Below are 52,787 nucleotides of genomic sequence, written 5' to 3'. Positions count from 1 at the left end.
ATGCAATACAAGACCAGGATAGTGAGAGGTGTCGTCACTTGGTCCCAGGCATCCATCCTCCCCATTGAGATATGGGTTTAAAAGGCCAAGGAAATTTGTGGGTGTGCAACTAAGGTGTAGGCAAGCCCAGTTTATTAAATTGCACATTACCGATCATGGACCACTGCTAAGGACTTGGCTTCCAGTTTCCTAGCACTGTGGAGCATGAGCCAACGTGTGAGAACCTTGACTCCAGTCTTAAACTGACATATTTATTATATGCATTTATGTATGTAGTAGCATTCTGTTACATGAGAACCATTTCCTGTTAAGTGTTCCAGCCGAAACACAGATTTCCACCTCAGTGAGAACTACGCCTTTGGTGAGATTACAGTACCGTATTTTTCACTCTATAATACTCACCCGACCATAACACGCACATAGTTTTTAGAGGAGGAAAATCCGTAGGCATGCCACCCGTAGGCATTTCCTCCATAACACGCACAGACATTTCCCCTTACTTTCTAGGAGGAAAAAAGTGAGTGTTATGGTGCAAAAAATACGGTACTTGCAGAGAGGTATGTACGCAAATGTGTCAATGTGGCTGTTTTCCCATCTCCAGCAATCTTTCCCCCGACTTGGCTGCTTGCCTACAATTAAAATCAGCAAAATGTTTCATTTCATGGCTGTAATCTGAAGATACCTGATTCCAGGATTTTTTATTATTATGTGGTATTGATCTAATACATTTGTGAATGATTAATATTCAGGCAAATATTCCATTTCAGGGTGTTTAAAGCTCTGTTGGAATTATAGCTTCCTGTCCACCTTTCCTTCTTTGCTCTGTGGTTGTGACAAAAAGTAACCTTTCAATAAATACCAAGGAAGACCTTCTCCTTTCCTAGGTACAGCCTTCTGCAAGAAATTATATATGCAGCCTGCTCTCTATTGGTGACTCCTATTGTGCTTGATAGGCAGTGCTATTTCTCTAGAAAAAGAGGTGCCAGAACTCATAATGAATGCCTCCCTTGTTCTCTTATAATGGCAATGGCGCCCACCTCAGATGTGCTGGAACTGAGTTCTGGTGAGTTCCAGCCGAAAAAAGCTTTGTTGATAGGCTGCGCTACTTTGACCTCCCTTTCTTCATCACTCCTTTTGCCTCTCATGCTATCTCTGTGTGGGCAGCCTACTGATGGGTACATCCCATAATATTAGTATTATTTAATAAATAATACCAATCACTTTATCTTGCCCAAGGCAGCTCAAAGCAACCAACCAAGCAACCAACAAACAACATAAAAACCAATTGATGGGGGGGTACATTTAAAACACGGGTGGCGCTGTGGGTTAAACCACAGAGCCTAGAACTTGCCGATCAGAAGGTCAGCAGTTTGAATCCCTGCGACGGGGTGAGCTCCCGTTGCTTAGTCCCAGCTCCTGCCAACCTAGCAGTTCGAAAGCACGTCAAAGTGCAAGCAGCTAAATAGGTACCGCTCCGGCGGGAAGGTAAACGGTGTTTCCGTGCGCTGCTCTGGTTTGCCAGAAGCAGCTTAGTCATACTGGCCACATGACCCGGAAGCTGTACGCTGGCTCCCTTGGCGAGATGAGCGCTGCAACCCCAGAGTCGGCCACAACTGGACATAATGGTCAGGGGTCCCTTTACCTTTACCCACATCCAGAAGACCACAGAAAGTTTAAGGCTAAAATGTTAGAGGTAAAACTGTGATGTATCCAGACCCTCCAAGTGTTCCCATTTTTCAGGGATGTCCCTGATTTGGAGAAGCCACCCTGGTTTCTGATTTGATCCCAGAATGTCCCACTTTTCCTTAGGATGTGCCTATTTTCATTGGAGAAATGTTGGAGGGAGGTATCCTACCTCTGAGCCATCTGAAGGCAATCCTGTATGGGGAAGTTTTTTTATATGTTTTATTTTTTTTAAAAAAATGTTAATGTTTTATTATTATTCTTATATGTTGGAAGCTGCCAAGAATGGCTGGGGCAACCCAGTAAGGTGTGTGGGGTATAAATAGTTAAATTATCATTATGAAATGGGGCGTCCCTATATTCATCGGAGAAATGTTGGAGGGTATGAATATATCCACAACCTCCATAATAAAGTATAAGGATGGGGCATTGAGGTGAGATTGTTAAGAGAGTTGAGTTTATTTCCCAATTCCATAACTTATCTGCTAATGGTTTCCCTTATTTTATCCATTTTTCTGCTTTGCTGCCTCAGCACTCCTTTGCTTTGGATTATTTTTTCCTTGTATCCATCTTTGGTTTTAGTAGTGTTTCAGTTAAAGGCAGGTGGTTTTATTCATGTATATTTTTAACTTTTGCCTGGATAGAATATGAGATCATAAATCCCCAGTGGAACTTGTTTACCAAAATAAGGTCTTCCTAGCTCCTTGACCCCCAGCAATCAATCTTAGAAGCATGTCCAAACTTATCTGGAATATGCAACCTTCAGTTGACTGGCGGCAAGGCCTTGCCACATGTGGCTGGTTCTTGGTGGCCTGAAATAGAGCTGCAGCAAAGTGCTGTTTCTCACATTTCCCTCTCCTGAACCAATGTGAAAGAATACAGAAGGTGAAAACTTCACATTGTTTATGCAAAATGGGATAGCAAAAACGAGGCTGGCAAAGTTCCTTCAATTGGCTGTATAGATGCAGCAAATCAGGACAATTAAGATGGATGCCAGAAAATGGTTGTGCGTCTCTGGTAGAGAGGCACTGTGAAACTGCGGTTGTTTTTAATGTTCTGTTTTATGTATGTTTTAATGTGCTGTTGCACTATCTTGAACCAACAGGATATAAATGAATAAAGTGGATCCAAGGACAGTCTGAGGCACTGGCCAGTTTCAAGGAGGCGTGATAGAAGAGCTCTTGACAGAAGTACATTTGTGCTTATTCTGAAGCAAGTAACTGAAAGGCCAATCCTTAAATCTGGCAGAGAAATCTCTGGAGGCTAGGAATCTCACCATCAGCAGGTGATGGAGGGCAACGTTTCTGCACAGTTTTTGTCTTCGAGATTGGGCAAATGAGAGGCTGCTGACCCCTCTTATTCTAAGGGTTTCTCAATTGATCAACTACCCTGTAGTTACTACAGAGATACAACTAGTCAAAATGAATAATACCAGCCATCAAGCATGAGCTGGGGCAGGCAGTGAAGAGAAATAACATTTTATGTGTGTGCGTGCTTCAGATCAGAAATTCAGCTGAAAGTTGTCATTTTTTATTTTATTTGATCCTAAAACGAAGACTATATCAGCCTCCAACAACACATAACTTCCCTTGGCTGGCTGTACGGGTGCCCTTTCAATGGGAGTTTTATGTTTTGAACGCTGAACGCTGAAGTTCTTACTGCACACTCATTAGAGACCAAGGACACTTTCTAATGGTTGTGCCGTAAGAACTTTGACCTTCCTTCTCACACCCCTTTTGCTAAATGGAGAAGACATTCGAATGAGAGCCACGAGTAACATTTTGATTTGCCCTTAGTGTACTCCATAAAATAGGCAGACTGACCTTCCCCCGGTGTGGCTGAACAAGTAAACCTTGCTGAAGATGCTTCATTTGCTGCTGCTGCTACATATATAATATGTCCAGCCACAAATTCATTTTGAGGTAAAAAATTATGAAACAATCTTTCAATTAAACAACAACAACGCACCCCTATTATGCTGTTTATGAACACCTGCTACCCCTGCCTCAGAAATTTATAACAGCAAATGAAGAAGAATACACAGCACTGAGTTAATAGCTGGAAGTGTAGAGGCTCAGAAAACAGAGCTGTGTCAACAAGGGCCCAAGAGGGTCTCTCCTTTCATTTGTGAAAGTGTGGGTGCCTCGTCCAGCTGTTCAGCCCTGAAGAGGGGCAAGGGACCTTAGTATGGCATCCCGCTAGCCTCCCTCAGTGGTATGTTGGTCTCAGAGTATGGTCTGCTTTGCTCTATTTTGGCAGACGGGGGGCGGGGGGGTTGAAGTCTCATTGTCTCTTGCTCTCCTATTTCCTCTGATTAAGACACTTTGCTTGTCCTTTCCTCATGACAGGAAACAGAAAAAAATAAGAAGGAGATAATAGCTAGGAGCCATCTTCCTTTCTTCCCACATCTCCACAGGATGCCTGGGTCTCCCTTCCTCAGTGGTCTTTCCAGATAAGATAGCAGGTGTGTCACTTTAGGGCACTTGGACAAGAAAACAATCAGAGGATGGGCTTGGAAACAAAATGAATGCATCTGCGTGTGGGGGAAATAACCCTCTTTGACTCTAAAAGGCAGAGCTGCTATGGGGCAGGTCAAGGCTGCAGTTGGGCTCTGCATTCCTTACAGCCTCTTCCTCTGATAAAACCTCCAGGACCCTTAACAGACTCTCTCTTCATGTGAGCTTGCTTCAGGACTCCAGAACCCATTTGGTGTGTCAAGGAGAGAGAGAGAGAGAGAGAGAGAGAGAGAGAGAGAGAGAGAAAATACAGGTGAACCCACATTGCGTGCTTAAAAGGGATTATTTTGACAGAGCACGTGGCCTTGGTCCGAGGGGGATGTTCCTGTTTCTCATTTTGTCCTTGTACCTCCATGCTAAAGCACAGCCCTTGCAGGAGAACACAGTGGGTAAGTAGATGCAAAGCCATTTATTAGACACTTTGGCAGTCAGTGTTCTTGCAGTGACTTTGCCCTCCTTTTAGGTCTTTTTCCAGCCAAACTGAGCTGTAGTGAACATAGTCCAGAGTTAGTCCAAGGATCTTGCATTTCCTCTAACACTCGTTGCCCTGAATTTCTTACCGGTGGGAAAATGTGAGCCTTCCCCCAAATATTATGTTTGACTTGTAAATCTCACAGGCACCTAAACCTAAATCCTAAATTTCTTTTTTTTTTTTAGAGGCTATACTGGTTGACTTTACATGCTTTTGATCAGAATGATTATATTATAGTTTTGTTTTTATATTTGATGTACCCTGTCCGAAGGGTGGGTTAAAAATGATACAGTTACTGCCTTGGATTCTAAGTTGCTTCTCTGTTTCATGCAAGGGAGAACCAACACCCCCTAAACCATATCCTACACCTTTCCCAAAGGACTACAAAAGTCCTAAGATGAAATGTATTCTGCTTGTGAGAAAGAAAATGAAATACGATTCTTTTCAAGAAATCGAAATATCCCCCCCCCCAATCTAAACCGTCATGGCGTTATCATAAAAACTTTGAGGGCTTCTCCTTCCTCTCCTCCACCTGCATCCCTGTGCCACCCCCTCACAAATCTGATCTTGGGAATTTGGGGCTTAAGGATAGAGAAGAAGAACAGTTTCACTGAGCCAGCAAATTATTCAAGTTGGCCAACATCCTTGGATGTCACCCACTTTCTCAGCATCTGTAGAAGAGACTATCATGCTCCCATTCACCACTAAGACAGAATCTGCTCCGTGGTGGACTTTGAATCACAGGTATGCATGGGACACCAAATTCTTAATTTGGGTTCTGAGGCATAACTTCAAATGTGGTAGTGATGTTGAGAAATTCCTGTGGCAGGAGGTATAAATTCAAACAGATACTAACACCCCGTTCTTGGATCCACCAAGAGCCTAACATTCAAACCATCACACAATGTTGGCTATATGATTGCTTTGTGTATTTTCCCACCATGGAGCAAGAACATCTGTGGATGGTGTGTTTGTGTGTATGTTGACTTTGATTAAGAAAATGTCATAAGCATAGACACAGAGAAATACATACACAGAGCTGCATTCCAAGGTGGATTTTTTTTTTTTTTAAGCCAGGAGATCAATTGTGGATTCTCCTGTATAACGTGTCCATTAATTCTTATGCGTGTGAATTGCAGCCACTGCAATATCTATAATCACAGGCAAGTGAAGGAAGAATAAACAGTCAGCAATCACAGTTCGTCTGTGTCCAAGTTGTTTTCTCATTAGGTTAAAATGCATATTCTTATTTTCAAATGGTGCTACAGACATTGCAGAATTCCTAAAATTTGGGTTAAATAATGCGACAGTAGCAGGAGAAGCCCAGTGGGAAATAAAGCATCAAAAGGTAGAAAAACTCGATTTGTTCAGTTTTGCTGTGTGCCTAGCCAGAACAATTGCCTTCTTTAAGAGTGAGGATAGTGAAAAGTAATGGATTTGCCTAAGTCAGAAAAATATTAGCATAAATCCTGCTTTAATGGTGGACCTGACCAGTCATGGTTAACTGGTGCTTAATCAGGTGTTAAATATATGCAAAGATTTAAGCTGCAAACTTTCACTGCAGAAGCTGCTGGGGGGAGATTAAATACAGGCCTGATGAAAAGTGAAATGAATATTTTTATTACATTCTTCTCTCTGGCGGCTTCCACTTTAAATCTCTATGAAATCCTGCTTCTTAGCAACAGGTTGACTCAGATGCCCTTTGTACATACACAAAGCTCCCACTGCAGGCAACAGCACTTGTGTATGATCAATAAATAGATGGTGCTTAAATGAGATATCTCACCATCATCCAGTTAGGAGAACTTTATTGCAACAGGAGATGCAAGCAGAGATGGAGGGCATGGAAAGAACCCGCCCTTGAAGGTAGTTCATCAGCTTTACCTGGTGCAGAACTGTGGTGCATTTATGAAGAAGGAAGGGTCACAAGGAAAGTAGCACCACTTTCGTCATATCTATTCTGTGCTGACTGTTTGTGGTTAGCTCTCAGGTTTGTACTGTGTATCACCTTTAAAACATCTGGGCTCTGCATCCTTAAGAAACTAGCCTCCCGTGAGGTCCTTTCCAGACCTGCAGATCAGAGGGAGAAGGAGGTTGCTTGGAACACGCAGGAGGTCCTTTTCTGTGATGGCATCCACACCCTCTAGATTTCGATGCCTACTGAGATCCACCAAGTCACCACGTTATATTCTTTCCACCGCTAGCTGAAAGCATTCCTATATGCAAGACCTTTCCTTGGCTATAAAAGGATTGGTGCTGTTGTATTCTGTTTTAGTTATTGCAGTTTTCATTTTTGGTTTTATATATATTTTATCATGTTTTGAATATCATTTTTTTGCTGTGTGTGTGTGTGTCAAACTCTAAGCAAATTATTAACATAATAAGGACCAGGGCTGGTCTTTAAGATCTATGAAGACCTTTAAATACTAGGGAACAGAAAGTATGTAGAAAATTGGTTTGCAAGGTGAGGGAGAACTGCAAGTCATTGGGCCCGATGGCAGCATGAGTCAAGTGTTCTGCTCTGAACTGGGGAGATCAAAGCCACTCTCATGAACCATTGTCAAGGAGAGCACCATTCTGCCTAGCAGAAAGCACAGACACAAAGAAACAGCAGCTTAGAGACCTATTTTAATCTCTTCTTACTGGCAGGAGGCAAGCCAGAGAATGAAGAGGAAGGGCCCAATGTATATGCCAGGGCAAGGAAAGGTGACAGAAAAGACAGCCTCCCAGGATGAGGCAGAAACATTGCAAAACAATTTCTAAGTGCAAGTTAACAGCACTGTGGGCCAGCACTATAAAGCCCCCTTTGTAAAATGTGATAAGTTTTAAAATTAAAATATAGTGGTGGGTGGGGTAAGGGATAATATTGCTTTGCTGGAAAATAGTCCCAGGTCACAAGGGTAGCCTTTGGTACCCAAAGGTATTATTTGATTAAAACGTTTAGTATGAAATAATGTGGTCCCTGGAAAGCCATCTCAGGTGCCATTGGAAAAGCATGCCCACTGCTGGGATTCCTCCTTAGGAACTTTCCACCGTCATGGGTGCTTCACAGGGGGTGGGATTTCAGCAGGTGTGTGTGTGCTGGCAATAGCCGCAAATCTGCAGGGTCCTAGGTTCCTTCATTGTTTCTCAACGTCCACTCCCCTAGCAGAGCCAGAAACTACATCAACCCAAGAGCAGACCATTGTAGGGAATTAAAAAAGGTGTTTGGTGGGGTGTCTCTCTCCTTAAATGGGAAATAAGTCTAATGGCTAGATCCAGTACGTGAGATCATTTTATGCAGCCCTCAGAGCCCCTACTAAATTTTAACCAAGTTCAATAAAATAATAATGGTTTGCTAAGGAAGGGGGGGAATGTGTGGCATTAAAGTATCTTGAAATGATTTAACAACAACAAAACCCTACAAAAACAATTACAGCAAATATATATATATATATATGTCAATTGCAACATAAACACAGACTGGAACAAAAGGCTTGTTTAAAAAGAGAGACCTTCAGCAGGCACCAAAAGGACAAGAGATGTTTAACAGGAGGCATGTTTGAAGGGGAGGTGCTCTCATGATAAAGGCCTACATTGTACAGGATGGACCTCCTGATGAGATGTTATCTGCAGGGGGTTCTCTCTCCTGCAGAGCACAGCGATTGGCTGGGTATATAAAGGGAGAGAGGATTGCATCTCTTTTAATGGAATTGTTTGTAATGTGTAACTTAATGGGTGTTAACTTGTAAATGGGAGGCTGCGCTGGAGTGCACATGCTCTGCAAGGGAGAAGAGCTTCCTGCTTTGTGGGTATCAGCTTTACAATGAGGTTGAGGGCAGTTTGTGACTCTGAATCAAAGGTCAGACCTGGGTCTGAGTTGTTGTGTGGAGGATATAATGCGCTCCAAAATACAGAATTTGGCCCTCTCTGCCTTAGGTGACTGATTACCGTATTTTTCGCTCTATAAGACGCACCAGACCACAAGACGCACCTAGTTTTTGGAGGAGGAAAACAAGAAGAAAAAAATTCTGAATCTTAGAAGCCAGAACAGCAAGAGGGATCACTGTGCAGTGAAAGCAGCAATCCCTCTTGCTGTTCTGGCTTCTGGGATAGCTGCGCAGCCTGCATTCGCTCCATAAGACGCACACACATTTCCCCTTACTTGTTAGGAGGGGAAAAGTGAGTCTTATAGAGCAAGGCTTTCACAAGGCTTTCCCCACATATTCTTGGCCTGTATACTATTGTTCTTTTGCTCTTTCCATGTTGCAGCTCTTGATCCTTGCTCTGCCTACATCAGTCTGAATGAACCTTGGAGGAACACCGAACACCACTTCAACGGCTCTCACGACCAGCCCGAGTGTGACAGCCATGTGGACGGGGAATGGTACCGCTTCACTGGGATGGCTGGCGATGCCATGCCCACCTTCTGCATCCCGGAAAACCACTGTGGTACCCATGCTCCAATATGGCTAAATGGTAGCCACCCTCAGGAGTCAGACGGCATTGTCCAGAGGCAGGCCTGTGCAACCTTCAATGGAAACTGCTGCATGTGGAACACAACGGTGGAGGTCAAGGCCTGCCCAGGAGGCTATTACGTCTACCAGTTAACCAAGCCCAGTGTCTGCTTCCATGCCTACTGTGGGCGTAAGTGACCCCCAAAGCTTCTTTAGTTGTAAAGAGGGGTTCCCCTTGGGCATATAATATAATGCCTACAACTTACCGTAAATAAAGTTCTACGGTACCTGTGTTGTCATGTATGAAAAATCCCTTCGTTCAATTGTTGATTTCACCGTGGGGACTTCTCATATAAAGCTGTGTTCATTCATATATATAAAAAATATAGAACAAAGCTCCCCCTCCTTCCTCAAGCAATTTAAAGCTGGATTTCCAGTTCATCTCTGCATCCCCAGGCAATCTAGTTAATAGCTTCCTGTTGCGTTATTCATTGGTATTTATAGTTTATCACTGAGAAATCTATTTTAGTAATTTATTTCTTCTGGAAAACAATTCCCCCTTGTGCATTGCAATCAGCTGAGGAGGCCTCCTTTTTATGGTGGGGCTAGAAAGGCCTTTCTGAAATGGCATCCTCTTGCTTGAACTCTTTCCTAGAGAAGGGCAGCTGGCTTCATCCCCTTGTGAACTTCTGGAGGTGTGGCCAAGACCTTCATTTTAAGGAAAGCTTTTGCATTGCTGGATTACTTCATGAGATAGTTTGCTTGTTTTTAGCTGTCTTGTGTGTTTTATACAGCTCTGTTGTTTTGGCTCTTTTTGTAAGTGTATAAGTTGCTGCACATTTGAGACACAAATCTGCTTTGTGTCTTGGGAAGATGTCTGTTCCTATGAAATCTGATCATGGATCTCCAACATGCTATCAGTTTGCCCTTAAACTGGAGAAGACTTGGGTTCAAATTGATGCCCAACCATGAATCTCACTAAGTTATTTTCCTAGCTCTCAGTGAAATCTACCTCACCGGGTTTGTGTGTTTACAATTTGGATGGTAAGGGATCACATATCTGTCCTGAATTCCTTAGGATGTTGCTGGACTACAATTCCCATCATCCCTGGTCATTGACTATGCTGACTGGAACTGGTTAGAGTTCTGAATGAGTCTCATAACACTCAGAGGGCAATAGATTTCTCATCCCTGTTTCGAGAGCCCCTAAAGTAACTTTTTAAATACTGGTCTATTTTCTAATCTGTATCACTGCTCTCAATTGACAGATGTTAATACTGAACACATTTCTTGTACAACTGACTGAATTAAACTGACACTTTAAAAGAAAGGAGTTAATTTTCTTAAAAGCTGAATAAAACACTCCTTTCCTCCCAGATAATAAAAAATCATTTTTATTGCATTGACGACAAATCCAGCCTTCTGTTCTGGCTCTTACCTTGAAAGTGAAATACACACGGACTGGCTTTGATACAGTGATCATGTCAGTTTGATTTATTCAATGCACAAGGCCATACAACGTGCCCTCAGCCATCGCCTCCAGTCATAAAATCTGTGAGTTGTTAAATAATCCCGAGGCACTGACAACTGGATTTCTATTGCAAATAAATGTTGGAGCTATTTGGGATTCCTGCAAATCAGGAATGCGAAAGATGCAAACTGTATGTCACCTTTAAAAAATGCCTCACCTTGGAAAATGTTTTCCTGAAGACAAATGTATTGATTTTCTCCTTTCATGCTCAAAACCTTTTCAAACTGAGGTTGCACAGATTAAGGGTTTTGCCAGTACTAGAATCAAATCAATACAGACTCCATGGCTCAGGGAGGGTCAGTATTTGGGCACCAGTGTTTTAATAGCCATACCAGTCAGAGAATTTCAGCTGGATGAGCTTTTCAAATCCAGCTGCTTCAACTGATATTGAGGAATCATCCCTGCTGAAAACAAAACAACACAACCCAGAATAATCAGAATATATCATCAGAAATATTTTTTTCAACGTGTTACAAAATTGTTTCCACCACAATTTAAGTAGGATATTGACAAGCTGGAACGTGAGCAAAGGAGGGTGACCAAGTTGATAAAGGAGCTGTAAACGAAGCCTTATGAGGAAAGGTTGAGGGAGTTGGGTATGCTTAGCCTGGATAAGAATAGACACAGAGGAGGTAAGGTAGCCATCTTCAAATATCTACTGCTGTAGTGCCTGATTCAGACATACAAGCATAGCACTGTTGCATCTAGTTCAGCCCTTCACTTGCACCCTATTAATGTAACTGTGAACATGGAAGGTAATTGCGTGTTCAGACCCAGAGACCTCCCCTCTAAATAAATTCACAGATGACTCAAATTTTAGTTTTGGTTTTTGGCAGAATTTAGGCCACAACTTTGTTGATTACAGAAGGTGAGTGGTTGCATAGGCTCTGGTTCAACTAGTTCCCTGCACCCTTGCAGGCAGTGCTGACCCAGGGCACCAGCATAGGTCAGCTAAGGGTGAACACCTGGGAAGGTGAAAAGCCGGGTACAGACTCTGTTCACCACCCAGATGCCCCCCTGGACTCAGGTACGGGCACAACCCCCTCTCAGGGGTTGACCAAACCAGTTGAGTTCCTGGATTCCTTTAACAGAATACCCTTCACATAGGGATGGTGAGACTGCTCCCCCATCCCTATCACCTGAACCAGTGCCTATCCGCAACCCTACAGATTGTGACGATTTGCTATGCAGCAGGCAAAACCCAAATGGCAACAGCCAAGTGGGGAAATTCTTGCCGTGCTCCTGTCCCAACAACAGACAACACACGATGGCATAGCAAGGTCAAAGCACAATGCCCTAAAAATAGGGAGAGGTGGGCAGGTGTTCCGAATGCATGAGCCGTGCATGGGTCACGTGCATGGGTATAAATAGGTCCCTTGATCCGTTTGGACTGAGCCCCATTGGTCAGATTGAACCCAACATCGAGTGACCTACCAATCGGGTGTTGTGGCTAACCAATCAAACCCACCCACAACACAGGGGGTCAGTCTCCAGGTCTCACTGCAACACCTGCCCTCTTTTAGGGAGGGCACGATTTACTCCTGTATCTTTAACAATCCTCTTCTGTAATTCTGCAGATTTCTATGACATCTGTGACATGATAGATTGCCGGGGCTCTTGTTTGGACACTGCAGACTGCACATGCTCTTTAGGAACAATATTGGGACCTGATGGACAGACCTGCCTTGGTAAGGAAAGACGCAGAAGAGGAGACAAAAGAAGCAAAAGGGAAGTATCAAGGCGGTGGAGAGAGAGAGAGAGAGAGAGAGAGAGAGAGAGAGAGAGAGAGAGAGAAGAAATGAGCAAGTAGCTGAAGGATTCCCCCTCTGCTGTTTTATAATTCTGTTCATTGTTTTTTCACGATCAGCTTGGACTTTACACAAGTCATGCTTGCCATTTGCTAGTGGAAATACAAGCCATCGGGAATAATCAGTGTATGAGAATGGACTGGAAAACAACCACTACAGAAATAAAGAGGAAAAAGTTAGGAAACAAACAAGAACATAGGAGTAAAAAAAAGAAAACATCTTAAAAATGCACTGCGTCGTGAATCTTAGCTACCCATACTGTAAATCCTTTGTAAATAGACCTGTGCAAAATACAGAATAAGAACAGTTCAATAGTCAAAGGTTGGAATAAACCAACTTCTCTTAAGGTCTAGGTGCTTTCCCAGTAATCTGCCTTTCCTCTCTCTGGCGCAGCATGGGCACAGGCATCCAGGAGATCTGCTCTAACCACAGAGCCAGTGTACTATGTGGACAGTCCAAATATGTAAAGTCCTATGCGCATAGGGCACAAACAGATTGGCTGTCTCCATATGGGGAGTGGGGAGTGTGGCTGTGCTCCAGCGCTGGATCAGACTTTTCAAATACGGTCCATACTGGCCCAGAGCAAATACCAAAACTGAATTGCAGCAACCCCAACCCAATGAATGTGCAGTCACTAAACTGGGTGTTGAGCCAGCACAAACTGTTTGCACTTAAGTTTGTTGTTGCACCCTTGGAAAACCCGAAGAGATCTCAGCTTGCAGAGGGGAAAAGAGGACAAAGGCAATATTTTAGGAGGGCTGCGCATTGTTTCCATGCTGCCATGATTACATCCATGGCTTAATTATCCTGGCATCTTGGAAACTGTGTGGAAGCATCTAAAACCTCAGTGTCAGACAGTAAATGCTTAGAGCCAGTCAAAGGGCAGAAGCTTTGCTTGCAAAGACCAAATAGCATCTCAAGGTTAGTGTAAAGCTAGTCTCATACATATTCACAATCCCAGCACACACCTGCCTCTCATTCGAGACTTTTCCTCTGCTGTTCTGTTCAAGTCCTCTCTCACTCAGGGTCAGGTTGTCTCTTATGTGCCTGCAGCTACCAGGGCCGGCCCATTCATGAGGCAAGGTGAAGCAGTGGAAGCCAAAGAGGCAGTGCTCCCAAGAGTGCCCAGCTGTCCCTGCCTCCTTTGCAAGAAGCAGCAGTGCCTGTTTCATAATAATAATACCTAATTTGCACTTCATGAACCAGTCTGTGAACTGAAACACAGCTGCAATTTGAAATTGGCAACTTCTCCTTGTTTTGTGAGGCAGTTCTCCAGCAAATAAGCATGGATTAAAATGCATATATTAGGGAAACTCTATTAATGCAATCCTCTCATTCTTCTGCCTGAGATCTCTGAGGCTTACTCGCCTTCCTAATTAGTTTCCTGAGTTCTGCATAATAACAACTTCAGGTATATTTCAAAAACCATTGCCTTCCTCCTTCCCACATTCTCAAGTTTTCCTTCTGCATTCCCTGTTTCCAAATTGAGGATCCTGGGGAATCTAGCCGGATTGGGGTCTGGCAATGCCACCACAGCATTGAGCACCATCATCTGAGAAGTCTTTCATCAATCAAGTTAACTGGTTTAGCTTTTCATTCAACATGCGGTTCCCTGGCTATATGCTATGAATCTTAATTCTCAGCAGCTCTTTCTGAAATTCTTTTCTTCAAGTTTCTTAAGTTACTGCAGCAATCTTCAAGCCATTTATGGCTTGTAAAGTTTGGATCAATGCCACACTGCCTACTAGCGTGAGCTCTAGTAAATAGCAGCTCTTCTTTTAAAAAGCTTTTGAAGATCTGGGGTTGCTTTCAGATGAGCATTCGTCATTCTGATGTTTACTGAGCGTTCAGCCTGATCTGTATATGCAAAGTTTGTGGGGAGGTTAGATGGTGCCAGCTATTTATTGAGCATTCACTCTCATTAGTTTCCATGGTGGGGGGACGCGGGTGGTGCTGTGGGTTAAACCACAGAGCCTAGGATTTGCCGATCAAAAGGTCGGTGGTTCGAATCCCTGCAAAGGGGTGAGCTCCCGTTGCTCGGTCCCTGCTCCTGCCAACCTAGCAGTTCGAAAGCATGTCAAAGTGCAAGTAGATAAATAGGTACCACTCTGGCAGGAAGGAAAACGGCGTTGCTGCTCTGGTTCGCCAGAAGCGGCTTAGTCATGCTGGCCACATGACCCAGAAGCTGTACACCGGCTCCCTTGGCCAATAAAGCGAGATGAGCGCCACAACCCCAGAGTCGGCCATGACTGGACCTAATGGTCAGGGACCCCTTTACCTTTACCTATTCTACATTTTTCTGCATCACATTCCTTCTCTCAAAAAATCCTTTTAAGGGAAAGCCCATTTGTCATGCAAGAACACCAAATGAACTTTAATTGAGCAACCTGAATTTGTGAATATGTAATGGAATTCCACCCAAGGATAGACACAAGTATAGAGGTTCTCTGGGTTTCATCATTGATTAACAGCGCAATCGTACTCAGAATTAATTCCTACTGATTTCAATGGGATTTACTGCCTAGTAAGCACTACTAATTAATAGAATGCTAATAATAGGGTACTAATGAATCTCTTGTCCTAATAACATCTCCGCCACTCACCCTATGAAATCTGGCCTAATTCCGAGTCTTTATGCACATTGCTGACAAATGGGATGGCAAAAATCCCCATTGAATTAAAATGCCCTGGAAAGGTTTCACTGAGCTATCTAACTAGAAAAAGATCACTTTCAAGAATATGATGAGTAGCTCCCTCTTCTCAGCCCTCTGGAATTTCATGGAAGTTGAAAAACTATAGCATATTCTCATCTAGGAATCAGTGGTCTGGTTTATCTTGATTTCCCCTTCATCTTTTCTAACATTAGTTTAATTGGGTACAGGGATTTCCAGCATTTGTTAAGCAGATTTTCCTCTATATTACTCTACAGAAAATGTAATATAGGGGTTGATCTACATACAGGAAAAAACCACTCTAAATAAGTCAGAAATTAAATCGTTATAACAAAAGGGGGAAAAGCTATGGAAAATCACTTAGAATTCCCTCCCTCCACCGCCATCTGGTGTTGTGTGTTTATAATGCATTGAAAACACAGTTTTTTGACTAATGTAGCTGAGTCCAGATTCAATGAGATTCAAGCTGCACCCAAAGTACTCAGTATACTCCATGTGTGCTGTGTCATGTAGAAGATTCACCCAAAAACAATGGCACAGACATCTAGTTCATATACGTAACTCTTCCGTTTATTTTTGTGTGCCCATGCCCATGTGTGTAATGCAAGTGAGAACACGGCTGTTTCTTTAGACTCAGAATCCTGGCTGTCTTTTCATAATATGTAAGATGATCCTTACTACTACCCTGTGCCACCTAAAGGAAAAAAAAAATGTTTCCCTGATTCAGATTTCATTAATGGAGCAATTGGCTTGCATATTATACACCAGTTTGGTGTAGTGGTTAAGAGCGGTAGTCTTGTAATCTGGGGAACCGGGTTTGAGTCTCCGCTCCTCCACATGCAGCTGCTGGGTGACCTTGGGCTAGTCACACTTCTTGAAGTCTCTCAGCCCCACTCACCTCACAGAGTGTTTGTTGTGGGGGAGGAAGGGAAAGGAGAATGTTAGCCGCTTTGAGACTCCTTAAAGGGAGTGAAAGGCGGGATATCAAATCCAAACTCTTCTCTTCTTCTTCTTAATCACCAGCTTCATATTGTTAAGTTGTGGATTTGTGGCTCCTGTTTTTCTCTACAGATGAAAATGAATGTGAACAGAATAACGGAGGTTGTAGCGAGTTCTGTGTGAACCTCAAGAACTCCTACCGTTGTGAATGTGGAGTTGGGCGAATTCTAGGGAAGGATGGAAAGACCTGCCAGGGTGAGTAAGGATCCCTTGCTCCAGGTCTTGCAGGCCTTTTTACACCTGGGACTGACTCCAGCTACAAAAGCTGAGGCTGGTGAACAGACTCTTTGGCTGGGGTATTGTTTTGGGGTTTTCGCTGGGGTGGGTGTTGCTCTTACTGATGCTATTTATTTGTATATTTTTGTATCTATAATCATGGCTTATGTGGAAATTGTTCAACTTGCTTGTGTACTTTTTGACGTTTTATTAATTACTTATGACTAATTTTGTTAAGTTTGTGTAATTCTTTTCATTTTGTAAGCAGCCTCGAGCATGGTTTTGGCTATGGAAAGCTGGCATACAAATAAAATGATGTATGTATGGCTCCAACAAAACATCTGAAAGGTCACATGTTTCCCATCCCTGTCTTACAGCATGAGTTGTCTTCCTTAAAAATAATAACTAGTTGAATGGGACAACGACAGAAATGTGAACTGCACAATAGGAACTAGAGTACCGTAGCAGAGCCCTGTATTGTTAAACACTTCCTCCATAGCCTACCAGCTGGAAATCAATGTCATATGACGTTAAGTTCAACTTTACATTTGCTGTGCAGATTTTAAATAAATGCAACCAGCATCAGTTCTTTGGGACCGTAGCAGGCAGGAAAGTGGGATTTAATCTTTCCTCTCCCTAATTAAACTTCCAAGAAAAATATCTCTTCTGAAAGTGCTGTTTACCTTGGGTAAATTATTGGTGCTATGCCAGTAATTATTGGCCCTTTCCAGCAATGCTGTTTCCACTATTTTAAAAAACTGGCACTTTTTTTTTCATTGGCAGATTGATATTTGGGTCTAGCTTGGCCCTGGGTTGTTGTCTGAGAATGAATGGTGGAGGGACCACAGGTGTAACCAAGGAAAACATCCTCTTCACATCAGTAATATACTTGTATCTTCATAATCTAACATTCTGGCCTTTGGGGGAAAGCACTGGTAGCATCCATTTTAATCATTATTTTTTTGTTTTGTTTTTACTAAGAAGAGTAATTGTTTCCTTTTCGGTAAACGTTGGGAAATTTGTGCTTGCTATATAGATAGTTTTAAGACTCTGAGGTAATAGGTGACATTTTTCATGCGTTCAATGCTCTCCAAGGCATTTATTGAGCAATATACAATCAAGTTGGTCGGTTTCATATTTACTGATATGCCATGTGGTTTATGAGCCATTCCAGGAAAGATATAATTCACTTTGCAACCACCCCAACATCCATTGCACAGCCACAAAATTTTCAAAGGAGACCATCGGTTTTAATGGTCATAATCTCAGAGTGGTGGGGTTTCCTAGCCTAACACATGGGCACTGATTTAAAGCTCATTTGAACTGCCAAGAGCTTGTCAGTCTAAGAAATGCCTTGGATGTTTTAAAAACTACCTGGAAATTTTTTATTCTTTCCGTATGTACAGAGACTGCCCGAAGGCCCACTCTCCACTCCCATCCTGCTAGCCCAAACTAGCAGGAGGACACTAACTTGGAAAAGGCTGCCTTAAAATGGTAGCTGGTCTGTATTTGCTACCAACTGTAAACTTGGCAGGATCTCCTTTTTGCATGCACTTAACGGTTAACTGTACAGTGGTACCTCTGGTTAAGTACTTAATGCGTTCCAGAGGTCCGTACTTAACCTGAAACTGTGCTTAACCTGAAGCACCACTTTAGCTAATGGGGCCTCCTGCTGCTGCTGCGCCGCCGGAGCCCGATTTCTGTTCTTATCCTGAAGCAAAGTTCTTAACCTGAAGCACTATTTCTGGGATAGCAGAGTATATAACCTGAAGCGTATGTAACCTGAAGTGTATGTAACCCAAGGTACCACTGTACACTTAAAAAGACAAGTTGTGAAGCCTAAGTTTTACACATTTTAAAATATTAAAAACTTTTTTTAAGAAAACACACAAACCTGAGAAATTGTGGGTGTCTGCAGATTAGGACATTACATTGATTCACAGGGAGCAGGAGGTGTGTGTGCTGTTTGCTGCCTCTTCCTCCAAATTGCTGTAACATCCAACAGAGAAAGTCTCATGTACAAGTGCCATTTAAATTAATGAGAGCTGCACAAAAAGCACAACCTACTTCCTAATGTTCTTCCACCATTCATATTCACAGTTTCCCATTCATGTTCTATTCACAATTCCCACCCATGTTCTTCCACAGTTCCCATTCATATCAATGCAGCTTAGAAAAGATTTTGCCCAGAATGATTGCAAAAGTTAATGTATAACATATGAAGGTTTATACCACAGATAAAATTGCTATAAAATCCCCTTTTTATGGGCATATAGAGACTTTCATCTCAAGCAGATCTGGGTTGAGCAAAGATTTTTGTGTGCCTGACCGTTATCTCTATCCTAGAAATTGAAGGTTGCCACAACAACAATGGGGGCTGCAGCCATGTTTGCGTCACGGTAGAAGACACCTACCAGTGTGAGTGCCCACGCGGTCTTGTTTTGTCAGATGACAACCACACTTGTCAAGGTAGGACAATGGAGATCGCTAGCGACAAATAGTACATTGTGGCCGGTGCAGGAGAACGTTGCTGGGGAGCAAACGCACCACCTGTTTCCTTTGCCCCCACCCTATTAGAAATGAAGTATATTTTGAAGGAGATCCTCCTAAATGCTGAGGTCAGATCAACAGATCAACCCATTTCTTCTAGCCCTGTACATTGGGGAAGATCTCAGTTATGTTCCCTGACCTAGTTTTGGTTCCTCAACACTTGTCTTGGCTGTGTGTTCACCATGGATCCCTCTTCCCTTGTTCAGTGGTTCTTCTGCTACAGTTCAATCCTGCTCGACCTCCCATTTTGATGGGCAAACACAGTATTCGACACCAGCCTGTCACAGCAAAATGCTGACCCACCTGTGAAATTATGCTGCCCCGCATTTGTCAGAGGCATTTGGCGGGTTCATCCTGCAGTAGTTTCTTCTGCAAGGACAATACGTGGGACAAATGTCTCATATGCCCAATAGTGGGCTCATCAGCTTGAGTATCTAGTGCAATGGCAAGACTCACATGCCGTGCTCTGGAACAAATGTGTTTAAGGAGCAGCCACTGCACTTTATTAAGCAAAACACATTTATGACCACACATACAATAGTTTATGGGAACATAAAATGTAGACCCTGCCTCCAACTGCATAAATACAGCTTTTTATTAATTCTAATTAGGTGCATGGTGATATAGTTGGTAACAAGGCCAGCAGTTATCCAAAGCAGTTTGGAAATTAATGTTTCACTTTACACTCTTCCTGTAAATTAGTAGTCAACATTACCCTCAATACTGCTGAAGAGAGAGTTATTATATTCCTTGATCAGCTAGGAATTGTTTACGTTTGAGGAAGCACCAAAAGAAATGTACGTTTCTGGGACAGCAGATATGGAGAGGGGAGGGGACACAAAGACAGTGCTTGTGAATGTTGGCAAGAGTGTGCCTTCAGGGGTAAAGTCAAACCGTTGGGAGAGTTACAGTGCCTTCTATGGCTATGGAGAACGGTATGGGAGAGACATGTTTTATTGCAGGTGGGGCAGATGAAGGCATCCGGTTTTGCTGCTACAAGTGCAACACAGTCTTTCTTCTCTCGTACCTTGGATGGTCATCGGCCATGGATGCTTTAGTTGAGATGACTCTTAGGGTCCCTTCCAATTCTAAGATTCTGCCATTCTATGATTTGCCTCAGAAACATAAGTTGGCCTTCATCTGTAAGTCAGGATGAGGGAAAAAAGAGGTCTGGATAGTACACTTTCTTATGTCCCCCCCCCCACTTTAATAATTGCTTCCAAGAAGAAATACATATTTTCTGCCCTTGCCTTACTTGATTAATGAGAGACAGGCCCTCAAACTGGGATCCAAACAGCAGAAAAGCACCAAGCATACTCATTTATCAAAGAGTTCATTGAGTGACTTAATAAATGTCCTAGATCAGGTCTGTGAGCTGATCAATTCATCTATGCAAAGTTATCCATCTGCCAGGCATTACTGGAAATGGTTTCCAAATTGTCCCTCAGAAGCTTGAAAGTAATGTTTGCCTCTCCCTTCACCGCCCCCCCCCCCGGCAACCTCCTGCTTTCTGGTTTGTTCTCTGGTATTTGGGATACATAGATTCCTCTTCATTCTTGTGTATCTACCAGAGCAGTTGCTGACAGACAGAGAACCTTTGCCTTTTCATTTTCTGTTTCTTGGATTGTGGTGTTGTTGCTGCGGGGTGGGTTGTGGTGGGTATTCTTGCTGTTGCTGCTGTTGGTTTTTTAACTTTATTTTAGATTTATATGGAAATGGTGATTTTTGTGGAAATTGTTCAGTCCGGTTGTCCATTTTCTGATGTTTTATTTATTATTTATGGCTACTTTTGTAATGTTGCATTTACGTATTTTTTTTCACGTTGTAAGCCACCTTGAGCATGAACAAATAAAATTATGTATGCTTCAGTCACAACAGCACCCTTGATGAAGCCAGGAGGGAAATGCAGGAATATTACTTTTCTGCATACATGTGTACACACTTCAGTATATTGTTTTCTTATCAAAACTATTTCCTGGACTGGGCAGATGGTTTAAAAAGTTTTGAACAGTAACATTTGAGGAAAAAGAAAACTGTATTTTATCCAAGATACCAGGAGTCAGAAATCAATGCATCAACTTTAAATGGGGGCAGCACCTGTTTTCATGATTCTGAAAAACCTGGCAAAATCAATGCCTGCTAACTGTTACATTAGCAGGATTCATAAATCTGTACCTTTCCACACTAAAAATAATTTATAGTCTGTTCATCGCTCAAGCTTGAAAATTATGTGTCAGTGAAACAGTGAAGATTGTGTTTCAGAAAATTCCCTAAATATGGATGACACAAATATGGTGTGTTTGTTTTCCTTCAAATGTTTCCTCACAGAATGTATAGTGATGGCAACAAAGAACACAAACTAGTTAAACTCAAATGGGTAAATATGAAGTGAGTTTTCTGCCTCAGTCAGTAGTAAACTGGAACTTTTACCCATCAGGATATTTGTGAGGATGGGGCAACATTCCTTGAAAATGTTCCTTCATTGTGTATAGGCTGATGGGCAACTTTTGATTCTTAGAGGACACTTTATTCTCCAGACACCACTCTAAGGGCCAGACTAATCCAACACCCTCATAGATAGTTAGACTTGATGATAAGTGGCATTGCCTAGTAGTAAAATGTTCACATATATAACTAAGGTCAGCAATATGGGGTGAGGCAGGCTGAATAATCAATGTACTCCCAGAGCAATCCTTTCAGGAGACAAATTGGCCAGTGGCTCTTTGCCTGTCCAGAATACTCATGAGATAGAAAGATAATGTAACCTTATGCAAAATTGACACAGACACTGGCCTACATCCAAAAAGCTGCTTAGGCTCACACAAGGGGCTTGTGCTATCCAAATATAGTTTTTTTGCTTGACCTTTTAAATTTTAAAAAGGTAAAGGTAGAAGGGCCCTGTTAAGTCCAGTTGCGGACGACTCTGGGGTTGCTGCGCTCATCTCGCTTTACTGGCCGAGGGAGCTGACATTTGTCCGCAGACAGTTTTTCCAGGTCATATGGCCAGCATGACTAAGCCGCTTCTGGCAAAACCAGAGCAGTGCATGGAAATGCCTTTTACCTTCCCGCTGGAGCGGTACCTATTTATCTACTTGTACTTTGATGTGCTTTCGAACTGCTAGGTTGGCAGGAGCAAGGACTGAACAATGGGAGCTCACTCTGTCGTGAACAGCTGGCTAGGCTATGTCACAGAATTCTCCTCCTTTCCTTAAGTAGTTTGTCACATCGCATGGAAAGGTGCCGTTAGTCTTTTGTCAAACTTTCTGTTTTCCTCATTTCACAGTGCCTTAAAACAAACAAACAAACAAGCATTTTTTCAGTTTTTAAAATGAGAATGACTTTTAAAAAACAAAATACAACAATACAATGCAAATCAGTCAAGTTCATGTCAAGATTAATAAACATTTTATCTAATTATATAACAAAATAAGTGCCAAGTGTAAGATACATACATTAAAGTAAACGTGTGTGTGTGTGTGTGTGTGTGTGTGTGTGTGTGTGTGTGTGTGTAGGAATCCATCAAATACAGTTTACCCCAAAGGATCTCTCCAGAATGTTCTATGTGTTGTCAGTGAATTCCAGACATGTTCTCTCTGAGGTAAATATGGAATAAAACTGTGTCATTGGTTTCACAGTTCTTGGCCAATGATATATTTATTTTTCATTATTCATATATACAATAATATATCTTCTTGCCTTCATGCTACAATGGTAGTCTGGCAATTTCTTAATCTGTGAAGATCAGGTTATTGGTGCCAATGCAATGCTAGCCATATGCAGCATCGCCACAAATGGAGGAGAGTTTCCTATCTGGAAGCGATCTTGATTTGTAGAAGATTAGGATAAAAATAAAATACCTCCCTCTAATACTGAATCATCACAAAAGTGCACATGACACTACTAGATCTCAGAAATACAACGTAAGCACAGTTAAGCTCTCATCCTGAGGGGTGAGGATGTCACAGTAGAGAAGACAGGCAGGTCTCTGGGGGATTAAAGAAGCTGAATCTAAAGCTTAAAATAATCATCACATTTTACAAGCCAGCAGATCAAAGCCAGGCAAGATGAACCTATATCAGGGAGCATTTGCTGCAGATAAAAGAGGCATCAAAGGAGGACTCATGCAGCTTCTCTAAGTTTCATTTCCAGCTCACTCACTAGATTTGCTCTTTCTTACAGTCCCTGTCCTATGCAGATCTACCTCCATAGAGGTGAACATCCCTAAGGATCTAGTTGGAGGGATGGACCTCTCACTCATCAATGGTTCCTGCAAAGGAGTATCCAATGGAACACATGTCAACATCATCTTCTCCCTGAAATCCTGTGGCACCACTATAGATGTACGTATGAATATTAGCTTTTTCCTGTTGGCTGGAAGGATGTATCTCCATTAGAGACTATCGATCCTATAACATTGAATCTGTACAGTTCTGGTGTATGTAAGTATATTCTCAAGAGCACATTGACACTGCAAATCTACATTGGTTTTACTTCAACCTTTCCAGAACAATTCCAGGAATGAGTGTTTCTTTGATATTAGATTTCAGTATCAGCCACACACTTACACCCAACAGCATAGTAAATAAGCAAAAGAACAAGAAACACCTCTGTTAAAAATAGTTTTTAAGAAAATATAGTTTGTTATTCGCCTGGCAACAGAGGAGACTGAAGCTGCCCTTTGTTGGCTGGCAGAATAATGACACCAGCTCTCAGCTTCCTCAGTCGCTCCTGATCCATCTTATAGCTATTTAATTGGGTTTCCACTCTCTTTTCTGTGTTTAAAGTACATTTAAAGTAAGATTCTTATGTATTTTTAAAGTACATAAGAAGAGCCCTGCTGGCTCACTCAGACACCCGTCAAATCCAGCATCCTGTTCTCAGCATTGTGCCTCTCACAAGCTTTTTAATGAAAATTATCACAGCTGGAGTGATTACTCTCTTTTTTCCCCTTATAGCTATTGACACACATTCAATTCTGAAATTTGGGAGAAATTTCTATTTCCCTTATATTCCATATCTGTTTCGCTAACCATCCACCAACCACTGGAAGTCTTATTTGGCCATCCCTAACATTTCAGCATGCCCACACACTTTCCCTCTTATCTTGGTTAGCATACAGACTAGAAACATGGTTTTTTCTAGCAGGTTCATAGCTTGGGGGCACTCCTGGATCCTTTGCTGCCACTCAAGGCTCAGGTGGCCTCAGTGGCCTGGAGTGCCTTCCATCAGCTTTGGCTGGTGGCCCAGCTATGCCCCTATCTGGACAGGGCTAGCCTAATTACTGTTGTCTATGCTCTGGTTAGGATGCGGGTGGCACTGTGGGTTAAACCACAGAGCCCAGGACTTGGCAATCAGAAGGTCAGCGGTTCGAATCCCCATGACGGGGTGAGCTCCTGTTGTTCGGTCCCTGCTCCTGCCAACCTAGCAGTTCAAAAGCACATCAAAGTGCAAATAGATAAATAGGTACCGCTATGGCGTGCTCTGGTCCATGGGGTCACGAAGAGTCGGACACGACTAAACGACTAAACAACAACAACAATGGCGGGAAGGTAAACTGTGTTTCTGTGGTTCGCCAGAAGTGGCTTAGTCATGCTAGCCACATGACCCGGAAGCTGTATGCCAGCTCCCTCGGCCAATAAAGCGAGATGAGTGCTGCAACCCCAGAGTCGGCCACGACTGGACCTAATGGTCAGGGGTCCCTTTACCTTTACCTTATGCTCTGGTTAGATTACTGCAATACGTTATACATAGAACTGCCTCTGAAGACACTTTGGAAACTTCAGCTAGTGTAAAATTCAGTGGCCAGGTTGCTCACTGGAGCAAGATGGTTTGAGCATATTATACTGATCCTGGTCCAAGTGCAAAGTGATGGTTTTGACCTATAAACTTTAAATGGCTCAGGACCACAATACCTCAAGGACCACCTCTTTCCAAATGAACCTACCCAGACCCTGAGATCACCTTCTGAGGACCTCCTCAAGAGGTCTGGTGGGTGGCAACATGAGAACGGGCCTTCTCTGCAGTGGCTCCCTATCTGTGGAATGCTCTCCCCAGGGAAGTTTGCCTGGCGCCTTCATTATACGCCTTTAGGTGCCAGGCAAAAACATTCCTTTTTAACCAGGCCTTTGGTTGATCTGATTGACATCCTATGCCCTTTTAAAATGTCACTGGGCTGAAACCTCTGGGTAAAGGGGGGTATATAAATTCAATAAAATAAAATAATAATAATAATTTTTAAAAGCAAATTTTGACAGTACTGTAGAGTTTCTTGTTCCTAGGAAGCTGTCTTCTGCTCCCACAGAAGCTGACTTCTGTCCCTCTCCCCCTGCACTCTTGCAGATTCGCTCACACAGACCCAGTCATAATAGAATTGTTCCTCTTCACATATTTCCTCGTCTATGTCCATCTGGCTTCACAACGTTCTCTTTCCTTCTCTGCCCCAGGTGGTAAATGACAAAATCATCGCTACCAATATGGTGACTGGCTTGCCCAAGCAAACCCCTGGCAGCAATGGCGACATCATTGTCCGCACAGGGAAGCTGTTGATCCCTGTGACTTGTGAATTCCCTCGCCACTACACCATGTCAGAGGGCTACGTCCCCAATGTGAAGAACTCGCCGCTTGAGATCGTGAGCCGCAACCGGGGGGTCTTCCCCTTTACCCTCGAGATATTCAAAGACAATGAGTTTGAAGAGGCCTACGGAGATGCTCGCCCCACCCTTAAACTCCGAGATTCTCTGTATTTTGGAATTGAGCCCTTGGTACACGTGAGCGGTCTTGAGACATTAGTGGAGAGCTGTTTCGCCACCCCTACCTCCAAGACTGATGAGATCCTGAAGTACTATTTGATTCGAGATGGGTGAGTGTTGGCGCTGCTTCTTTCATTTCCCTGATGTTTCAAAAACCCCTGTTCTCGTTGCTGTTTTGGGTCTCTCAGAGCATGGAGGATAACAGAAAGTGCCACCCCTTTCTCAAGGCAAAATGTTTTTTTTCTCTGCTGCCCATCAGAACTGTTGCCAGCTGCCATGGCTACCTAGGCACAGCTACCCACTTCATAAAAAGGCACCAGAGGGAGCCGTTGGGTGAGCAAATGGATGTCTTACAACTGCAGTTGCAGGAGCCAACTCTCCCTGTGATTGTAATGACTGGTAATTAATTTGGTGCCAAGAGTTAAAGCCATTTGCCCTTCTTTGTAGGCCATCTGGTGACCCACCATTAGAGCATATTTAACCAATTAGCAGAATTGTGATCTTCAGTGATTGGATTACTTCAGTGGGAAGCCTGCTTAAGGCCCTCAATGAGGCATGGGACTTTTCCCCCTTGCAAAATATTCCTTTATAAAATAAGTCCCCCTGGACTGGAGATGTACATACAGTAAGTACTCTGGACTTCTTTCACATCTTACCGTCATTATTTGAAGAGGCCATTTTACACATTCCGTTCCCCACCCCCAGTAGTGACAATCCCCACCATAGCAATTGCTGGGGCATAGGACTCTTCAGATATAAGTCAGCAGAAAGGATTTGACCAAGTGCTATAATATATACATAGTTCCATGCTCTCCATCTTCCCAAGAATGAGTTCCTGGGTAGACTCTTGCAGGGTCAGTTTTCTTGTGAGGAAAGCATTCTGGAGACTTGGGTGACATGTTTCTACCCATATAGAACAACCAGAGAGTGAAACAGAAATGCTTTCATTCTCCAATCATGAACTCTATCCTTCCCACTTAAATGTGCTTCTCCTGCAGATGGGGACAAGGATAAATTGCAATGGCCTGGCATAGCCCTCAAAGGCCTTCAAGCCTATTCTTCACCATCAAGTGTGAAGTCATATGCAAGCCTAGAGAGTTTTGGGGGGCCGAGACAGTCATTCTGCAAAAGCAAAGAGCATGTTTGCAGCAACATGTGTAGTGGCTTTTAATTGAATTGTTCCTCAAGCAGTTAGCAGTGTGTCAGTATCATTACATCAAGACTTATTACTGTTTGGCCCAAGGACTTCTGTGTTTTCTATACGGTTGGCTCATTAAATCTACCAGGATCCCTTCGGGCACTCCAAAACCTCAGGCTCCAAACATCCACTCGCTGCCTGCAACTTGGAACATTGTGAATGGTTTGTATGTATTTTTAACGGCAGCAGCAAGGAGAAAAAGAGGAACAACAAATGCACAGAAGAAGACAGGAGGCCGAGCTCTGGGGCTTCCAGAACTCCATGTTAATCATGATGAGCAGCTCCTCCTGTTAAAAGGCTCTCTTGTATATTTATGGCATGTGTGCCCTGCAACCCCATTGCTGCCTTTATCCTCTAGAGGGCATCTCGAGACAGCAAAATGGAGGCTGGGTGTGATGGAACAGGCATAAGGCTGGCTTCAACATACCTTTTATTTTTATTTTTGCCAGTGTCACAAAGTTGGAAATAATTTTCTGAGCTTCAACGAACAATTTTTGCCGGCTAATGGCCAAAACCAGGATTCAGTTTCACAGATTTAATGCATGGGAGAGAGGGGGACGATCAGACATGTTTCAGTGTTAGGAAGGAGAGTGCTTAAATCTTTGGGCACTTATACCAGCTGTTGCTTCGATCTGTCCCAAAATTTATAAGGAAACAGGTGAAATCTGTGCCTAGTCCCAGATTGTCTGTCAGAGAAAAAAGGTGGGGTTCATGTGGAAATAAGTTACAGTAAGAGCTGTTTGCCAGTAGAAAAGACTCCCATGAGAGGTGGTGGACTCTCCTTCAATGGCCACCTGTCATGTATGATCTGGTTGAGATTCCTGCATTGCAGGACAAGGTGACTCGGGGTCCCTTCCAACTATACAAGACTAACCAAGAGAGAGACCCCTTCCTGGCTAAGAGTTGAAAGTGCCTCTCGCTTCAGTTGCCATTGGAAAGAAGTGTTCAAAAGCTCTGTGAAGTGCAATCAAAGACACACACACACACAGTCCTGCTTGCAGGATTAAGTACCCTCCCAAGCTACACATTTGGGAGCCTTGTGAGGTATTTCTGTTGCTAGCCTGCTGCTCCACTATAGATGGCAAGCAAGTCAGGTTGGCTGGATGTTTCCTCACATAAAACACCTCGCTTTGCACATAACAGACCAGCAAGTCAGGCAGGAGGACTAACTTCTCTTGCTGGTATCTATGTGCAGACTATCTTGTGCTTTAGACAAAGCTAACTACTTGCACCACCACCAATATTTTTTTTTACTCTGGTTTCTCCTCGGATCGTTTTTCCACCCCAATTTCTTTTTTCCAAAAACATGTCTTTGTATGGATTGCTTCAGAAATGATAAAAATTATTCAGAATATGAAGTAAAAGTAAAATATTATCAGAAATTTATAAGAGATATCAAAAACTAATTTGTATAAAACTGTGCCCCTCAAAGGTCAGTACTACAGCATGCCTCTGAGGGCGGCTGCCTAGTTGGCCTAATGACAGTGCTGGTTCTGTCTATGTGAGGGGAGTCTTTAAAATGGAGGAACATTGTATTTGGGGTGCAATCCTAAACATGTTTACTAGTGATAAGCCTCATAATGGGACTTCCTTCTGATTAAACCGGCACACGATTGCCCTGCCAATCCCCCACCTTCAGTCTGAAGTGTTCCAGAGCAGCAATAGATACTGATCATGCATTCCCTCTCTTGTCAAATGAACACACAATCGCTAGGCAGGGACTCTGAGACATTTATTTTCATGTTCTTCACTTGCTGTTTAAAGCAAAGCAAAGCAAAAAACATCCATACCCCCAAACAGTATAATCAAAACTGATTGTTATACTGCTGTACCCTTGGGGTTTAAAGTTGTATAAAATACAAGTTCCCCAGGGGGAGCAAGGCTAAAATCTGTTGCAGCAAAAACAACAGAAAGTCCTGAAGCACGGTGAAGACTAATAATGTTATATTGTGGCATATTTCATGACTTAGTCTCCACTTCATCACATGCAAGGCCTAAGCCACCAGGCCTATTTATTTATTTAAAGCATTTTTACCACACGCTTTGGTCAGAAAACAACTCTCAGGGCAGGTTACAAAGATCAGTAGTAAAACAGACCTGGTGTACTATTTGACAGACATGACACATAAGCAGAAGGAATGGGAAGAGAGGAGGAGAAAAGCAAGCTTGTGCATTACTTCTTAAAGCTGCAGTTCTTATGACACTAAGCTGGGATGGAAACAATTCAAGGAGACTGGTGGAATGGCTGCAGTTGAGAGAGAGAGCATAGGTGGCTGGTCTCCCAGCAAAGATGATGAAGTACCGTAGTTTTGATTTTCTTCTTTCCCTCTGCTCCTCAGTCTGATATACAGGTACTTTCATTCCAAACAATTAATGAAATTTCCTTTCAGGATTGTTCTTTTAAACGGTACACTTTTGTAATCAATTAAGAACCAACCATGCCTTCAAGGGCACCCTTATTGATGAACACCGGTAGCATCTGCTGTTTACCTTGTCTTCTAAGATATGTGGGTATTTGTCTTTTCTAGATGCATCTCATAAATTTTATAAATTCCCTCTAGAGATCCATCTTTGTACCTGCTGCCTTTGGAGCAATTTTAAAACTGCTAACCCTAAACTCATTTTTTTAATTGAAAATTTGCCAGGCACGTAGCCTGTGGTCTGTGAATAACTGCTTGATACCGACTTCATAATTCTTTATTAGATTGCATGTAAACAACCCTCAAATATGTAGGCTATTTCCATGCACAAAAAACCTGCAAAGGAACTTTTTTCCTGCTTTGCTGGATTTAAGCAGAATTCGCTGTTTTAACATCTATTTTTAGGCACTGATAGGGTCAACATCCTAGGGAGTCTGAAAAATAAACACTCGCGATAAAGAATTTATACACCATCTTCAGGCTGCATCTGGAGAACTGAGGGAGAAATTCAGTGTCGCCCAGCTTGCCAGATGGAACATCCTTTTCAGTGGGGTGGGGGGCGTGGGCTGCCAACCCACCTAGAGCCAATTTCATAGGGGGGGACCCTGATGTACAGACAGAAATCCCTGCACGTGTCTTCTGTCATCAGCAACTCTTTGGTGAATTCCACCCAAATTACAATGCTCACTTCTGGACACCACATATTGTAAATAATAATAATAATAACAACAACCCATTGACAAAATGGAGCTTTTTCAGAGAGTGGTTACTGAGATGGTGAGGGGTTTTGGAAATTGAGTCTGAGGAAAACCAGTTGGAAGAACTGGGAATGCTTAGCCTGGAGCAGAGGAGATGAAAGAGCGTTATGATAATAGACTTCAGTTACTCTCTTATTTTAGGGTAATCTTCCTATTGGTAAGAGTCAATTAGAGGAGAACACACTGGAAACTTCAGTTTTATTCACAAGTTCACTGAACAGGTATCATGGAGGTGCAGAAGCCAGGTTTTTCTAGTCCTAAAGAAACATTGGTAGTCCTCCACAATCCAAATGAGGTCCCTGTGAACTGCTGCCACTCAGTCTTCCTCACACAACTCATTCATACACTTGCCTATTCAGGCAAAACTTGTAGTTGTGATCTACATTCCAGGTGTCCAGTTGCTTGCTGTCTCTCTCATATATCTCTAAACACCCCACCCATCTGGCTGCTTTGCCCCAGCCACTCTTCAAATGGCACATCATGTCCCAGAGGTGTTAGTTTGTTGTAATATGGCATAAGCTTTGAATAACAGAGGAACATAAATCACAACAGTACATTAATTTTCTCTACATATACGGTATGTTAACCTTTAGACAGCGAGTGCCTGGGATGTGTATCTGCAACAACAACAAGGTTTAGAGCATGCTTCATATGTCAACTAAAACATTTCCTCCTTTTTGGTGATAATGTAAGGAGCTGCATTCAAGTGGCAATCATTATGACTAAAAATGTAATTAAATCCTGCCCAATGAGCCCTTTCTTTCCCACCCCTGGATAAGCAGTTAATTAGCTATTTATGCCATAAGTCCAAGTATTAAATATCATTATACCCAGGGGAAGAGCATAATAGTTCAAGTCTGTTTCTTTCCTCTTCCTATCTACAGCGTTTAGAACATTCAAAGTCCACATTCCTGAGATTAGGTTGCTGGAAGGAAAAATGCCATGTTGTCTTATATTGCAAAACCAGATGGCTTCTTTCTTTCTTTTTTTCTTTTTGAAAGGACAGGTTACTGAAAAATAACATCTATCAATTATTTTTTTAAAAAATCCCCTTCCAGAAAAGATCCTGCTCCTGTAATAAGAAAACACCAGATACAATACATCACATAATTTTGGATTGCCCTCTTCTCAATTAATTCATAGCTGGGGCATTTTCCGTAGTATTATATCATACTTTTGAAGGGAATGACATTTACAGTGCATACTTCATCTACTTCCTCTGAATTAATTCCACTAGTTTCAATTCTGGATTAACTGGGTTGAGAATAAGATGCTGTGTCATGTTCAGATGAAAACCTACTAAGATAACTGTATGACTCATCTGTTTTTTGGTATCACAGACCCCCAAACCTCAGTGGTATAATCATCCCTAAAAATCTCTGATTGGAGAGAGACAAATAGTTCTTGTGGGAGCCAAATGCAACTTGAAATATGCATTGCCTTGCAAAGTATGCATCTGACTGATTCATTGGCATCTCTGGTCAACTAGATTTGGCAGGCCTGTGTGGAATAAGTGTAGAGCAAGGACTTGAAGTCAAAATGTGGTCCTACAGACCTCTTTATCTGGCTCATGGGACTCTCCCCCTCTTCCTGGCTAGAATTTGCCTTGAACTCTGATAATGTTTCTTGCTTAACTGGATGTTACCTGGATGGAGGCCATAGAGAGGTGTGCAGGTTTGAATATAGAAACTAGCCTGCTCTACAAAGGTAACATTCACATCCATTGCTCTGTTCCCTGTTGCCTCTGGCCCTACTCTCCATTGGCATGTGGCCCCTGGGAAGTTGTCCAGAAGGAAATCATGGAATCACAGAAATGTAGAGTTGAAATGGAACCATGGGGGACATCTAGTCCAAGAATAGTTTCTAACCCATGACCCTGAGATTAACAGTCTCATGCTCTATCTACTGAGCTATCCCAGGTTCAAATGCAGCCCTTGGGCTGAAAAATGATCCTCAACCTTGATGTAGACCTTCAAGATTTGTGCATATATTTCTTTCAAGCCACCTTTAACTATGGTTTGTTTCCTGCCTTAGTACCTACAATCCAAGCTGCAAAGCTGTTACAAGACCCAATGAATCAACAGGATAAAGTAAAAGGCTGCTGTGAAAAGTTACTTTATTTTTGTGATAATTTGGTGTTTTTGAGAATCAGAAAGGGAAGGAAGAGATGATGATGTTTCCAGAGTGCTTTTAGTTCTAAAACAATATTCTTTGAACTAAATGCTAATGTCTGCTTGAGCCAGCTCTTTATTTTCTGTGTATCTCTGGTCAAAAAGGTGAACTGAGGATAATCTTGATTGCAATACATTGGCAAATTACTTGGCTTTCAGGAGGGGGGAGAGCATGCTCAGAGATTCACTGTGCATTCTGACAATTTTGCTGGCTGCTCCCCCCCCCCAATTTCTGGCAGTGCTATTGATTCTCACTTCTGTTTTTCCATCCACTCTTCATTTTTGGATGTTATGCCACTAACGCATCTATTAAGCAAGGAGAGTCAGCTTCTCTACCCTGCTGCCTCTGTTCTTGGAGGAATGTGCTGTGATTTCCCCACCCACATCTGTGAAAACCATTAACATTTTTCTCTTTCTTCAGCTGTGTTTCTGATGACTCTGTGAAGCAATATACATCTAAAGATCATCTGGCCAAGCACTTCCAAGTCCCAGTGTTCAAATTTGTGGGTAAGGACAACAAGGTGAGTGAAAATGCATAGCAGCTGCTCCTTTAGCAGTTTTCTAGCAAAACATCTGACACAATGCATGGACAATAGATGCAGGAGGTGCCCTTGAAGGATGCAAATCAGAGATGCATTGCCTTCTTCCAGTTCTTCATAAGGGATTTCACTTTAGGAAGATAACAGTTTGCTGGAGATACTTTTCCTAACGCTGGTTCCCTGTCTTCTGCTTTTATTTCATACTTTCATACTGACAGTGTAGGAATGACAAAGAGGGTGATTTAGAACAGTGTTTCCCAACCGGTGTTCCCCGGCACACTAGTGTGCCGTGAGACGTTGGCTGGTGTGCCGTGGGAGGGAGGCGGGCGAGTTGGGCGGTGAGAGGCGGCGGCGGCGAGGATCCGCGTCGAGCCGGGGGCGGCTCCGCGGTGGTGGTGCCGAGCGGCGGGGCAGCGCGTACAAAAGGGAGGAGCGCGAGACAGCGGAGGAGGAGGAGGCCGGCATGTCCGGGCAGCAGCAGCAACAGCAGCAGCAGCAACTCCCGGCGACGGCTCCTCAAGCCCCGCCGCCGCCCCCTCCTCCGCCCGCTATCGCCGCCACCACCACAACAGCCGCCGCCGCCTCAGTTGCCGCCGTCCCTCAGTCCCTCGCTCTGCTGCCTCCTCCCACCCCCAAAGCTTGGAGGTTCCCCGGCAAGGGGGAGGGAAAAAACTTTCACTTTCGTGCGTCCCTCCCGGCGTGACGCTGCGCGCTGACGTCACGGGGCTGTAATGGTGGTGTGCCGCGAGATTTTTTTCATTAAACAGGTGTGCCGTTGCCCAAAAAAGGTTGGGAAACACTGATTTAGAATATATATATATATATATATATATATATATATATATATATATACACACACACACACACACACACACACAATGCACACACACATATAATGCAATAAAGGTACCCCTGCCCGTACGGGCCAGTCTTGACAGACTCTAGGGTTGTGCGCCCATCTCACTTAAGAGGCCGGGGGCCAGTGCTGTTCGGAGACACTTCCGGGTCACATGGCCAGCGTGACGAAACTGCTCTGGCGAGCCAGCACCAGCACAGCACACGGAAACGCCGTTTACCTTCCCGCTATAAAGCGGTACCTAGTTATCTACTTGCACTTGGGGTGCTTTCGAACTGCTAGGTGGGCAGGAGCTGGGACCGAAAGACGGGAGCTCACCCCGCCACGGGGATTCGAACCGCCGACCATGCGATCGGCAAGTCCTAGGCACTGAGGTTTTACCCACAGCGCCACCCGCGTCCCATATAATGCAATAGGATGATGCAATATTGTCGTGGGCAGCACTGGCCTCTGTCCCTCTTTCCTTCACTCCCTCCTCTGATGCCCTCTCACGTCTCTGTCTCCCAAAGGCTTCCACAGCTATTTGTTGCAGCAGCCCTGGTTACAAGCTCCTCAGGCGATTAGTGCCTCTGGGGCTGGCCAAGGGGTACTTCCCAAGCCCCTGTGGGGCAGTGTGAGGAGGCACCTCTCTTTGGAGGTGGAGCTCAGAGAGCAAAGGTGGCAGCTGTGGCTGCCCGGAGGACTCCCAAGGAGAGGGGAGAGGAGAGGAGGCTGAGGAAACACTCCACAAGGGATGGTATTTGCAAAAGGGTGAGAGGCTCTGCCAGCTCTGCAGGCAAGGGGTGACATAACTGGGTTTCTGAGCCCCATGGGCTGCTGCAGAAAGAATGTAGTTTGTCAAGGGAGCCGTGGATTCAAAAAGATTGAAAACCACTGGTGTAGATATTCCCTCTACTTGGAAAAGAGACAGAAAAGAGTGCAGCAGAAGCTGAAACTATGTTATCTGTCTAGCTTGTTGACACCACTTTCAACTCCTGTTCAGGAATTGAATACTGTTGCAACCTAAAATTACGTACAACCTGTCTGGTTTTAAGATCACCATCCTGATCAAAACTTTGTGACCTATCTGTTATGATTTTCTTTCTTTCTTATTTAAGCTCATTTTCAATGCAAATAATATGCAAAACATGTACGCAAAAGTCTGGCGGTTTGGAGTGGAGGTGTCTGCTGGATCAATACTTGACCTGCTTTGTTTTGTGGCATAAAATCCCAGTGCAGCCTTTTCAGTCGATTTCTTCTTCTCAGGAGCAGACTACACTGAAGATAGAATGAATACTAAGCCCCAGGCAGAATCATTTGTAAGCCTCATAGCCTCAAAAGCTCCAAGCCTAGCAGGTTGCTCCTCTGAACTTCTGTTTCAGACATGCCACTGCAGAAGCCTATAGGTTGCATGTGATTGAGAGGCAAAACATGATGTTTTCTGAGTTTCTGGCTTCTGTACAAATACTGCTACCACCCACCAATCTGAATTGTTTCCTTTACCTAGCAAATCCCTGGATTCTGCAGATGTGCGTGACAGATTCCCCCAGGCCATTTGGGATGCTTCATATTTCTTTATCCCCTTTTGTATTCAGGAAGTGTTCCTGCACTGCCATGTCCTTGTGTGTGGAGTGACGGATGAGAGGTCTCGCTGTGCCCAGGGCTGCCGCAGACGGATGCGCAGATGGGCAGAGTCAGAGGAAGAGGAAGCCAGTCACATGGCTAATCGCATCCTCACAGGGGGTCCCATTAGAATTGATGTGGAGAAGTAGATCTATCTCAGCCTTCACCAACCTAGATCCCACCAGACTACGACCCCCGTTTTGGGCCTACAGCCTCCATGCTGGTTGAGGCTGATGGGAGTTGTAGTCCAAAGCATCTGGAGGAGCACCAGGTTGGCAAGGCTGTCTTATCTTGTGAACATGCTGTCTCACTGATGCTTTCTCCTATGTACCTTCGATAGTGAGCAATCATCTGTGTTTGGCAAGAAAATAAAGGCAACATACAAAACAAAACCATGTGATTTCCTCTTTCCCCAGTGAAAGCCTATGATCTTTGCTAAGGTCAGATTAGACGCAATCTCATCCAAATGCTGTTTGATGTCTGATAATGGATGGTTGGAGCAAAATTAAATGGGCCATTCGAATCACAGGGATGACAATGGTACCAATTTTTGTTAGAAATCATTAGTTCAAAGAGCATGTAAAATGTCCAGATCTATAACATTTTCATGAATAGGAATTTGGGTTTTTTACAAGGCTACACTGACATAGAGGAGGGGGACACTGTCTGCAACACACCAACAACTTAACTAGCACACTTGATCATTTTTAGGTGTTGAAATCAACACAAACTAAGGGGTGCAGAGGGTGCAGAGTGGTTCAAAATCTAGGAGTTTTGAACCACTTTATAGTATTTAAATGGTGAGATCCTATATCATCATGACCTAGAAAAATCTTTCCTAAAGCTAGATGAGCCAGTGGCATAGTAATTTGCAGTCTGGAAAGGTGTTGAAGCTCTTCACAGCGACAGATTCATGAACACCAATCCAAATGTCAGTGTGATAGATCTCACCCAGTAAAAGATGGCTGCATGACCACTGAAGCTCATAGGATTAATTCAAGTTACTGGATTCAGTGAAAAGAAATGCAATGCAACTCTATTACTGTCTGCTCAGAAGTAAGTACCACCTTGTCCAATAGTGCTTACTCCAGTGTAAGTGTGAATAGGGTTACCAATTTAGTCTCTATTTCCTATTCAATAAATTTTGTGGACTTCAATGATACTGTTGGGGAACATCTTTCTCTATAGTACACAAAGTACTTATGCTAGAATCAGGGCCAGTCCTACCATTAGGCAGAAGGGGGTAGCTGCCTCATGCAGCAGATGCTGGGGAATGGGCAACTGTTGCCTTCAGGTGAGATGCTGCCTTCAGGTGTAGTAAAATTAAACTTCCAATCAATATATAGAATGGGGGTGGGGGGGGTGGGGAAGGCTCCCTTTTGTCCTTCAATATAAGCAGGAAAATGCCTTTGGCAAGCCCTGGCCAGGAAAGTCCAGAATTCGTGTTGTTCCCCTTTAAAGCCTTTGCACTGTCCTCTTCCTGCATCTTCTCTCTACTTTTTGTAAGGATTATTAAGAAATATTTCGTTGGTTATAGCCAATTGCCTTGCATAGACTCACTGTCAGCACCGATGTAAGATATATGCACCATGTGTTCAAACTATATAATCTACACTATAAAAAAAAAAAACTTCGGAACTAGGTGCTGAAAATTCTGTGTTTTAACTTGCTAACTGTGTATTACTAGGAAGTTCATTAATTGTAGCATTCTTATAGTGTGAATCTCCATTCTCCATCCCAAATAACAGAGCATTTATGTTTTGTAATGTTTTGATCATATTGCTCTCATCATGCACACCTATTGTTAGGAATTTAAAATGTAATGATAAAAGGCAGTATAGGAAACTGATGTAGGGCTGCCATTACCGGGATTTCAGAGGTGGAATTGACGTCTGGGGGGGATTTCTGCAAAGCTCAACAACTAACTGATGGACCTACCAAACATCAACCCAGATGGAGGAATGAAATATTGGGAGACAACACACTTATCACAGGATAGCCTAAATAGGGAGGGGGGATTTATTTAGTTATGGGATCATGGAAAAGAGTAAATACTGTACTGAAAAGAGTAAATTCTGTAAGCCATTCATAATGTAAATGGATGGACAAGTTCAACAGTGTTAAAAACAGCTCCAAGAGTTTCAGATAATCAAGAACCAGAGAACATAAGTTTAGGTGCAGCAGGATATGTTTAGAAAAGGAATCCTGATGTTATTTTATCAGAGGGCAACAGGCAAAATATCAAAAACGTTCAAATTTGGGACAAGTGGCAATTTGTGTTTACAGAGAAATAACCCAGAGTGTCTAAGAGTTATATTTTGGAAGAATAAGGATGGTTCTAAAAATATATATAGTTGTGCCACCCGAAGTTGTAAAATAATAGTAATCCTTTGTAGCTAGAAGAGTGCATCATAAATGTTACTGGCAAGCTCTGATGTTATTTTGAACTATATATGTTATTTAATAAAAGTTAGTTTTACAATGGCCTACCATAATAAACTTTTCAAATACTCAATATACCTTTGTTTCTTGTTATTAAGCAATATGTATGTTGCTTCTCTTTAAGTGGAGCAATGCCTTAATGGAAATAAAATTAAGAGTAACTTCAAAACCCACACTGTGATCTTGTCATTCTTCCCTTTTTTGTCTTTTGGAGAATCTCCAGAACCAGCCATTCTGTGTGCTGTTAAGTAGTCCATGATCCAGGACTACTGGTGCAGCCCTGCACCTGTTTTTTCAATAGAATGGGATTCTCATGACCCTTGACTAGCTCTACACCGCTATGGTAGCATTAAATGTGAGGTGATAACAGCCAGTCAGCTGTGTGAATATTTGCTGCAGAAATGTACTATAGCCAATGTCAAGTTTTGTCTGTATCCTTTGTCACATCTGGAATGCTCACACACACATCGCAGTTGGTCTTCACTGAGGTTTGTCGTTATGCCAAACAGATGCTTTGGGAAGGCGAAAGAAGTTGTCAGATGGAACAGACGAGAGTGCCGGGCCAAGGCAATCGGTTCCACTCTTCAAGCTGCAATTAAGGCATTTGCAGTGATCGAAATGATCTGCTCCCCTAATGTAATCGCTGCCAAAAATGGCACCTGTGTAGGGAGTAGAGACCGGACCCGCTTCTAAGCAAGGGGGCGCAGGAATCCAGAGCCATCGCTGTCAGGCAGTTTGACGCTCACCTCACAACTCTTCCCGTTCTTCCTCCTGACAAATGCAAGCGCTTCTTTGGCTGTCCATGAAAGGACGGCAGCCCAGAGTCCTGACTGTTTTAAATACGGCGTCGGCTACTGATTCACATGCTGGAACAGAGGACAAAGAGGAGCATGTCAGGACCAATCACCAATTTCCACTGTGTGCCTACTGAGGTTTGGTCTGCTTCTCTATAGGCAGCTGCTTGTCATACAGACAGCTTCATGATCCATCATACCAAAGGGAGCTGGTTTAGCTTAATTGGAACTGCCAGCTGAGAAGTGATAGGCTATGGAGACATCCCTTACATCTAAAGTGCATGGTTTCCCCTAAAGAATCCCCAGGAATGGTGCTGGGAACTGTAGCTCTGTGGGGGTAAGCTACAGTTCCCAGGTTCCTGTGTCTGGTGTAGCTGATAAGCAGTTCTGTCATTTGCATTGCAAATTTCTTTGTTTATTGCTAGGATTTCTACCTCACGTTTCCATAAAATGTTGTCATGTTTGGGCTCAGCCAAAGACTATTTTGTGGATGCTCACTAGAATATCACACTAGAGTCCAGGGGTGGGAAAACCTTCGGCCCAGAAGGCCATATTTTTATCTCCCCTGAACCTCTTGGGCCAACTTTGCCAGGTGGTGGTGGGGAACCACCCACTTGTCAATCATCTGAAGTCATGATGATATTGGGTTATTGACGCCTGTCACTGTTGATCCATGACGATGGAGGCAAGGTCGTTCAAAGGGCTTGCACAGCCCAGTTCTTCCCAAACACCCAACAACCACCTGATAGCTGGGTGCTGTGCCTAGGACTGAGTAAGTTTTGAAAGCCCAGTGCTTGGGAAGCAGGTTGTCAGGCTGGTTGGGAAGTGCTGCACAAAGCATGCTGCAAGTTCTCCCCTCAGTGCTTGCCAAGCATTAATCATAGGGTTTGCAAAGCGCTTTGCGTAGCGTTTCTGAAGCGCACAACATCTGGTTGTGTATTTGGCCTCAAAATTTGGCCTGTAGGAGAAAGGTTCCATACCCCTACTATACTTGACTGTTCCCTTTCTCATTAACCTTTAAACAAGATATTACATTTATAACCAGACTCTCTCACCCTTCTTCTTTTTAAGTAAATAGCAGGTTTGTGTGCATGTGCTGCCTCCTCAAGAGGTCCAGAGGGTGGCAACACGAGAATGGGCCTTCTCTGCAGTGGCTTCCCGTCTGAGGAATGCTCTTCCCAGGGAAGTTCGTCTGGCGCCTTCATTATACACCAGGCAAAGACGTTCCTTTTTAACCAGGCCTTTGGTTGATTTGATTGACATTCTATGCCCTTTTAAACTGGGGGGGTTGGGGGGGTTATTGGTTGTTGTTTTGATTATGTATTTTGTGGTTTTATATTTCACTTTTATTCTGTGAACTGCCCTGAGACCTCCAGGTATAGGGTGGTATATAAATTCTAATAATAATAATAAAGGTTCCTGCATCCCTGGCAAAAATGGGATCTAGGAGTGCAAGGGGAAGACCCATAATTAAGTGGGGAGTTTCATTACTTCAATTTAATATAAGTTTTGATCCTCATGGTGCAGAGGAAATCTAGGAAAATGGGAAGGTGGTATATCTGAAAGGTTTGAATGGCCAATGGGGAAAATGGTCAAGTATGGTTGAAGCTGAACAACACCTGCAGATTCCCCATCCCCGATGCAAGTGATGAATCGCTAAGATGTTCACAGCATATAATCTTTACAGGGCAACTGGCATGATTTTTTTCTTTGGTTTCTAGTAGGTTGTGTACACCTATAAGTACTAAAACCACACACGTTCCATCATCCTAATGAGACAGGAAGCCAATGATGAGGGAAACTGTCTTAGAGAATCTGCTGAGAGTCTGCATCAGCAGCTCTTAACTTCCCCATTTATCTTAATTGTTACATTTGGAAAATAAATTAGTGACCCCTTTGCCATCTAATTGCTGGAAGCTGAACTAGAGAGGGGTAAATGGTGGGGTGGGGGGTGGGGGGAAAGGCTAGACACTGTGGGAACAATATTTTTCAAAGCAGCACACATTAGGCAGTACACTCCTCCCCCTCCCCTACCCACTTATTAAGATTCCTAGGGAATCTTTCTGAAAATCTGCTCATCTACACAGGAGGAGTGAAGGGGGAGAAATTGATTTCGTTTGCATTTTAACGCTAAATCCCCAAATTCTCCCACTACAATACTGAAATGCTTCTTGGAAATTGGCCCATCTCCAGATTTTGCACTGCATTTCTCCAGCCAAAGAATATGTACAAAAATGTAATATTAATGAAAGCTGTGCATAAAAACTCACAGTGAAGGTAACATGCCTTCTGTTGGGGGAAATTGCTCTCGAAAATGAATAAACTAAAAAAAAAAAAAAGGTGACTGCGACAAGGTGTGCATCAGGAGTACCGCACGTAGAAATGTATACAAATATGCCTGAAGACTTCTTTTTTTAAAAAAAGAAAGGATTGAAAACATATGTAGTAATACGAGTAACCCAGTTTAAGACTGGAGAAATGGGAAAAAACAACCAACATGGACACATCTTCCTATCCTTACACTGAAGGTAGCTAATTGGCAGCTCATGAACCCAACATCTGCCTGGGGCCAGACACAGACCACATGTTTATGGCCACATCACAACATACATTTAAAGCACTACACTCCTACTTTAATCATCCATGGCTTCCCCCAAAAGAATTCTGGGAGCTGTGGTTTGTTAAGGGTACTGAGAGTTGTTACAGGACCTCCTATTTCATCATAGAGGTACAGTTCACAAAGTGGTTTAACCATCAACACCTCTTCCTAGGCAACTCTGAGAATTGATGGCAACTGGGGTCTCCTAACAACTCTCAGCACCCTTAACAAATGACAGCTCCCAGAATTCTTTGGGGGAAGCCATGGCTGTTTAAAGTGGTAGCATACTGCTTTAAATTCATGTTATGCAGGTTATGTTTGCCCGGTCCACTTTCCATTTGTAACAGCTCCTGCTGATGCTATGTAAAAGTGTGGTGTCTGAAGTGCTAGCAAGTATCTTTGGTGCTTATTAAAATATAATTTGAAACACCATTACCTGGCATTTTCAGAAGGTAAAATTAAAATTATTTGGCTTTCCAAAAGCAGTTTATCTGCTTCTTCATCAAGCCTAGAATTAGCAAGCTAAATGTTGTCCAATCACAAAAATAACAGCCGGTTTGAATTCCTCATACCCAAAAACATGTTTTTGAGACTGAAGAAACTTGAAAAAATTAAGTTTCACCCCTTCAAAGGACATTCCCTACTGCCTCATTCCCACCAACTGCTTAGGAAGTCAGCCGTCACTGAGTTACACTTCCTTCCACTTAATGCATCCCTGGGTGGAAAACTCACCTGCCACCTTGGAGACGAAGCCAAGGCTGCGCTTGAGGTCGGAGCAGATGGACTGCAAACACCAACGAAACTTGGCATCGCAGCGGTATTTGTTGGCCCCGCAGGTATCATAGCATATATCCAGCTGGTTGCAACACTTAGTCATGGCAGGGATACCCATATCCAGCTGTACATGAAAGGAGAGGGAAGAAAAGATTCTCTGACACACAACATTGCTTCCCCCCCTCGATTCATATTTCTTCTCTGAATGCTGTTTATAAAATTTAATTTTGCATGGGTTAGCTGCAACGGATTGAACAGCCTGATACTGACGGTTCTTAGGAGACCAGCAGGATGAGAAAAACAGGCTGCAGTGAGATTAAACAATAGCTATGCCTATCAAATAGCCATGTCACTTGTCTTGGGAAACAATGCCATAGTTCCTTGAGCAGAGCTAACATGGTGTCCTTCAGATTCTGTAGGCTCCCAATTCCCCTCAAAGGAGTAACATTGAAAGTGGCCTCATACCAAATCAGACCATTGGTCCACTAAGCTCAGCAGTGCCCACAATGACCGTAAGGAGCTCTCCAAGGTTTCAGGAAGGGGTTTCTCCCAGACATAGCGGGAGATGTCAGGGATTGAACCTGGCACCTTGTTGGTTACCATTGTCTTAAATCAGCCTCTGGTCAAGGCTGATGGGAGCTGTGGTCCAAACCATCTGGAAGGCACCAGAGTGGGGAAGGCTGTCCTAACATGTGGTTGCCCATGGCTTCTGACTACAGAGATGGCAGTTAATACAAGAACAGGCTTGTCATCATCCACCTTCGCCACAGATGACCTGAATATGTCAATGAACCACACATATTTCTTTTCTCGGTCAGATAACACCCTGAACACAGTGAAATATATTTCATTTGCTGACCAGCATCAAAGAAGGACAAATCTTCTCCAAGGAAACATCAAGCCACGTACGGCGAGGCTTCCACTGACAAGGAGCAACTCACGTTTACAGAACAGAGGAACACTGTAATTTATATATGATTCTTTAACATCAACTTTGTTGGACTAGTCATGTTGTGCGGATGCCTGATTATCGTCTTCCAAAGCAACTACTCTATTCCAAACATAAAAATGGAAAGCTTAATGCTGGTGGTCAATAAAAGAGGTTTAAAGACTCTCTCAAGGCAAATCTTTAAAAATGTGGTAGAAAAACTGACAACTGGGAAACACTGGCCTGCGAGTGCTCCAATTGGAGAACAGCCTTTACCAAAGGTGCCATGGGCTTTGGAGACACTCAAACTCAGGACGAAAGGGAGAAACATGCTAAGAGGAAGGCATGTTTGGCAAACCCTCACCATGACCAACTCCCACCTGGAAGCCTATGTCCCCACTGTGGGAGGACGTGTGGATCCAGAATTGGCCTCCACAGTCACTTACGAACCCACTGTTAAAACCGTGTTTATGGAAGACAATCTTAATCGGCTACGAGTGATTGCCAAAGAAGAAGAAAAGAAGAAGATATTGCCCATCAGCCTCAAACTGCCAGATGCTGAGTCCCTCTGGGGCGATGGTGCCAGTTGGCATTTAGGACCAAAGCCCATCAGTTACAACTCATGCATTCCAATCTGGTCCATATCCAGGTACCATGTCAGCTCTTTGGAGTGCTTTTCCACTTGTTTTTATTACAGATCCCGCTTTGTTTCATTTTTGCCTTTCTGTAATTATGAAGATAATTGGAGTCGTGAATCCTGCATCCATTTATGCAGTCCCCATCCCGAGGATTTATTTGCTCACCACAGCAGCCACCAACAGTTGGAAGCTAAATGCTCGGGTGACTGGCCAATCAAACAGTAAATTATACGGGTAGCAGTCAGTTGAGACGTGATCGCTTTGTTTGCCACCAGCAGCCAGCCGTCACCTCTGGCACACACAAGGCAGACAGCTTGCACTTGACATCAGGATGAGAGTGGCTGTCTGGGCAAACATTGAGTGGGACGCTTTTCCCATTTGGAGAGCCTGGACAAAAAGCACCAAGCAATCACAACCCTGCCTGAAAAGGCAAGTGTGGTTAGTAAATCATTTCACTGGGTAATGAGATGTTAGCAGTACATACACTTTCGGGTACCTTGAGACCCAGGAAATAGGAGCTGCAGCCATTGGGTTCTGGAGACTTGTAATCTGGCCTGGCCATTGGTGCTTTGCCTGTAAAACAAGTGGAAAACACACCCAAAGAAAGCATTAATAGTTCTAGATGTGACAGGCTTGGAAAGGAGGACTTTGTACAAAGCTTATTGCAGGGCTGGTGACTGGCTTGGCTTTGCCAAAGAGCAAGGAATCAATTTAGTTGGGCATCCTTGGGAACAGGACTAGAAGCAACAGCTGAAGGCCCCAGGGGGCTGGAAGGGCCCTTTAGCACCAGGCGGTGGTGAAACTTGAATCCATCCATGGTAGCCACCTGATCTTTTAAGTGGCCCAAGATGTAAGTCCCTGGCCCATAGGTCAATGAAACCTCTAGTTTTCATTGATCTAATGGCCAGGGCATTGCATCTGGGTGATGTAAGATGGCAGGTGGCCACCATAAATAGGAGTCAAGCTTTGCCCCTGCACAAAAGTGCTGCTGCACAGTAGAGGGTACTGAGTGATGTCACTGCTACAACAAGCAGGATTGGGCCCTGCCCTCGTTGATGAATATTGGAGTCCCATGACTGGCACTGTTCCAAGTGTCCCCCATAGTCTGTTGCCAAACAAGTTTCATAATATAAAGTTGAAGTCATTCATATTGATACATATCCATATCCTTTATTTCATGCTATTTACGACAGACTAGAATCGCAATTAAAATTTAATTTTGCAAAGGTGTTTTAAAAAATCTAGCAAAGTGGTTAATTTCAACACTCAACATGTAAAACATCCATTTCACATTCGGAATTTAAATACTCATTTTGAAAGGGCATTTCCTGTCAAAATTCAAGTGCTGACATCTTGTTTTTTATTTTATCTGATGTAAAATGTAGTATTTCAAAAGATGTCAACAGTCAATGAGCAAATATGTGTCTCCCATAAGTAACATTGCATGCCAACAACCCAACACTGTGGGTTCTTTGTTCTCTGTGTGATCCAGTTCATGTATACAATGGAAATGCAGCTAGGCGAAGAAACACAATGCATTTCCATCTCAGGGTTTTTGTACCTTCTAAAAACTTGGGACTCCCCCAAACTTGTAAATATTCCCCTCGTGTGTGTGTCTGTGTGTGATGCCTTTTGGTTGCATAAGCAATGACACTCATACCCTGAAAATATAGGAATTATTCTCTCTTTGTTGCCCGTCAGAGTGGTGGGGGGTGGAAGAGTGGTCTGAGGTACTGCATTATTTACTCTCCAGGAGCCAAATAGTCTGTGGAAGTCCCTGTACTTCAGATACGGACAGAAAGTTCTTCAAACTTTCGCTGGTTGCCAACCTAGCTGTCAGCATGCCAAGAACAAATGAATGGCAAGATGCCCTAACCCTCGATGACATGTCAGATGCCATATCATAACGGGATAAATCTATCCCTTCTTTTACTGGCACCGGTCCCCCATCCCCTTGGTGGATGAGCCAAGGGAGAGCATTGTGTGATCCTGTCTTGTGGGCACCTGGTTGGCCACTGTGAGAACAGGAGGCTGGACTAGATGGGCCTGGGGCCTCATCCAGCAAGCCTCTTCTTGCGTTCTTCAAGGATGTCCCACACATGACATGGCTGTTAACCCAGGTTTGCAGTTGAATGTACACCTGACGAACAGCTGGATCTTAATCATAGAATCATAGAGTTGGAAGAGACCACAAGGGCCATCGAGTCCAACCCCCTGCCAAGCAGGAAACACCATCAGAGCACTCCTGACATATGGTTGTCAGGCCTCTGCTTAAAGACCTCCAAAGAAGGAGACTCCACTGCACTCCTTGGCAGCAAATTCCACTGTCAAACAGCTCTTGATGAGCGTACTTGTTTGCATTGCATTAAAATGTACAGTGGTACCTCGGTTTTCGAACAGCTTAGTTCACAAACAACTTGGAACCCAAACACTGCAAAACCGGAAGTAGGCATTCCGGTTTTCAAACTTTTTTCAGAAGCCGAACGTGCTCCGTTTTGAGTCCCCCTGTGTTCCCTGTTGCGCTGCTAATTTGCACCCCCCCCCCCATTGTAATTCAAGCCTCCCAGGCTTGATTGCAGTGTTCTAAGGTGATATTAGGAGCTTATATTTGGTGCTTTTGTTTTTGCTATTTATTTTGCCTTTTTGTTTTTGAGGCTTTTTCAGTTAATCTGATTTTGTGACTGTGTGGATCCCAGTTCAGCTACTGATTGATTGATTGATTGATTGATTGTGTGACTGCAGAAATGGATAAAAGCCCCCTATGCAAACAATGACTATCATCTGTGCAGGTAAGAAAGAAAATTAATTTTAATTTTTATCATCTACAATACTGTTTTATTTATTTTATAGTACAGTACATTGATTATTGGTTTCATTTTGTGGATCAATGGTCTCATTAGATAGTAAAATTCATGTTAAACTGCTGTTTTAGGGGTTGTTTTTAAAAGTCTGGGACGGATTAATCTGTTTTGCATTACTTTCTATGGGAAAGCATGCCTTGGTTTTGGAACACTTTGGTTTTGGAACAGACTTCTGGAACAGATTAAGTTTGAGAACCAAGGTACCACTGTAATGTGTGAATTGAACCCAAACCATCGGTAGCACTGGGCAGCTGCACATATTACAGAAATACTGAGTCTGCTTCTTGTTGTTTTTTAAGATGCAAAGCCTTGAGGAGTTTTTGTGACCCAGAAAAGAAAAATCAAGGTGAATAACAACCGTCCACTCTGGGGAAAGAAATGAGCAGCGAATTGATTAACAGCTCCTGGGGACTCCATTGGTACCAATTTCAGAGGTTAATGGAGTGTGGGAGACACCATAAAAGCAAACTGTATGGTTGTAACTTGTTAGTCTCAACAAAACAAGAAAAAACACAAAGTTTTTGGCCTCCAAAGAGATTGTGGATGTTCTGCACTATCCCCAAACCATTCTAGACAGCAAATATTTAGTGTTTCTACTCCTAAAGAAGAAATCCGAGCTGGCCAAACCAGCAGTCTTGACTGTTTTGCTTAAGGCTTCCTATCTCGTGACACAAACCACATGCACAGTTCCAGAAGCTGCATGCAGATGGAAACTGCCCATGTAGCACTAGCTGGTGCAAGCGATTTCTAACCCAGCACCTGAAAGCCTGATTCTCAAAGTCCAGTCTTCATCAACCTGTTGCCCTTCAGATATTTTGGATGGATGGGGATGATGGCATATCCTCCAACATATACCCCACACATCTTACTGGGTTGCCCCAGCCACTCTGAGCAGCTTCCAACAGATATAAAAACATAAGAAAACATTAAACATTAAAAAAACCCCTTCCCAATACAGGATTGCCTTCAGACACCTTGGGTCTGAAAATAGGGACATTGTAAGGAAAAGCAGGACATTCTAGGATCAAATAAGAAAGTGGGATGGATTCTCTAAATCAGGGGCATCCCTGGAAATTAAGGACACTTGGAGGGTCTGTGATGGAAGTTGTTGTCCTAAATATCTGAAGGACAGCAGATTGGCAAAGGCTGCCCTAGTCCATTGAACTGGAGCAGGCAGGTCTGAATTTTGAAGTATCTGTTGCCTGGTTCAGGGAAAAGTAAAAGGATATATTTATCCATTCTAAATAGGTGAAATGAGGATTACATAAACTATGTTAACGATGATGGCTTGGAAACTTCAAGCAGTATGTAGCCCAGGTTAACAAATACGCCTAGCCAAAGTGTGCAAGTTCATCAACCATAATAAAAAAATGACAAGAAGATGGCTATGCTCTACCTCCAAGTATACCAGCCACAAGAGTTGCTGTGCTCAGGTCCTGCTTACAAGGTTGCCACAGGCATCTGGTTGGTCACTGTGAGAACAGGGCGCAGGACATTTTGGGAGCTCTGAAGCTTGAATTGTTATGGGGGGCCCCTTTGCAACCAGCAATGAACTAACCACTCTTACGTTCTTCATCGGGGCTGTTCACCTTTACAACACCTGTGCTATTGACTCTCAAACTTTGGGGTTATTGAAATACATGCAGCAACAACAAAATAATCAATCTGAGTCATGCGACTCAGTTTGCATCTACTAGAAACATTTTTTTAAAAAAGCATTGTGGACTAAAGTCACTTCTGGGGCCAGTCCAGGATTATGGGCCCTGAAGCTTAATCTTCATTACTTTCAGAGCAGATCCATCCCTGGCTGGACCTATGGATTCATCCAGCAGGCCTCTTGTACAGAAAGCAATATTCTGGTCAACTATTGAGAAGCTGATATAGCTTTGAATTTGCCCAGGCTATCGCTAACTGGAATGAAACAAGTGCTAAATAGAAGTGAAAGAAGAGGAACTTACCATATCTACACCGGTACTGGCAGACACCGTTCTTCCCTCCTAGCAGCTCTGATACGTAGTCTAAATAGGCATTCACAGTCTCAAAGCCATCTCGGATGGTCCCAATACCCCAATCTGAAAAAGAGGCTTCCTCGGGCACTGCTGATGGATGGGCTGCGTTGTCCTGAATTGTCTCTTCAGTGCCTGTCCCCACGGCCAGAGACATGCAGAGAATCAACAAGCCGCCAAACAGTTTCATTTTGAAGCAGGGCGAAGCAAATCCAGGCACAGGGGAAGTTTAGCGAGACAGTGAGGGGTTAGTGAAAAATGACAACTGAGCTGCTCCGAAAGTTTTACACGGCCTGTGTGTACACCCTTCTCCGGTGGACTTTAAACACTGCTGCTGGGGCAGCAGGGTGAGGTCACCACAGTTAAGAGAGAGCACAAAGTTCAGATACTTTGGTCGAAGCATAACTCAGTGCAATGGGTCTGTTGCCCAATATTTAAGGCTGTTTTATTTGCTCCCAGGATCACCCTGGCTCAGAAGATGGCACAGGCCAGGTCCTGTAACCCCAGAAGAACTCCAACAGCATAAAACACATCTGCTTCCAAAGCTCCTTGAGCATCTCCCATCAACCCACCCCACTACCCCCCTGTTGTTGTTTCTTTTCCCTTACTCCGGCACTTCTCAAGTAAAATATGAAGCCGGGAGATGAGGTTGTGATCAGTGGAGCCTAGTCTACCTCAGTTTGCCCTCAGCCGGTCTTCACTTGCCTTACTTCCTACCTGCAACCATTCTAGTGGTGGTACTGCTTGCCAACTTCCTTCTCCTCAGCCTCAGGCCACATTCACACATTCACATTTAAAGAGCTATGATACTGCTTGGCGATGGTTCCCCCAAAGAATTATGGGACCTGTAAGGGTTAAGGGAGCTGAGAATTGTTAGGAGGCCCTTCTTCCACTCACAGAGTTACAATTCCCAGAGTTCCCTGAGGAGAGGTGTTGATTGCTAAATCACCCCGGAACGGTAGCTCCGCTATGTGCAGCTATTTCAAGTTACGGTAATTACAGACGCATGTGAGCGCTCGTAATGCTGACATACACCAGTCAAAGGGACAAGGAAATGGAAGGGGTGTGACTACAGTCACAGAACTGTCCTAAATCTGAACAGTTGTATGTGGATGGGGAAAGCATGATAACATCAACATGCAACCGGTGGTGTGAAGAGCCTGCTACAATTTTGCTTCAAAAAGGGTTGGAACGAACAGCAGCTATAGCATCATAAACGGCACAGCTGCAAGAGTCTTCTGTATCCTGTACCTGAGTTCAATGGGACTTACTCACAGGGAAGCGCATATAGGATTGTAGCCTAACAGATTTGCTGCAGCATAAGGCAGTATGTAAAGTTAGTGTAGGTTAGAATTTAAAGCTTATGCCACAATACGTCTGTTAGTGTTTGAAGGTGACTCTTACTGCTCTCCTTGCTCAGGACTGGTTAGGAAGGAAACAAAATCAGTCTTCTCTCTCTCTCTCTCTGTAAGGCATGGGGCAACTCAGATACATATCAGTGAACTTCATCAGCCTTGGGTCATAATAGCTGCTGGCTGATACCAGGTTTATTCAGAGAGTTCCTGACCCAGCACTGACTTTATTTTCTGTTTTAAAGACGCAAAAGGGAGAATTAGCACACATAGAGGATGATGGTGATGATGATGATGCATTTTCCACCAACTGGGACTCATGGAGGCTTATAGCTAAAATAGAAACAGCTAAAAACATAAGGGAAGGGAAGCAATCATTTAAAGGTCAAATAAACATTAGATAGATGATAGATAGATAGATAGATAGATGATAGATAGATAGATAGATAGATAGATAGATAGATAGATAGATAGATGATAGATAGAGATAGATAGATAGATAGATAGATAGATAGATAGATAGATAGATAGATAGATAGATAGATAGATGCTACATAGATAGAAGATAGAAGATAGATAGATAGATGATAGATAGATAGATGATAGATAGATACAGTAGATAGATAGATAGATGATAGATAGATAGATAGATAGATAGATAGATAGATAGATGATAGATAGAGATAGATGATAGATGATAGATAGATGATAGATAGATAGATGCTACATAGATAGAAGATAGATAGAGATAGATAGATGATAGATAGATAGATAGATAGATAGATAGATAGATGATAGATAGATAGATAGATAGATAGATAGATAGATAGATAGATAGATATCACTAGATAGCTTGACAGATGATAGCTGGTAGATACAATATATTAAAACAGACATATAATTGCAATATAAACATCACAACACCAGCCCTTTCCTTTAAAAGAGTCCATTCCCAAAAGGCTATTTTAACATGAAAATCTTCACCTGCCAGCAGAAGGACAACAAGGAGAGCCAGTCTAACTTCTCTTGGGAGGGACAAGTGTCTGGGAGCTGTCAACAAGAAGGCAGCAGTTTGAGAAAATATGATGTGAAACAACACATCTTTTTACTGTGAAAGGAGTCCGGGTGAGTCTGGCAAATGGCATTATATGGAAAACTTGCCCAATACCACAGAGTCAGCAGAAGCCCCAAAAATCAGGGACAAATTTGCTGCTAAGTGGATACCTTCATTCTACATACCAGCCAAGGAAGGCCTGTGATCCCTCAGTCTGCCTAGCGCTAAGGAGACACACTGCTGCTGTGCTTCTCCCTTGTCTCCAGGATGACGACAAGAAAAAAAGATGGTATCTTTTAATGGACTGACCCAAGCTTCCAATTTTCTGCAAAGTCACGCATTTAGATCTCGTCATGAAAGCTTGCAAAAAGCGTAACATTAGAGGTGGCATGATATATAAAAATGCCGTCTTATATTCTGTGAAGAACCTCTTCGTATCTCCTGCTTATTCACATATATTTTCCAGTTAAAGCAGTTATCAGATTGACGTGACCTATCCAGAGCAGATTATGAATGCCCTCTGGTTTTCCTTTTTTTTAATTTTGAGTATCTGTTATCAGGAAGTGCTGAGGCAGAGGAAAAAAGCAGGTTCAAGAGTCATGTTGCCCAGCCTGCTTCATTTGAAGGAGCAATTAAAGTACCTCTGAGCTGAATCATCTCTCTGCATTCAGGAGGGAGCTACAACAGCACCGCTTTCAGAATCCTTATATACAGGTTGACACTTTTGCTTTATATGGATCTGCCTGTAAGCCCCAAATATCAAATGTGTATCTATTTAACACAATTTAATATATTCAATGCATATTTAACATATCTCTTTGCATGGCTCTCCTCTTAACACTAAACCATGATTAGAACAGGGCTTGCTCGCTCTTTTCTCCCATTAAATGAGAACAGTACAAACAGAGTCTTGCAATCCATCACCAGCCATGCCTTTCTGCTGCTTCCTTTAAAGCACACATTTAAAGTACATTCTGTGCACATTTAAAGCCCTTGGCTTCCCCTAGAGAATCCTGGGAGATGTAGTTTCCCCCTCAAAGACCTACAATCCCCAGCATCTTTTAACAGTCTATAGTTCCCAGGATTCTTTGGGGGGAAGACACGTGTGTTGAATGTGCTTTAAATGCAAGGGGTGGTACTTTGTTGCGTTAATAATAGCACCACAGTTACTCTTCTGTTCAGCCTTACGAAGAATGATGGAGAATCACATAACTGGTGTTTGTATCACGCCCTTCCTCTGGAGAGTGAAGCCAATGTTAAGGCCCTCCATTTTGTGCTTACAACAATCCTGTAAGGTAGGATGAGGAACTGTGGACAGCCCATGATCCCCTAGCATGCTGCTTTTTTTGAGGCCAGGTGGGATCTGAACGCCAATTTTCCAGTTTAGGTTTTTGTGAAGACTCTTGATTCAAGAGTGCCTGTGGCACCAGGCAGTGGCCAAATTGCCAGTTGAAGGTGCTGATGAGCTATGTGGCCCATTTCACAGAGTGAAGCACTTCCTGCAAAGTGTTGGCATAACCTCGTGTCTGAAATCCTGACAGCTGCTGGCTTTCTGCATTGACAGCACCAAGCTAAATGGACCAATGACTTGACTTTGTGGAAGGCAACTTCCTGCGTTCCTATAAACAGCTGCACCTCAGTCATATCTTCAGTACTACATGAGTGTGGGTATCCTGCTCTAAGATGCATCCACTGTATGGATTTAAAAACACCACCACATCTGTATGATTACTCTAAAAGAGAAGTGTGTTTCTAACTTAGAGAAGAAATGAGATGGAGTGGTAGCCAACTACGCATTACTCAGAGTATACCCATTGAAATGAACAAACATGGCTATGTCAGTTCCATTGATTATGGCAGGTATTCTCTGAGTAAAGCTTAGTTGAACACCACCAAATATAGGACAAAATGAATTATCCCAATTGGATTCCTAGAAGACAAATTTGCCTTTGCAGTCTTTGCAGAGTAAGTGGGAGCCAGGAATAAGACATGCGGATGGAAGAAATTTAAAATCTATCTTAAGGACTATTATAAACTTGATGAATGTTAGAATGTCGAGGTTTTGAGAAAGAAAGGGTTACAGCGATATAAGATTAGACTGAAGGAAAGATTAAGAAGACATATGTGTGACAGAACTAATTTAGAAATTGCTGGAAAATTTTG

The 52,787-nt window shown here is 43.1% G+C and overlaps 2 protein-coding genes across 6 annotated transcripts; one reads left to right on the top strand and one right to left on the bottom strand.

Moving 5' to 3' along the window:
* The first annotated feature begins 4,327 nt into the window (after positions 1-4,327).
* On the top strand, positions 4,328-35,568 carry OIT3 (oncoprotein induced transcript 3). Of its 2 annotated transcripts, none has more exons than XM_081189685.1 (9): positions 4,328-4,588; positions 8,923-9,297; positions 12,216-12,326; positions 16,190-16,312; positions 18,680-18,802; positions 23,063-23,223; positions 25,327-25,742; positions 32,601-32,700; positions 35,149-35,568. In XM_081189685.1, the coding sequence occupies exons 1-9, from the start codon at positions 4,519-4,521 to the stop codon at positions 35,323-35,325; spliced, it is 1,656 nt and encodes a 551-aa protein (XP_081045811.1). In that variant the 5' UTR covers positions 4,328-4,518; the 3' UTR covers positions 35,326-35,568. The 2 variants fall into 2 exon arrangements, with proteins under 2 accessions (XP_081045811.1, XP_081045812.1); XM_081189686.1 differs by lacking the exon at positions 4,328-4,588 and adding an exon at positions 6,505-6,537.
* PLA2G12B (phospholipase A2 group XIIB) lies at positions 29,776-48,529 on the bottom strand. Of its 4 annotated transcripts, none has more exons than XM_081189843.1 (5): positions 48,171-48,529; positions 43,836-43,924; positions 41,744-41,909; positions 38,365-38,484; positions 29,776-30,088 (listed from the first exon to the last, which is right to left on the bottom strand). In XM_081189843.1, the coding sequence occupies exons 1-4, from the start codon at positions 48,406-48,408 to the stop codon at positions 38,366-38,368; spliced, it is 612 nt and encodes a 203-aa protein (XP_081045969.1). In that variant the 5' UTR covers positions 48,409-48,529; the 3' UTR covers positions 29,776-30,088; position 38,365. The 4 variants fall into 4 exon arrangements, with proteins under 4 accessions (XP_081045969.1, XP_081045970.1, XP_081045968.1 ...); XM_081189844.1 differs by lacking the exon at positions 29,776-30,088 and adding an exon at positions 35,348-35,527; XM_081189842.1 differs by lacking the exon at positions 29,776-30,088 and having other exon boundaries at positions 37,162-38,484.
* Positions 48,530-52,787: the final 4,258 nt, after the last annotated feature.

The sequence above is a fragment of the Podarcis bocagei genome, assembly GCF_964188305.1.
Source record: "Podarcis bocagei genome assembly, chromosome: 4".
Classification (NCBI taxonomy): Eukaryota; Metazoa; Chordata; class Lepidosauria; order Squamata; family Lacertidae; genus Podarcis; species Podarcis bocagei.
The sequence above is the reverse complement of the archived record's forward strand: the minus strand, read 5'-3'. Positions and strand labels throughout refer to the sequence as shown.

What these genes read in the sequence shown, in the direction of transcription:
- OIT3 (XM_081189685.1), top strand. Translation starts at nt 4,519, where the DNA reads ATGTTCCTGTTTCTCATTTTGTCCTTGTACCTCCATGCTAAAGCACAG. An exon ending in CTTGCAGGAGAACACAGTGG is followed by an intron (nt 4,589 to 8,922) that starts GTAAGTAGATGC and finishes TCCATGTTGCAG; the next exon opens with CTCTTGATCCTTGCTCTGCC. An exon ending in CTTCCATGCCTACTGTGGGC is followed by an intron (nt 9,298 to 12,215) that starts GTAAGTGACCCC and finishes GTAATTCTGCAG; the next exon opens with ATTTCTATGACATCTGTGAC.
- PLA2G12B (XM_081189843.1), bottom strand. Translation starts at nt 48,408, where the DNA reads ATGAAACTGTTTGGCGGCTTGTTGATTCTCTGCATGTCTCTGGCCGTG. An exon ending in CCAGTACCGGTGTAGATATG is followed by an intron (nt 43,925 to 48,170) that starts GTAAGTTCCTCT and finishes CTTGTTTTACAG; the next exon opens with GCAAAGCACCAATGGCCAGG. An exon ending in GTCTCAAGGTACCCGAAAGT is followed by an intron (nt 41,910 to 43,835) that starts GTATGTACTGCT and finishes TTTCATGTACAG; the next exon opens with CTGGATATGGGTATCCCTGC.